At 47.6% G+C, this 64,615-nt stretch overlaps 4 protein-coding genes, 4 non-coding genes and 1 pseudogene across 8 annotated transcripts; all 9 read right to left on the reverse strand.

The window, feature by feature from the left end:
* Window positions 1–4,559: 4,559 nt before the first annotated feature.
* Window positions 4,560–6,186, reverse strand: LOC123039882 (leucine-rich repeat protein 1-like). Its single transcript, XM_044462869.1, has 7 exons — window positions 6,111–6,186; window positions 5,896–6,028; window positions 5,741–5,812; window positions 5,482–5,649; window positions 5,277–5,357; window positions 5,130–5,185; window positions 4,560–4,600 (listed from the first exon to the last, which is right to left on the reverse strand). Exons 1-7 carry the CDS (start codon window positions 6,184–6,186, stop codon window positions 4,560–4,562), a joined length of 627 nt encoding a protein of 208 aa, XP_044318804.1.
* Window positions 6,187–16,895: 10,709 nt separating this feature from the next.
* On the reverse strand, window positions 16,896–16,967 carry TRNAD-GUC (transfer RNA aspartic acid (anticodon GUC)). The gene has a single exon. It is a non-coding gene; the product is annotated as a tRNA-Asp (tRNA).
* A 4,467-nt stretch (window positions 16,968–21,434) lies between these two features.
* LOC123038709 (leucine-rich repeat protein 1-like) lies at window positions 21,435–23,239 on the reverse strand (annotated as a pseudogene).
* A 2,669-nt stretch (window positions 23,240–25,908) lies between these two features.
* Window positions 25,909–25,980, reverse strand: TRNAD-GUC (transfer RNA aspartic acid (anticodon GUC)). The gene has a single exon. It is a non-coding gene; the product is annotated as a tRNA-Asp (tRNA).
* Window positions 25,981–30,258: 4,278 nt separating this feature from the next.
* Window positions 30,259–32,249, reverse strand: LOC123039883 (leucine-rich repeat protein 1-like). The gene is made up of 7 exons (XM_044462871.1): window positions 32,174–32,249; window positions 31,954–32,086; window positions 31,782–31,853; window positions 31,547–31,690; window positions 31,312–31,392; window positions 31,044–31,099; window positions 30,259–30,500 (listed from the first exon to the last, which is right to left on the reverse strand). The coding sequence occupies exons 1-7, from the start codon at window positions 32,247–32,249 to the stop codon at window positions 30,460–30,462; spliced, it is 603 nt and encodes a 200-aa protein (XP_044318806.1). The 3' UTR covers window positions 30,259–30,459.
* Window positions 32,250–34,915: 2,666 nt separating this feature from the next.
* On the reverse strand, window positions 34,916–34,987 carry TRNAD-GUC (transfer RNA aspartic acid (anticodon GUC)). The gene has a single exon. It is a non-coding gene; the product is annotated as a tRNA-Asp (tRNA).
* Window positions 34,988–39,273: 4,286 nt separating this feature from the next.
* On the reverse strand, window positions 39,274–41,266 carry LOC123039884 (leucine-rich repeat protein 1-like). Its single transcript, XM_044462872.1, has 7 exons — window positions 41,191–41,266; window positions 40,971–41,103; window positions 40,799–40,870; window positions 40,564–40,707; window positions 40,329–40,409; window positions 40,061–40,116; window positions 39,274–39,515 (listed from the first exon to the last, which is right to left on the reverse strand). The coding sequence occupies exons 1-7, from the start codon at window positions 41,264–41,266 to the stop codon at window positions 39,475–39,477; spliced, it is 603 nt and encodes a 200-aa protein (XP_044318807.1). The 3' UTR covers window positions 39,274–39,474.
* A 2,666-nt stretch (window positions 41,267–43,932) lies between these two features.
* Window positions 43,933–44,004, reverse strand: TRNAD-GUC (transfer RNA aspartic acid (anticodon GUC)). Its single transcript has one exon. It is a non-coding gene; the product is annotated as a tRNA-Asp (tRNA).
* A 3,554-nt stretch (window positions 44,005–47,558) lies between these two features.
* LOC123039885 (cypmaclein-like) lies at window positions 47,559–48,167 on the reverse strand. The gene is made up of 2 exons (XM_044462873.1): window positions 48,043–48,167; window positions 47,559–47,922 (listed from the first exon to the last, which is right to left on the reverse strand). Exons 1-2 carry the CDS (start codon window positions 48,131–48,133, stop codon window positions 47,735–47,737), a joined length of 279 nt encoding a protein of 92 aa, XP_044318808.1. The 5' UTR covers window positions 48,134–48,167; the 3' UTR covers window positions 47,559–47,734.
* Between the last annotated feature and the right edge of the window lie 16,448 nt (window positions 48,168–64,615).

Below are 64,615 nucleotides of genomic sequence, written 5' to 3' on the forward strand. Positions count from 1 at the left end.
TTTAGGGCTGCGAAAAAAATTCTCAGATTTTTATGAAAGAACAACTGTTGGAGGCGAAAGTCCCCTTCTACACCCGAGCTCAAATGAGCACAGGATGAACAGTAACTCAAAAAACATTTATCAAATGTTAAAAAACATCTGATTTTTATGATAAACTTTGACAAATGTTCTAAGAGCTTTGAAAATTTCATCATAAAGTCACATTTGTGGAAGTCATGGGGGAAAAAGCAAAATCGATACTCTGAATTCACATTTGAGAAAGTCATGGATTCAGAGTATCGATTTTGTTTTTTCCCCACAACTTTCACAAATGTGATTTCATGATGAAATTTATCGACTTTGTTTTTCTCCACAACTTTCTCAAATGTGATTTCCTGATGAAATTTTGCAAGCTCTTAGAACATTTATCAAAGTTTATCATAAAACAAAAAAAAAATCAGTTTTTTGAACATTTGTTAAATGTTTTTCAATTTTACTGTTCACCGAGCTCATTTGGAACTGGTGTGCAAAAAAATCATGTCCTGTTAGAGGCTGTTTTTTGCCCTGAAGTGCCTAACAACTGCTAGTGCCCTATTTTAGAGCAGCTCTTAGGGGACGTAGGAGAGTCTTTCACGATATGGTTTGCTTTTCCAATACTACTACTTCCTCCGTTCCTAAATATAAAGCGTTTTAGAGATTTCAATACCGACTATACACGAATTAAAATGAGGTGATATACACTCTAAAATATATCTATATACATCTATATGTAGTGCATAATGAAATCTTTAAAAAGACTTAACCTAGGAACAGAGGGAGTAGTATTTAGTTTATTTCGATGGTACTTGACTCGTTCATACTCCACATTGGATGCACGCCTCGATCACAACGCTGCAGCTCAGACAGTAACAAAGAATGAAGTAATCAACGTCACTTTCTTAGCCAGCGTTGATCGCAAGAACGTAACGCCGACGTTGATGCCGACCTTTGATTGATCAGTAAGCCATCCTCTGCATATAAGGAGACCGTGTCAACTTCCCAAGCCGGCCTTCCCCCTCGTGCATGCCATGGCGACACCTGCCTCCTCACGCCTGCTCGACGGCCGCCGTCCGGTGCTGTGGCCGCCGGCAGAGTGGAGCGACGAAGCAGAGCCAGGCAGGAAATGGGAGGTGCACGACATGGCAACGCCCTCACCCTCATCTTCGCTCCTCCTCGAGGGCCGCCCTCCTGGCCTTTGGCCGCCGCCGGAGTGGAAGAAGAAGATGAAGCCAGAGGAGGTAACCAGAGACTGGGCGGAGCTGCCGCGGGATGCGCTGCTACTGGTGCTCGAGAAACTGCACCAGGTCGACGTTCTCCTGGGGGCCGAGCTGGTGTGTCGTCCCTGGCACCGGGCTACCCGGGACGAGCCGTCCTTGTGGCGCCGAATTGACTTGCGGTTAAGCCATCTCCCCGACCCCTCCTCTTACCGCTTCCACCCCATGGGCCACGCCGCCATCCAGCGCAGCCGAGGGAGCTGCGAGACACTGTACAGCGAGGGCGCCATCGATGAAGAGGCCATATCTCTCCTGAAAGAGTCGTAAGTGCTTCTCTTCACTTGACTACACGAGATATTATTCCTACAAATTGTTTTGCCAATAAAATGGCTGCATGCATTGCCCTGATGCAGAGCTCCGGGTCATCCTCCTTTTTCAAAAAAACTACTCCCTCTGTCCCATAATATAAGAACGTTTTTGGCACTAGTGTGAAAAACGTTCTTATATTATGGGACGGAGGGAGTAATAAGTAATACGTAGTAACTGCCACATCTTTTCATAAATACATGTACTTAAACCTCACTAACTTCCACTTCTTCACAACATGCATAAACAAGTGGGATTTCATTATGAAAATAATATCTCTCCATTTAACATAAAAAACATATTCATGATGTTGTAAATCTGTCAATTTGACCCACATGTTCGTATGGAAAATTATCATTAACGTTGAATGTTTATATCCATTTCAAATATGACACACATATCAGAGTAATTTGGATCAGAATTATATACATTAATTTATTTGCAGGGCGCTCTTCTTGAAGAGTCTTCGACTAATCAATTGTATATTGATCAATGATAGGATCAGCCTTAACATATCACATTTGGTTATGCTTGAGGAGCTAGAAATCTCAAACTATGGTGTCCACAAGTTCTCTTCCACATGCTTCGCGGTTGGATACTCTTGCCCGCACCTGAAGCGTTTTCGTCTCAGCAGTTCATGCTTCATTAAACGGCCCGTCTGGGGCGCGATTGATTGCGAAGTTGAGGGGATCACCCTGATGCGTGGGCTACGTTCGTTGCAGCTCTTTGCTCAGACTATTAGCACAACTGGGTTGGCAGCCATCCTCGATAGCTGTGTGCAAATAGATTCTCTTGACATTCGCCATTGTTTCCATGTTGAGATGGGAGATGAGTTAATGTCAAGGTGTTCTAAGTTTGAGACTTTAAGGCTCCCACATGATTCTACTGACGATTACGATCTTGAGTTTTCAGCCCCAGATATGAACACTGAGAGCCCACGACCACGACCTGTGCGCAATTACGGGGACGACGGCTGCGCCTTTTTGGAGGATGTATATTAGTGTGGCCAAAGTCCAACACATTAGGGCTATCGTTGTTACTCCAGCATTCCAACTTAGTCCATGAATTATGTTTTTGTGTTCCCTGGCTAGTCTGTAGAACAGCTGAACAGGCAAGGTTATGTAAAAATGAGGTTTATTAAATATCTGAGTCTATGAATGTATTCCTCCTACGATCCATTGTGCAATAATTCTGTTTGATGACATATATAAACTCTGGATGTGGCAATCCATTTGTGCATAACTGCATATACATAAAATATTGTCCAATTTAAATCATGTGTAAAATAAAAATATATTCAATGTTCTCTAGTTGCAGGTGACATTGCTATTTATATTATTCAACCAATGTAAAAAAATATCACCGCATGATCTTATAAGAACATTTCACATTTTAGGAAAAAAAACACTACCTAGAGCAGCTCAACGCATTTTGGCGTGGGGTCACCATCGATGAGGGAGTCTACCCGGCAACGGGCGATGGCTTGGTGCCAAGGCCGCTGGAGTAAGGGGAGCAACAAGTTACCGAGTACTTATTGCGGGAGCCAAGGAAGGGTCACTTTTGGTGGGCTGAGAGTGCGTCACTTGGCAAGCTCTCAGCAGCAGCCACGTGTCGTGTGTTGGTCGCTCCGTCGGGATTTTATTTATTTCTATTTTCCATAATGCGTTTTTGTGTTTTGGATGGGTTTTTTTTCACTTTTGCCCAGTATTTTCTAAGTTCTAGAGAAAAGAATTAAATATATTTGCATGAAAAAACTTGTTTTCTTTTTTCCCTGCGAGAGGCGTGGTTTTGCTACTCGTGGAGGCACATATTTCCTTCCGCGAGAGGCACAACTATGCCTCTTGAAAAAAATTAAAATAAAACGCAGACCTAATCTACCCAGCCCAGCTAACCCTGAGCAGCCGACAACTAACCCTCGCCCACATGTGTGCAGGCCAGCCGGTTGTGGCTCAGCCTCACCTCGCAGCTCCTTCCTCCTCTGTCCCACCGATGCACGACACCCACACATGAGGGTGACTCCCAACCTCTCGATGTGCCCCACGTGCCACGACGCCCGCGCCCCTGGACCAACCCCACAGATCCCATCCTTAAACCCACTGTTCTCCACTCATTTCCCTAGCTCGCGGACCCCTACTTGCCATGAAGCTGCCAAGCCAAAGCTCAGAATCCCCGCCATCGTAGCTCCGCTCCGGCGAGCAATTCTGATGGTGCTGTTTTTGACACATAGGTCTTCCTCGTCGATTATTTAACCCTGATTTTACGACTCATTCAACCTGCCTTTACAATTGCATAGTCATTTTTTTATTCAGCATGTTGCATCCTCGTATTCTAGTTTGCTCGATTTTCCATAGATTCAATGAATGTGGGTCTTCATAATTCTTTCAGATGGTATTGAAAGTGGAGCCACCGAATATTTATAATGTGTGCCACCTAAAAAATAAACATAACACACATAGTGAGAAATTGATAGATAAACGAAACACGAATGAACCTATTGAAAGAATCCTAAAGTTTCGGGTGGTCTATCTTGAACCCGCTTTTCCCATGATATTTGCATCTTCCCCAAAATTTCAGAATTACGCACGTCGAGCTGGAGAGATGCAATGGCCATGCAAGGTGAGAGGATTGACCGATGCCGTGCAGCCCGCACTGAGTATTTATATGTTCATGCTCATTTCATATGTTCATATGTACATACACATTTCATATGTTCACATGTCACTGCATATACTCACTTCATATGTTCATACTCATTTCATATGTTCATGCATAAACAAAGTTGTACTGGTTCATAGGTTCATACTCATTTCATTTTGCGGGGACAGAGGTAACCTCATGGGTTCCTCTTTAATTAATGGGATATAATTAGGTCTATAAACTTCAGCTGTCCCTACGGCTAACAGCTCTAAAAGACGAATCTTTTTGATTTGTGCTTCCAGTTCCATTATTTCTAGATCCTGCTTAGCTTGCAGTCTTAAGTGTATCCTGGATGATGAAGGCCACTGCAAGGATGCCAAGCTGAGTGAACACGCAAATAAATGTATATACAAAAGGAATAACCACATGGAAAGCCTAAATCATCAAAGGTGTAGATCGCAAAAGGAGTGCAACATCACACAAGAGCACTACCAAATCTATATTCAAATTTTTAGCCTAAAATTCATATGCCATCTAAGAAAATTTCAGATATAAAAAGTTAGTTTACACATTCATAGTATGAGAAGATCTTCTTTTTTTCCTATGAAAAGATATTGGGTGTACCACTAATATTTACGGAATAGTTTATCCTTCTTTGGCGGGAAGAAGAGTTTATGCTTTATGTATCACCTAATACATGTTATCTTTTAAAATAAAATTTATTTGCAATGCAAAGATCATTGTACAGTAATGTCTAGACGCAAATTTTCAGATTTTCTTATGATTTATTAGTGGTGCTATCATGCATTATTGGTAGCGAGGTAGCATCAGCCTTGTGGCACTAGAACTTCTCCCGGCCACAAATAAATACAGAGTGCATATATGCTTATATACCTCTCCGCCGTCGAGATGATCTGACAGTGCCTTCCAGATTGTTTTTGGCAACATTTCTGTAAGACAATGAATAAGAAAGATGTTGCCTCAGTGCAAGTGACTGGGAATAAAACTAATGTGGTATGCGAAATGAGCTACACTACTAACATTTCAGCCAAGTTCCCCACAAGAACAAGAGAGAGAATCTCCGGCGGCACCGTGCCGGTCAGCATATTCCCGTTCAGCCGCCTGCAAGGAAGAAACAAAACTTGTCATTTTTGTACTTAGAAGATTGCTCCTTGTCTGTATTGGTGGTTTAACATACAATGATGCAGTGCACGCTAATTATCATTTCTTCATCTTTGTGTAATACTTGTAATGTGACCAGAAGTCATACAGATAACGCAGCGTCCGGATGGCCCCTAGTGAGGCCGGTATGGCTCCAGTGAGAAGGTTGTCATAGAGATGAAGAGTGATCAGGCTTGTCAGGTTGCCCAAGGTCGCTGGTATCGATCCGGTGATGTTATTTGCGTACAGCTCACTACATGCAAAGACGAGGAGGTCAATCCGTGGTGTAGTGTACATGCAGCAGCAATGTCTCTGCTTGGCAGCAAGGTTGCAGTTCTTCTTACAGATACTGAAGGTGCTTAAGACCTCCCAGCTCAGGAATCAGGGGGCCTGAGATGCCTGCCTTGCCCAAATCCCTGCGCGCACGCACACAACGAAACAAATAGATATATCCTTTAAACAAGGAGACCGGGGAAAAGAGAAAGAAAAGTGAACTTACACACGGACAACGGAGCCGTCGCTCGAGCAGAAGACATGAAACCAGGTGCAGGGATCGGGAAGGGTTGGATCCCAGCTCTGCAGCACGTTGCTAGGGTCCTCCCACGCCTGCCTTTGCGCGTAGAGGATATCGCCTTCAGATCTCTTACAAACTAGCGTAAGTATTCTTGGAAACTAGAGTTGCAAATATAAGACCATGTGCATGTACCTACGTACCTTCTACGTTGCAGCTTGCAAGAGTTGCAAGAGCAAGGAGGCTTGTGAGGAGAGCTACTGCAAAGTGAGTCGCCATTGCGCTTGGAGCCTGAGATGTGTTATTTTGGGTTGGTGGTACTGGTGGAGCGATGGAAGGCTTTTTATACGCACTTGTGCAGAAGGAAGTTTCCCTCCTCTACTGAACAAGATGCCAACACACATACGTACGCACGTACGCACACAAACGTATGGTTATATGTCTTTCTGACGTAAAGGGCATACGCTCTACTAATCATTAAGATAAGAAAATACAAAAACGTATGGTTAGATGTTCTTCTGACGTAATGAAGGGCATACGCTCTACTACTAATCATTAAGATAAGAAAATAGAAAGAATTAACATACTATGTTATTTTAGTCTTGCAGAGAGTGATTGCCAACCATGTGCAATTATTTAGTTGCCGGCCATGCATCCAGGGCGGCTGGTGAAGAAGTGGCAAATGGAGGGACGGGGTGTTTCTGCTCACAAGCACACATGAGCTCTTTATCTGGGCGGGTGATGCTATTTATTAGCTGCGACAGAGACACGAGCGCTAGAAAAGAAAGGAAAGGACGAAATACATCTGAGCTATGGGCCAAGACGAAGACGGAGGACACGCGGTGGTAGACGGCAGCAGTGAGAACACGGAAACACAGATAGCAGAGGAGGGAGAAAGAGCTTGCCTACGTGGTCAAAGAAGTCAACAGGGAAGATAAACACCAAAGTTGTAGGGTGGACTAAGGGCATGAGCAATGGAAGCACCTTGAGCAGTAGTATTACGATAAAGTACCTTAAAACACCCAATGCAATAGCTGCCTCACTATGGTCCACGGTTTCTCTCTCTTCCCGTTTCTTTTCATCGCATGGATTGAAAGCATGCCTAGTCCATACCAGTGCATGCTTAACTTTCTTTGCTTTTCTCCCCCCATCTCGCCTTTTTGCTTCTTTGGTCAGGGAGGAGCCGGCCTCCTCTGTAGGCATCCGTGTTAATCTTCAGGCAGCACGTCGAGCTGTTTTGGACCACACGAGCCTAGGTGGATAGCTGGAGCAGCTGTCCAATGTGGCGCGTTGGCCTTGCCCTAAGAGTTGCATGCTGAGATAAAACCCTCCCCCCTTTTTGATGTTGCGGATTTTTTTTAAGCAGTTAGTTTGCAATTCGTGTTGGAGAACGTAGCAGAAATTCAAAATTTTCCTACGAGTCACCAAGATCTATCTATGGAGAAACTAGCAACGAGAGAGAGGGGAGTGCATCTACATACTTTTGTAGATCGCTAAGCGGAAGCGTTCAAGAGAACGGGGTTGAAGGAGTCGTACTCATCGTGATCCAAATCACCGGAGATCCTAGTGCCGAACGGACGGCACCTCCGCATTCAACACACGTACAGCCCGGGGACGTCTCCTCCTTCTTGATCCAGCAAGGGGAGAGGAGAAGTTGAGGGAGAGCTCCGGCAGCACGACGGCGTGGTGGTGGAGCTTGCAGTTCTCCGGCAGGGCTTCGCCAAGCACTACGGAGGAGGAGGAGGTGTTGGGGAGGGAGAGGGCTGCGCCAGGGGCAAGGGTGAAGCTCCCATGCGCCTCCCCACTATATATAGGGGTGGAGGGGGCTGGTTTCTTGCCCTCCAAGTCCATTGGGGCGTTGGAAAAGGTGGGAGGAAAGAAATCCCATCATTTCCTTCCCCACCGATTGTTATCCCCCCTTTTTAGGGATCTTGATCTTATCCCTTCGGGATATGATCTTATTCCTTCTAAGGGGGGATCTTGGTGCGCCTTGACCAAGGGTGTGGGGCCTTGCCCCACTACCCACGTTCATGTGGGTCCCCCATGCTGGTGGGCCCCACTCCGAAACCTTCTAGAACCTTTCCGGTACAATACCGAAAAATCCCGAACATTTTCCGGTGGCCAAAATAGGACTTCCCATATATAAATCTTTACCTCCGGACCATTCCGGAACTCCTCGTACGTCCGGGATCTCATCCGGGACTCCGAACAACATTCAGTAACTGCACACCAATTCCCATAACAACTCTAGCGTCACCGAACCTTAAGTGTGTAGACCCTACGGGTTCGGGAATCATGCAGACATGACCGAGACAGCTCTCTGGCCAATAACCAACAGCGGGATCTAGATACCCATGTTGGCTCCCACATGTTCCACGATGATCTCATCGGATGAACCACGATATCAAAGATTTAAGCAATCCCATATACAATTCCCTTTGTCTAGCGGTATTGTACTTGCCCGAGATTTGATCGTCGGTATGCCGATACCTTGTTCAATCTCGTTACCGGCAAGTCTCTTTACTCATTCCGTAACACATCATCCCGTGATAAACCCCTTGGTCACATTGTGCACATTATGATGATGTCCTACCGAGTGGACCCAGAGATACCTTTCCGTCAACCGGAGTGACAAATCCCAGTCTCGATTCGTGCCAACCCAACAGACACTTTTGGAGATACCTGTAGTGCACCTTTATAGCCACCCAGTTACGTTGTGACGTTTGGTACACCCAAAGCATTCCTACGGTATCCGGGAGTTGCACAATCTCATGGTCTAAGGAAATGATACTTGACACTAGAAAAGCTTTAGCATACGAACTACACGATCTTTGTGCTAGGCTTAGGATTGGGTCTTGTCCATCACATCATTCTCCTAATGATGTGATCCCATTATCAACAACATCCAATGTCCATGATCAGGAAACCGTAACCATCTATTGATCAACGAGCTAGTCATCTAGAGGCTTACTAGGGACTTGGTGTTGTCTATGTACCCACACATGTATCTGAGTTTCCTATCAATACAGTTATAGCATGGATAATAAACGATTATCATGAACAAGGAAATATAATAATAATAATAATAATAACTAATTTATTATTGCCTCTAGGGCATATTTCCAACAGTCTCCCACTTGCACTAGAGTCAATAATCTAGTTCACATCGCCATGTGATTAACATTGACAGGTCACATCGCCATGTGACCAACATCCAAAGAGTTTACTAGTGTTACTAAACTAGTTCACATCACCATGTGATTAAGACTCAATGAGTTCTGGGGTTTGATCATGTTTTGCTTGTGAGAGAGGTTTTAGTCAACGGGTTTTCAACATTCAGATCTGTATGTATTTCGCAATTCTTTATGTCATATTGTAAATGCTGCTTCCACGCCCCACTTGGAGCTATTCCAAATGGTTGCTCCACTATACGTATACGGTTTGCTACTCAGAGTCATTCGGACAGGTGTTAAAGCTTGCATCGACGTAACCCTTTACGCCGAACTCTTTATCACCTCCATAATCAAGAAACATGTCCTTTATTTACTCCAAGGACAATTTTGACCGCTGTCCAATGATCCATTCCTGGATCATTCTTGTACCCCTTGACTGAATCATGGCAAGGCACACTTCTGGTGCGGTACACAACATAGCATACTATAGAGCCTACGTCTGAAGCATAGGGGATGACCTTCGTCCTTTCTCTCTCTTCTGCCGTGGTCGAGCTTTAACTCTTAACTTCATACCTTACAACTCAGGCAAGAACTCCTTCTTTGACTGATCCATCTTGAACACCTTCAAAATCATGTCAAGGTATGTGCTCATTTGAAAGTACCATTTAGCGTTTTTGATCTATCCTCATAGATCTTGATGCTCAATGTTCAAGCAGCTTATTCTAGGTTTTCTATTGAAAAACACTTTTCAAATAACCCTATATGCTTTCCAGAAATTCTACATCATTTCTGATCAACAATATGTCAACAACATATACTCATCATAAATTCTATAGTGCTCCCACTCACTTCTTTGGAAATACAAGTTTCTCATAAACTTTGTATAAACCCGAAATCTTTGATTATCTCATCAAAGCGTACATTCCAACTCCGAGATGCTTACTCCAGTCCTTAAAAGGATTGCTGGAGCTTTGCATATTTGTTAGCATTCTTCAGGATCGACAAAACCTTCTGGTTGTATCACATACAACCTTTCCTCAAGGATATCGTCGAGGAAACAATGTTTTGACATCCTATCTGCAAGATTTCATAAATCATACAGTAATTGCTAATATAATTTCAACAGACTCTTAGCATCGCTACGAGTGAGAAAGTCTCATCGTAGTCAACTCCTTGAACTTGTCGGAAAACATCTTAACGACAAGTCGAGCTTTCTTAATGGCGATACTTACCATCATTGTCTGTCTTCCTTTTAAAATCCATCTGTACCCAACGGCCTTGCGACCATCAAGTATTTCTTCCAAAGTCATGGATCCTCTCTCGGATTTTATGGCTTCTAACCATTTGTTGGAATATGGGCCCACCATCGCTTCTCCATAGCTCGTAGGTTCATTGTTGTCTAGCAACATGACCTCTAAGACAGGATTGCGTACCACTCTGAAGTAGTACGCATCCTTGTCACCCTACGAGGTACGGTAGTGACTTGATCCAAAGTTTCATGATCACTATCATAAGCTTCTACTTCAATTGGTGTAGGTGCCACAGGAACAACTTCATGTGCCCTGCTACACACTAGTTGAAGTTACGGTTCAATAACCTCATCAAGTCTCCACCATCCTCCCACTCAATTCTTTCGAGAGAAACTTTTCCTCGAGAAAGGACCCGTTTCAAGAAACAATCACTTTTGCTTCTGGCTCTGAATTAGGAGGTATACCCAACTGTTTTGGGTGTCCTATGAAGATGCATTTTATCCGCTTTGGGTTCGAGCTTATCAACTTGAAACCTTTTTCACATAAGCGTCGCAGCCCCAAACTTTCAAGGAACAACAACTTAGGTTTCTCCAAACCATAGTTCGGTGTCGTCTCAACGGAATTACGTGGTGCCCTATTAAAGTGAGTGCGGTTGTCTCTAATTCTTAACCCATGAACGATAGTGGTAATTCGATAAGAGACATCATGGTACGCACCAGATCCAATAGGGTGCAACTATGATGTTCGGACACACCATCACACTATGGTGTTCCAGGAGGTATTAATTGTGAAACAATTTCCACAATGTCTTAATTGCGTGCCAAAGCTCGTAACTCAGATACTCATCTCTATGATCATATCATAGACATTTTATCCTCTTGTCACAATGATCTTCAACTTCACTCTGAAATTACTTGAACCATTCAATAATTCAGACTTGTGTTTCATCAAGTAAATATACTCAGTATCTACTTAAATCATCCGTGAAGTAAGAACATAACGATATTGACTGCATGCCTCAGCACTCATTGGACTGCACACATCAAAGTGTGTTACTTCCAACAAGTTGCTATCTTGTTCCATTTTACTGAAAATGAGGCTTTTCAGTCATCTTGCCCATGTGGTATGATTTGCATTTCTCAAGCGATTCAAAATCAAGTGAGTCCAAACGATCCATCTGCATGGAGTTTCTTCATGCGTATACACCAATAGATATGGTTTGCATGTCTCAAACTTTTCAAAAATGAGTGAGTCCAAAGATCCATCAACATGGAGCTTCATCATGTGTTTTACACCAATATGACTTACATGGCAGTGCCACAAGTACGTGGTACTATCATTACTATCTTATATCTTTTGGCATGAAAATGTGTATCACTACGATCGAGATTCAATGAACCATTCCTTCTAGGTGCTAGACCATTGAAGGTATTATTCAAATAAACAGAGTAACCATTATTCTCCTTAAATGAATAACCGTATTGCGACAGACATAATCCAATCATGTCTATGCTCAACGCAAACACCAAATAACAATTATTTAGGTTTAACACCAATCTTGATGGTAGAGGGAGCGTGCGATGCTTGATCACATCAACCTTGGAAACACTTCCAACACGTATCGTCAGCTCACCTTTAGCTAGTCTCCGTTTATTCCATAGATTTTATATCGAGTTACTAACACTTAGCAACCGAACCGGTATCTAATACCCTGGTGCTACTAGGAGTACTAGTAAAGTACACATTAACATAATGTATATCCAATATACTTCTATCAACCTTGCCAGCCTTCTTATCTACCAAGTATCTAGGGTAATTCTGCTCCAGTGGCTGTTCCCCTTATTACAGAAGCACTTAGTGTCGGGTTTGGGTTCAACCTTGGGTTTCTTCACTGGAGCAGCAACTGATTTGCCGTTTCATGAAGTGTCCCTTCTTGCCCTTGCCCTTCTTGAAACTAGTGGTTTCACCAACCATCAACAATTGATGCTCCTTCTTGATTTCTACTTTCGCGGTGTCAAACATTGCGAATACCTCAAGGATCATCATATCTATCCCTGATATGTTATAGTTCATCACGAAGCTCTAGCAGCTTGGTGGCAATGACTTTGGAGAAACATCACTATCTCATCTGGAAGATCAACTCCCACTCGATTCAAGTGATTGTTACACTCAGACAATCTGAGCACAAGCTCAACGATTGAGCTTTTCTCCCTTAGTTTGCAGGCTAAGAAACTCGTCGGAGGTCTTATACCTCTTGACGTGGGCACGAGCCTGAAATCCCAATTTCAGCCCTCGAAACATCTCATATGTTCCGCGTGTTGGGGAACGTAGTAATTTCAAAAAAATTCCTACGCACACGCAAGATCATGGTGATGGCATAGCAACGAGAGGGGAGAGTGTTGTCCACGTACCCTCGTAGACCGTAAGTGGAAGCGTTAGCACAACACGGTTGATGTAGTCGTACGTCTTCACGATCCGACCGATCCAAGCACCGAACGTACGGCACCTCCGAGTTCAGCACACGTTCAGCTCGATGACGATCCCCGGGCTCCGATCCAGCAAAGCTTCGGGGATGAGTTCCGTCAGCACGACGGCGTGGTGGCGATGATGATGTTCTACCGGCGCAGGGCTTCGCCTAAACTCCGCGACGATATGACCGAGGTGGAATATGGTGGAGGGGGGGCACCGCACACGGCTAAGGAACGATCCGTAGATCAACTTGTGTGTTATGGGGTGCCCCCTGCCCCCGTATATAAAGGAGGGAGGGGGAGGTGCGGCCGGCCCCCTTGGGGTGCGCCTGGAGGAGTCCTACTCCCACCGGGAGTAGGACTCCCCCCTCTTGCCTTGGTGGAGAAGGAAAGGGGGAGGGGAAAGAGGAAAGGGGGGCGCCGCCCCCCCCCCCCTTCCTTGTCCTATTCGGACTAGGGGGGGAGGGGGCGCGCGGCCTGCCCTGGCCGGCCCTCCTCTTCTCCCTCATGGCCCACTAAGGCCCATTAACCCCCGGGAGGGTTCCGGTAACCCCCCGGTGTTCCGGTAAAATCCCGATTTCACCTGGAACCTTTCCGATGTCCAAACATAGGCTTCCAATATATCAATATTTATGTCTCGACCATTTCGAGACTCCTCGTCATGTCCGTGATCACATCCGGAACTCCGAACAAACTTCAATACATCAAAACTTATAAACTCATAATAAAACTGTCATCGTAACGTTAAGCGTGCGGACCCTACGGGTTCGAGAACTATGTAGACATGACCTAAAACTATTCTCAGTCAATAACCAATAGCGGAACCTGGATGCCCATATTGGTTCCTACATATTCTACGAAGATCTTTATCGGTCAAACCGGATAACAACATACGTTGTTCCCTTTGTCATCGGTATGTTACTTGCCCGAGATTTGATCGTCGGTATCTAATACCTAGTTCAATCTCGTTACCGGCAAGTCTGTTTACTTGTTCCATAATGCATCATCCCGTAACCAACTCATTTGGTCACATTGCTTGCAAGGCTTATAATGATGTGCATTACCGAGAGGGCCCAGAGATACCTCTCCGACAATCAGAGTGACAAAACCTAATCTCGAAATACGCCAACTCAACATGTACCTTCGGAGACACCTGTAGTACTCCTTTATAATCACCCAGTTACGTTGTGACGTTTGGTAGTACCCAAAGTGTTCCTCCGGTAAACGGGAGTTGCATAATTCTCATAGTTACAGGAACATGTATAAGTCATGAAGAAAGCAATAGCAATATACTAAACGATCAAGTTCTAGGCTAATGGAATGGGTCATGTCAATCACATCATTCTCCTAATGATGTGATCCCATTAATCAAATGACAACACATGTCTATGGTTAGGAAACATAACCATCTTTGATTAACGAGCTAGTCAAGTAGAGGCATACTAGTGACTATATGTTTGTCTATGTATTCACACATGTATCATGTTTCCGGTTAATACAATTCTAGCATGAATAATAAACATTTATCATGATATGAGGAAATAAATAATAACTTTATTATTGCCTCTAGGGCATATTTCCTTCAGTCTCCCACTTGCACTAGAGTCAATAATCTAGATTACATAGTAATGATTCTAACACCCATGGAGTCTTGGTGCTGATCATGTTTTGCTTGTGAGAGTGGCTTAGTCAACGGGTCTGCAACATTCAGATCCGTATGTATCTTGCAGATCTCTATGTCTCCCACTTGGACTTGGTCCCGAATGGAATTGAAGCTTCTCTTGATGTGCTTGGTCCTCTTGTGAAATCTGGATTCCTTTGCCAAGGCAATTGCACCAGTATTCCTCATCCGGGACTCCGAACAACATTCAGTAACTGCACACCAATTCCCATAACAACTCTAGCGTCACCGAACCTTAAGTGTGTAGACCCTACGGGTTCAGGAATCATGCAGACATGACCGAGACAGCTCTCTGGCCAATAACCAATAGCGGGATCTGGATACCCATGTTGGCTCCCACATGTTCCACGATGATCTCATCGGATGAACCACGATGTCAAGGATTTAAGCAATCCCGTATACAATTCTCTTTGTCTAGCGGTATTGTACTTTCCCGAGATTCGATCGTCGGTATGCCGATACCTTGTTCAATCTCGTTACCGGCAAGTCTCTTTACTCATTCCGTAACACATCATCCCGTGATCAACCCCTTGGTCACATTGTGCACATTATGATGATGTCCTACCGAGTGGGCCCAGAGATACCTTTCCGTCAACCGGAGTGACAAATCCCAGTCTCGATCCGTGCCAACCCAACATACACTTTCGGAGATACCTGTAGTGCATCTTTATAGCCACCCAGTTACGTTGTGACGTTTGGTACACCCAAAGCATTCCTACGGTATCCGGGAGTTGCACAATCTCATGGTCTAAGGAAATGATACTTGACACTAGAAAAGTTTTAGCATACGAACTACACGATCTTTGTGCTAGGCTTAGGATTGGGTCTTGTCCATCACATCATTCTCCTAATGATGTGATCTCGTTATCAACAACATCCAATGTCCATGGTCAGGAAAGCGTAACCATCTATTGATCAACGAGCTAGTCATCTAGAGGCTTACTAGGGACTTGGTGTTGTCTATGTACCCATACATGTATCTGAGTTTCCTATCAATACAATTATAGCATGGATAATAAACGATTATCATGAACAAGAAAATATAATAATAATAATAATAACTAATTTATTATTGCCTCTAGGGCATATTTCCAACAATTCGTTCCCAATCCAATCACCTCAACTTCATTGTTGTAGTTCTTGCTGGATGCGTGATTAATTGGTCGATTTAGCAGTCTGTGCTTGCTGCGCACCTATGCAGAATTTATTCGATTGTTAACCGTGTAGGATAGGGGGTGGGTAATATGATGGAAAATGTTGTCCATGGAGCGTATGCAACAAGAAATTACAAGGGTCCGATTCAATTGTTGCACTAGTAATGGAGACTTGCAGAGTAAGGATTGGGTCAGCAGCACCGGGAAGAAAACCATGCCCAATTAGGGCATGTACAATGGTTGATAAGATAGTCTTATCTTAAGTCTTGCATGTGATTTAGAGATGACAAAAAAAATTATCTACAATGGGTCATATCTTAGCCTTATCTTCAATAACTAGTAATTCCTAAAAATGTGGTGAGACATATTGTGCTAACAGATCATCTCTTGTCTTCTCTTAAATAAGAGAAGACAAGCCTTTTCTTATGAGTTCTCTCTCCTCCACCTCATCATCTATCCTACGTGGCATTGCCAGCATTATACTCCAGAAAGCAATCAGGGGTTTCGTTGAGAATCTGGGTAATAATGTTTTCTTTATCATGCCGGCAATTCAATCGACCTTTGATTCACTAAGCGAGGTCTACAATTTAGACAACATGTGTAACCATTGTGTATTATATTGTGTCTGCAGAATAAAACAATTTTCATGTGAAATATATTTATAACCTCATCGCTCTCCACCGAACTGAAATGTTTTATATGAAGCACCTATGATTTTTTCTGAACAACAGGCGGCCCGAGATTATCAAGAGCCACCCAAACATAGTGCAGGCTACTAACCACCGTGGATGCCAGATTATTCAAAACAAACAACTCCTATTCTTAAAGTTGATTTTTCAGTTTCTACCCTTGCACTGAAAATGTCTTACTCTTTTCCTTCCCTCCGGTGCCAAGAAATTTGTGTATTACGTATAATTCTTTTGCAACCATCTATATGAACCACTATTCCAGCAGCTGGAATAGAGTAGATCCCGCCATGTGCTTGCATTTGGCAGCTACAAAACCCAAATCACAGATTTAAAAAAAAAAATGGGCCCAGGAAATCAGTGCCATGTTCCTCACAACGACTTGCTTGCTTTTAAAATGGGCCCAGGAAAAAATGGGCCCTTTTTCGGCCGAAAGAGGCAGCAGCCCCATTTTTCTGTATTTCGGCCCAGGATGCAAAGAGGCAGCAGCCCCCATTTTCTGTATTTCGGCCCAGGATAACCACCCCATCGTATGCAAATGGGCCCGATGTAAGTGGGCCGAAAAATGAAAAAATGCGCCGTTGCCGGGGATCGAACCCGGGTCACCCGCGTGACAGGCGGGAATACTTACCACTATACTACAACGACTTGCTTGCTTTTGAAATGGACTATAACTTTCAAAATGGAGGAGCACAGTGACATTCGCAGCAGCACAAGACATGATGTGGCACATGATCTGTCTTTTTTTACACGTCCATGAACGCAAACGTTTCAACAAGTTCCTACTACATGTTATATAGACACATCGCATAAAAGAGAAAATAAAGTCAGACACGGATTAGGAGCTCCCAGCGTGCTACGCACCCTGTGTAGCACCCCAGAGCTCCTATGGATTTTCGAAATAAAATCCAGCTACTACCTCCGCCCCAAAATAAATGACTCAACTTTGTACTAACATTGTACTAAAGTTAATGCAAAATCGAGTCACTTAATTTGAGACAGAGGGGGTATTTTCCTCAGTAGTATTACACTAGCATTTATTGGAGAGATCTAAGGAAAACAATTCATATCGGCGATTGGTGGTACAGAGAAATGGCCCGCTTCCCTGCGCGCCAAAAGGAAAAAATTGCCTCCTCACAAGTTCCTACACAATCATGCTTTTTGTCCGCCCCATTTGGCACATACTCCGACGCTCCTACATTTAGTGCTCTCCTCCCCTGCTCCTTCTTAGGGCCGGGGGCTCCTCGACTGCTTCTCCTCGCATTCATTTTTGGAATTTTTTCTTCCACCATGGACCTTGAGTTGGGATTCAACATTGAAGCCCTCCCAGCGCATCAAGCATGGCGAAGCACCTATACTACGGGGAATAAGTACGGAGCCGAGTTTGTTTGGATTTTTAATGATAACTTCCCCACTCCCCACGGAGCACGAGTGCATCTGCTTTATTCCCTTCCTTTTCCGAGGTCTCAGTTTTTGCAATTCACCCCTTTCTCATGGGTCTTCTAGAGTTCTGTGTCCATCCGGTTTTTTACTTTCACCCTCCGAGTTCCCGAGAGATTTAAAAGAAAATGGATTCACTCAACGATCATTGTATTGCGTGCGCGCGGGGGGGGGGTTAGGGTGATATTGCCGTGTCCAACTTTCCCAAACCTCCCTTCACTAACCGGTACAGAGCTGATGATACTTCAAACACGCCTTGGTAGGTGGCTAAAAGTTTTATCAGCGAAATAGTGCACCACACCGTGAGCATGATATTTTTTGGCAACTGGAAGAACTCATTTATGAGAGACCGACTTAACTAAGCACCAGGGCGAAGCGGAATCCTAATGTTTTTGACCGATACGACTTCCTCATTTCTCTTGCTTTGTAATTGGATAGTCAGTTTTTTGAGCATGTTGGCTCCTTACATGTGCTAGGTTGCTCGATTTTCATGGATTCACCTGACGGGGTTCTTCATAATCCCTTCAAATGGTATTGAAATTGGCAGAGCCAGTCGACAATTATAGGGTGTGGCCACCTGAAAAATGAGCATAACACACAAATTTACCAGAAAAGGAATATGAATAACTCTATTAAAAGAATCTTACAAATATATGAAGAACCCTATGAACCTAATCCTAATATTTTTCGTGGGTTACGCCAAATTTGTTCCCCCATAATATCGGGGGGGGGGGGGTCTCTTCAATTGTAACATAACATACGTCACACGTGAGAGATTAGGTGGTCACACAAAGCAAGAGGGTTGGCCCCACGTGGCTCACATCGAACGGACGCAAAGAGGGCCAAAGATGATCCATCGCCCCGCCCGACATACCATCGACCAATTTCAAAACCCCATTTTCCCGCGCCGTGGATTTACGGTCGATTTGAATAAGCGAAAAAAAAAAGTTTCAAGAACTCGCACTGATTCGTAATTCAAGTTTCAGAATCGAATCAGGCCCAAAAATAAAAGAATATGCCAGTGATTGGAACTTCGGAAATCCAAATTATGGAACTTGTTAAAAACCAAGGGTCGACTAAACGTCAGGTACTTGAAATGATTTCCCGCGTTAGTCACTTCTTTTTCTATCGCTGGATCTTCATCCAACGGCTCACGCGTCGTCTTCCACCTCCCAACTGCTTTCTTCTTGACGAAAAAGGGTTTCCCCCCGCTTTGTATTACAAAGCAACCAACCGATACAACTGACGATAGGGGCTGGGGCGGAAGCAGCACAAACACGCCCAAAAGAAAAGAAAGAGAAAAAAGAAAAGAAACAAAACCGATAACGGCGGATCGACAAAAACGACGAAGCCTCGTGACCGCTGCGTCCGCCGGAGATCACCCACCAGCTCCGAGACTCCGAAGTGCATGTACCCCAACAACACCTCCAAGAAGGGACGCGACGATGACGACGCTGCTGCCAAGGGTTTCCCCCGGTACACGGCGAGGAGAGAGGAAGGGTAGCCCCGACGCCCTCCAAGAAGGTCCGGCGGCACCCCTCAGGCGCCACCGTGTCGGTGTCGGCCAAGCCAACAAAGATTTCTCCCGATCCCAGCCTCTCCCTCAGGCACTCCGGAGCTCGCCACCAGACCGACCACCACCCTGCGCCAACACGAACACGAAGCTTCCCACGCTGTCTCACCACGGCATCGCGAAGATGGTCTGCACAACGGAGAAGAGGAGCCGGGACTAGAGCAACAGCACCATCGGCATACGGGAGGGCCCCACCTCCACCGTCCACAACGGTAGCCGACCGGACGCCATGGCAGGAGCCTACCAGGCCCGTGGCCCCACAGGCCCGGCCGGGCCCTCAAAGGCCCGGACAGCTCCCGCCTCCGCGCAGCAGCTGGTAGGGCCGCCGGCGTCGCTGACCCAGTCCAAGCCGCTCCCCAGCCTCCTCATACAGAGAGCGTCGCGGTTGCGCCGGAACCGACCCGCAAGGACCCAGAAGGAACCCTACGGGCCCAGATCTGGACCGGGGACGGCCCCCGGCCGGCCAGCACCACCGGACCACCCCGCGCCAAGAGGCGGCACCACCAAGGCGAGCACCGCCGGCCTCCACACCAGGACGCTGGACCACCACCGGCCGAAGCGCACCGCCGTCGGCCATCGCCACCCGAGCAGGGGAGGACCGCGCGCGGGGAAGGGCAAGCCCACCGCCGCCAGCATCACGCGGCGAGGGCCGGCGGCGCAGGCTGACGGCGGCGGGGGGAGGGATGCGTGCGGGGAGGCGGCTGGAGGCGCGCGGAGGCAGGGCCCACGGCCGCCTCGCTCGGGGAGGCGGCGCGGGGTACAGGGGCGAGGAGGGGGGGAGGAGAAGGGGAACGGGGGAGGAGGGGGCTGGCGGCGGCGGCGGGCTCCGGCCGCCGCGACGGCGGCTCCGCGCGGGGGAGCCGGCGGCGGCGGGGGGAACCCTAGGGAGCGGGGGAGCGCGCGAGGAGCGGGGGCCCGAGTTCCTATCTGCTTCTCGTGCAACTGCTTTCTTCTTCCCACGATGAGTTCCTCCCCGCCTCTACAGCTGCCGGCCTACCCCGTCCCATCTGCCTGGCTCACCACCCCCCTCCCCCCGGCGATCGAGCCCCGGCCGGTGCTACGCGCACCGCCTCGCCGCCCCGTCGTCCCCACAACCTCCACTTAATTAGCATTGTTGCTGGCCCACCGCCCCGGCCATCCCTCTAAGGCCCGCCGCAACAGAGAAGAACTCCGGCGATCCCCTGGCATCCCCACCCTATAAGAGAGATACCAAGGCAATTATTTCACTGAGATGGCTACAGTGAGATTTTTTTGGTTCCCCGGTGGCTTTACCCCTCCTAAGATGGAAGGAAGCGGTGACCTGATCTGATCTAGTAATAGCGAAACCCCAAAACCAATCGAGTATAAATACTCTCTCGGCCTCGATGCGGTGAGAAAGCGACCGCGTCGGCAGACAAATCTCACACGCTTCCCGTCCTTCTCTTTCTTCCCTGGCCGCGGCACCGGCGCCGCCGTGGCGGGGCGGTTTCCGATGGCGGCCACGGGCGGCGGGAGCGGAGGCGGTGGCGGTGGCCGCCACTGGATCGAGGCGGAGACGCCCAACTTCCGGGCCAGGATGCGCCGTATCTACCTGTGAGCAGCGCCGCCACTCCTCCCTCCCTCCCCCTTCTCCTCAGTCCGTGCCGCGTCTGCCCTAGAACTGATCCCGCCCCGATCATGCGCCTGGTGGATGGCTCGAGTTTCGCAGGGGTTCTCGGTCTCCGTCCGGATCTGGGTGGCCGGATCGAGTGGGATCCAACAGATTGGTCGAGTGCTAGGGTTTCTGCTCGCGTCTGCTAGATGGGTTCCGCTTAGGGCTGACCGACCCCGTGCGATGTGAGAGGATTGACCGACCCCGTGCAGCCCGCACTGAGTATTTATATGTTCATACTCATTTCATATGTTCATATGTCATTGCATATACTCACTTCATATGTTCATGCATAAACAAAGTTGTACTGGTTCATATGTTCATACTCATTTCATTTGCGGGGACAGAGGTAACCTCATGGGTTCCTCTTTAAATAATGGGATATAATTAGGTCTATAAACTTCAGCTGTCCCTACGGCTAACAGCTGTAAAAGACTAATCTTTTCAATTTGTGCTTCCAGTTCCATTATTTCTAGATCCTGCTTAGCTTGCCAGTCTTGAGTGTATCCTGGATGATGAAGGCCACTGCAAGGATGCCAAGCTGAGTGAACACACAAATAAATGCATATACAAAAGGAATAACCACATGGAAACCCTAAACCATCAAAGGTGTATATCGCAAAAGGAGTGCAACATCACACAAGAGCACTACCAAATGTTATTTCCGATCTATTTTCAAAATATTAGCCTAAACTTCATATGCCATGTCAGAAAATTTCAGATACAAATTTAGTTTACACATTCATAGTATGAGAAGATTCTCTTCTTTTTTTTTTGCTATGAGAAATATTGGGCCTACCACTAATATTTATAGAACAATTTATCCTTTTTTGGTGGGGAGAAGAGTTTATGCTTTATGTATCACCTAGTACATGCTATCTTTTACAATAAATTTTTTTGCAATGCAAAGATCATTGTACAGTAGTGTCTACACGCAAATTTTCAGATTTTCTTATGATTTTTTTAGTGGTGCTAGCATGCATTATCGGTAGCGAGATAGCATCAGCCATGTCGCACTAGAACTTCTCCCGGCCACGAAGAAATACACGAGCGCATATATGCTTATATACCTCTGCGCCGTCGAGATGATCTGACAGTGCCTTCCAGATTGTTTTTGGCAACATTTCTGTAAGATAATGAATAAGAAAGATGCTGTCTCAGTGCAAGTGACTGGAATAAAACTAAGGGCTTGTTCGGTTTGAGGTGGAATTGAAGGGGATTGAGGGGGAATTAATCCCCTACAGGCCAAAATCCCTGCAAATCCCCCCCAATCCACCTGGGGATGGGATTAACCGAACAAAGCCTAATGTGGTATGCGAAATAAGCTGCACTACTAACATTTCAGCCAAGTTCCCCACAAGAACAAGAGAGAGAATCTCCGGTGGCACCGTGCCGGTCAGCATATTCCCGTTTCAGCCGCCTGCGAGGAAGAAACAAAACTTGTCATTTTGTACTTAGAAGATTGCACCTTGTCTGTATTGGTGGTTTAACATACAATATACAATGATGCATTGCATGTTAAATATCATTTCTTCATCTTTGTGTAATACTTGTAATGTGACCAGAACTCATACAGATAACGCAGCGTCCGGACGGCCCCGAGTGAGGCCGGTATGGCTCCAGTGAGAAGGTTGTCATAGAGATGAAGAGTGATCAGGCTTGTCAGGTTGCCGAAGGTCGCTGGTATCGATCCAGTGATGTTATTTGCATGCAGCTCACTACATGAAAAGATGAGGAGGTCAATCCCTGGTGTAGTGTACGTGCAACAGCAATGTCTCTGCTTGGCAGCAAGGTTGCAGTTCTTCTTACAGATACTGAAGATGCTGAAGACCTCCCAGCTCCGGAATCAGGGGGCCTGAGATGCCCGCCTTGCCCAAATCCCTGCACAGCATGCACAGTGGAAACAAACATCACTTCAGAGGCATATTTATGTATATCCTCTAAACAAGGCCGGAGGAATGAGAAAGAGAAGTGAACTTACACACGGACAACGGAACCGTCGCTCGAGCAAAAGACATGAAACCAGGTGCAGGGATCGGGAAGGGTTGAATCCCAGCTTTGGAGCACGTTGCTGGGGTCCTCCCACGCCTGCCTTTGTGCATAGAGGATGTCGCCTTCAGATCTCAACCATTACAAACTAGCGTAAGTATTCTTGGAAACTAGAGTTGCAAATATAAGACCATGTGCATGTACCTACGTACCTTCTACGTTGCAGCTTGCAAGAGTTGCAAGAGCAAGGAGGCTTGTGAGGAGAGCTACTGCAAAGTGAGTCGCCATTGCGCTTGGAGCCTGAGATGTGTTATTTTGGGTTGGTGGTACTGGTGGAGCGATGGAAGGCTTTTTATACGCACTTGTGCAGAAGGAAGTTTCCCTCCTCTACTGAACAAGATGCCAACACACATACGTACGCACGTACGCACACAAACGTATGGTTATATGTCTTTCTGACGTAAAGGGCATACGCTCTACTAATCATTAAGATAAGAAAATACAAAAACGTATGGTTAGATGTTCTTCTGACGTAATGAAGGGCATACGCTCTACTACTAATCATTAAGATAAGAAAATAGAAAGAATTAACATACTATGTTATTTTAGTCTTGCAGAGAGTGATTGCCAACCATGCGCAATTATTTGGTTGCCGGCCATGCATCCAGGCCGGCTGGTGAAGAAGTGGCAAATGGAGGGACGCGGTGTTTCTGCTCGCGAGCACACATGAGCTCTTTATCTGGGTGCTTTAGTTGCCTCTGCCGATGTGATGCCATTTATTAGCTGCGACGGAGACACGAGCGCTAGAAAAGAAAGGAAACAATAAAATACATCTGAGCTGTGGGCCAAGACGAAGACGGAGGACACGCGGTGGTCGACGGCAGCTAGTCGAGCCGTGGCTCAGGATGTCGGTCCTCTTGCCGATCCGTGGATCAGGAAAGTTGCTTTTCGTTATCTTCTACCGGCGACAGATTAAATAACAGGATGTGGTGGCAGCTGGCGGGGGGCTGGGGTCAGTATTGTCGTCTCCTACCTCACGCTGCTGGATTCTTCAATTAGATAGAGTGTCGGGCGTGTGCAAAATCGATTCTTCTGGGGAGGCAAGATCTACCGGTGGGCATGGAGTTCCTCATGCAACCGATCAAGAGGTACGAAAGGTCTTTCTCGGTTTTTCTTTTCTCTTCTTTGTACTCCCTCCGTCCCATAATATAAAAGCGTTCTTGACACTACGATAGCATCCAGGCCGGCTGGTGAAGAAGTGGCAAATGGAGGGACGCGATGTTTCTGCTCGCGAGCACACATGAGCTCTTTATCTGGGCGCTTTAGTTGCCTCTGCCGATGTGATGCCATTTATTAGCTGCGACGGAGACACGAGCGCTACAAATTTGCCAACATACGTACGTAGTGGCAACGCGCCATCGGCAGCAGTGAGAACACGGAAACACAGATAGCAGAGGAGAGGAGGAGGCCTTGACGGTCTGAGGCCGGGAGAAAGAGCTTGCCTACGTGCTCAAAGAAGTCAACAGGGAAGATAAACACCAAAGCTGTAGGCTGGACTAAGAGGTGAGTGCCGAGATAAAAACCTCCCCCCTTTTTGATGTTGCGGATTTTTTTTTAAAGCAGTTGTTTGAAATTCGTTCCCAATCCAATCCAATCACCTAGACTTCATTGTTGTAGTTCTTGCTGGATGCGTGATTAATTGGTCGATTTAGCAGTCTGTGCTTGCTGCGCACCTATGCAGAATTTATTCGATTGTTAACCGTGTAGGATAGGGGGTGGGTAATATGATGGAAAATGTTGTCCATGGAGCGTATGCAACAAGAAATTACAAGGGTCCGATTCAATTGTTGCACTAGTAATGGAGACTTGCAGAGTAAGGATTGGGTCAGCAGCACCGGGAAGAAAACCATGCCCAATTAGGGCATGTACAATGGTTGATAAGATAGTCTTATCTTAAGTCTTGCATGTGATTTAGAGATGACAAAAAAAATTATCTACAATGGGTCATATCTTAGCCTTATCTTCAATAACTAGTAATTCCTAAAAATGTGGTGAGACATATTGTGCTAACAGATCATCTCTTGTCTTCTCTTAAATAAGAGAAGACAAGCCTTTTCTTATGAGTTCTCTCTCCTCCACCTCATCATCTATCCTACGTGGCATTGCCAGCATTATACTCCAGAAAGCAATCAGGGGTTTCGTTGAGAATCTGGGTAATAATGTTTTCTTTATCATGCCGGCAATTCAATCGACCTTTGATTCACTAAGCGAGGTCTACAATTTAGACAACATGTGTAACCATTGTGTATTATATTGTGTCTGCAGAATAAAACAATTTTCATGTGAAATATATTTATAACCTCATCGCTCTCCACCGAACTGAAATGTTTTATATGAAGCACCTATGATTTTTTCTGAACAACAGGCGGCCCGAGATTATCAAGAGCCACCCAAACATAGTGCAGGCTACTAACCACCGTGGATGCCAGATTATTCAAAACAAACAACTCCTATTCTTAAAGTTGATTTTTCAGTTTCTACCCTTGCACTGAAAATGTCTTACTCTTTTCCTTCCCTCCGGTGCCAAGAAATTTGTGTATTACGTATAATTCTTTTGCAACCATCTATATGAACCACTATTCCAGCAGCTGGAATAGAGTAGATCCCGCCATGTGCTTGCATTTGGCAGCTACAAAACCCAAATCACAGATTTAAAAAAAAAAATGGGCCCAGGAAATCAGTGCCATGTTCCTCACAACGACTTGCTTGCTTTTAAAATGGGCCCAGGAAAAAATGGGCCCTTTTTCGGCCGAAAGAGGCAGCAGCCCCATTTTTCTGTATTTCGGCCCAGGATGCAAAGAGGCAGCAGCCCCCATTTTTCTGTATTTCGGCCCAGGATAACCACCCCATCGTATGCAAATGGGCCCGATGTAAGTGGGCCGAAAAATGAAAAAATGCGCCGTTGCCGGGGATCGAACCCGGGTCACCCGCGTGACAGGCGGGAATACTTACCACTATACTACAACGACTTGCTTGCTTTTGAAATGGACTATAACTTTCAAAATGGAGGAGCACAGTGACATTCGCAGCAGCACAAGACATGATGTGGCACATGATCTGTCTTTTTTTACACGTCCATGAACGCAAACGTTTCAACAAGTTCCTACTACATGTTATATAGACACATCGCATAAAAGAGAAAATAAAGTCAGACACGGATTAGGAGCTCCCAGCGTGCTACGCACCCTGTGTAGCACCCCAGAGCTCCTATGGATTTTCGAAATAAAATCCAGCTACTACCTCCGCCCCAAAATAAATGACTCAACTTTGTACTAACATTGTACTAAAGTTAATGCAAAATCGAGTCACTTAATTTGAGACAGAGGGGGTATTTTCCTCAGTAGTATTACACTAGCATTTATTGGAGAGATCTAAGGAAAACAATTCATATCGGGCGATTGGTGGTACAGAGAAATGGCCCGCTTCCCTGCGCGCCAAAAGGAAAAAATTGCCTCCTCACAAGTTCCTACACAATCATGCTTTTTGTCGCCCCATTTGGCACATACTCCGACGCTCCTACATTTAGTGCTCTCCTCCCCTGCTCCTTCTTAGGGCCGGGGGCTCCTCGACTGCTTCTCCTCGCATCATTTTTGGAATTTTTTCTTCCACCATGGACCTTGAGTTGGGATTCAACATTGAAGCCCTCCCAGCGCATCAAGCATGGCGAAGCACCTATACTACGGGGAATAAGTACGGAGCCGAGTTTGTTGGATTTTTAATGATAACTTCCCCACTCCCCACGGAGCACGAGTGCATCTGCTTTATTCCCTTCCTTTTCCGAGGTCTCAGTTTTTGCAATTCACCCCTTTCTCATGGGTCTTCTAGAGTTCTGTGTCCATCCGGTTTTTTACTTTCACCTCCCGAGTTCCCGAGAGATTTAAAAGAAAATGGATTCACTCAACGATCATTGTATTGCGTGCGCGCGGGGGGGGGGGTTAGGGTGATATTGCCGTGTCCAACTTTCCCAAACCTCCCTTCACTAACCGGTACAGAGCTGATGATACTTCAAACACGCCTTGGTAGGTGGCTAAAAGTTTTATCAGCGAAATAGTGCACCACACCGTGAGCATGATATTTTTTGGCAACTGGAAAGAACTCATTTATGAGAGACCGACTTAACTAAGCACCAGGGCGAAGCGGAATCCTAATGTTTTTGACCGATACGACTTCCTCATTTCTCTTGCTTTTGTAATTGGATAGTCAGTTTTTTGAGCATGTTGGCTCCTTACATGTGCTAGGTTGCTCGATTTTTCATGGATTCACCTGACGGGGTTCTTCATAATCCCTTCAAATGGTATTGAAATTGGCAGAGCCAGTCGACAATTATAGGGTGTGCCACCTGAAAAAATGAGCATAACACACAAATTTACCAGAAAAGGAATATGAATAACTCTATTAAAAGAATCTTACAAATATATGAAGAACCCTATGAACCTAATCCTAATATTTTTCGTGGGTTACGCCAAATTTGTTTCCCCCATAATATCGGGGGGGGGGGGTCTCTTCAAATTGTAACATAACACATACGTCACACGTGAGAGATTAGGTGGTCACACAAAGCAAGAGGGTTGGCCCCACGTGGCTCACATCGAACGGACGCAAAGAGGGCCAAAGATGATCCATCGCCCCGCCCGACATACCATCGACCAATTTCAAAACCCCATTTTCCCGCGCCGTGGATTTACGGTCGATTTGAATAAGCGAAAAAAAAAAGTTTCAAGAACTCGCACTGATTCGTAATTCAAGTTTCAGAATCGAATCAGGCCCAAAAATAAAAGAATATGCCAGTGATTGGAACTTCGGAAATCCAAATTATGGAACTTGTTAAAAACCAAGGGGTCGACTAAACGTCAGGTACTTGAAATGATTTCCCGCGTTAGTCACTTCTTTTTCTATCGCTGGATCTTCATCCAACGGCTCACGCGTCGTCTTCCACCTCCCAACTGCTTTCTTCTTGACGAAAAAGGGTTTCCCCCCGCTTTGTATTACAAAGCAACCAACCGATACAACCGACGATAGGGGCTGGGGCGGAAGCAGCACAAACACGCCCAAAAAGAAAAGAAAGAGAAAAAAAGAAAAGAAACAAAAACCGATAACGGCGGATCGACAAAAACGACGAAGCCTCGTGACCGCTGCGTCCGCCGGAGATCACCCACCAAGCTCCGAGACTCCGAAGTGCATGTACCCAACAACACCTCCAAGAAGGGACGCGACGATGACGACGCTGCTGCCAAGGGTTTCCCCCGGTACACGGCGAGGAGAGAGGAAGGGTAGCCCCGACGCCCTCCAAGAAGGTCCGGCGGCACCCTCAGGCGCCACCGTGTCGGTGTCGGCCAAGCCAACAAAGATTTCTCCCGATCCCAGCCTCTCCCTCAGGCACTCCGGAGCTCGCCACCAGACCGACCACCACCCTGCGCCAACACGAACACGAAGCTTCCCACGCTGTCTCACCACGGCATCGCGAAGATGGTCTGCACAACGGAGAAGAGGAGCCGGGACTAGAGCAACAGCACCATCGGCATACGGGAGGGCCCCACCTCCACCGTCCACAACGGTAGCCGACCGGACGCCATGGCAGGAGCCTACCAGGCCCGTGGCCCCACAGGCCCGGCCGGGCCCTCAAAGGCCCGGACAGCTCCCGCCTCCGCGCAGCAGCTGGTAGGCCGCCGGCGTCGCTGACCCAGTCCAAGCCGCTCCCCAGCCTCCTCATACAGAGAGCGTCGCGGTTGCGCCGGAACCGACCCGCAAGGACCCAGAAGGAACCCTACGGGCCCAGATCTGGACCGGGGACGGCCCCCGGCCGGCCAGCACCACCGGACCACCCCGCCGCCAAGAGCGGCACCACCAAGGCGAGCACCGCCGGCCTCCACACCAGGACGCTGGACCACCACCGGCCGAAGCGCACCGCCGTCGGCCATCGCCGCCCGAGCAGGGGAGGACCGCGCGCGGGGAAGGGCAAGCCCACCGCCGCCAGCATCACGCGGCCGAGGGCCGGCGGCGCAGGCTGACGGCGGCGGGGGGAGGGATGCGTGCGGGAGGCGCTGGAGGCGCGCGGAGGCAGGGCCCCGGCCGCCTCGCTCGGGGAGGCGGCGCGGGGTACAGGGGCGAGGAGGGGGGGAGGAGAAGGGGAACGGGGGAAGGAGGGGGCTGGCGGCGGCGGCGGGCTCCGGCCGCCGCGACGGCGGCTCCGCGCGGGGAGCCGGCGGCGGCGGGGGGGAACCCTAGGGAGCGGGGGAGCGCGCGAGGAGCGGGGCCCGAGTTCCTATCTGCTTCTCGTGCAACTGCTTTCTTCTTCCCACGATGAGTTCCTCCCCGCCTCTACAGCTGCCGGCCTACCCCGTCCCATCTGCCTGGCTCACCACCCCCCCCCCCCCGGCGATCGGAGCCCCGGCCGGTGCTACCGCGCACCGCCTCGCCGCCCCGTCGTCCCCACAACCTCCACTTAATTAGCATTGTTGCTGGCCACCGCCCCGGCCATCCCTCTAAGGCCCGCCGCAACAGAGAAGAACTCCGGCGATCCCCTGCATCCCCACCCTAATAAGAGAGATACCAAGGCAATTATTTCACTGAGATGGCTACAGTGAGATTTTTTGGTTCCCCGGTGGCTTACCCCTCCTAAGATGGAAGGAAGCGGTGACCTGATCTGATCTAGTAATAGCGAAACCCCAAAACCAATCGAGTATAAATACTCTCTCGGCTCGATGCGGTGAGAAAGCGACCGCGTCGGCAGACAAATCTCACACGCTTCCCGTCTTCTCTTCTCTTCCCTGGCGCGGCACCGGCGCCGCCGTGGCGGGCGGTTCCGATGGCGGCCACGGGCGGCGGGAGCGGAGGCGGTGGCGGTGGCCGCCACTGGATCGAGGCGGAGACGCCCAACTTCCGGGCCAGGATGCGCCGTATCTACCTGTGAGCAGCGCCGCCACTCCTCCCTCCCTCCCCCTTCTCCTCAGTCCGTGCCGCGTCTGCCCTAGAACTGATCCCGCCCCGATCATGCGCCTGGTGGATGGCTCGAGTTTCGCAGGGGTTCTCGGTCTCCGTCCGGATCTGGGTGGCCGGATCGAGTGGGATCCAACAGATTGGTCGAGTGCTAGGGTTTCTGCTCGCGTCTGCTAGATGGGTTCCGCTTAGGGCTGACCGACCCCGTGCGATGTGAGAGGATTGACCGACCCCGTGCAGCCCGCACTGAGTATTTATATGTTCATACTCATTTCATATGTTCATATGTCATTGCATATACTCACTTCATATGTTCATGCATAAACAAAGTTGTACTGGTTCATATGTTCATACTCATTTCATTTTGCGGGGACAGAGGTAACCTCATGGGTTCCTCTTTAAATAATGGGATATAATTAGGTCTATAAACTTCAGCTGTCCCTACGGCTAACAGCTGTAAAAGACTAATCTTTTCAATTTGTGCTTCCAGTTCCATTATTTCTAGATCCTGCTTAGCTTGCAGTCTTGAGTGTATCCTGGATGATGAAGGCCACTGCAAGGATGCCAAGCTGAGTGAACACACAAATAAATGCATATACAAAAGGAATAACCACATGGAAACCCTAAACCATCAAAGGTGTATATCGCAAAAGGAGTGCAACATCACACAAGAGCACTACCAAATGTTATTTCCGATCTATTTTCAAAATATTAGCCTAAACTTCATATGCCATGTCAGAAAATTTCAGATACAAATTTAGTTTACACATTCATAGTATGAGAAGATTCTCTTCTTTTTTTTTGCTATGAGAAATATTGGGCCTACCACTAATATTTATAGAACAATTTATCCTTTTTTGGTGGGGAGAAGAGTTTATGCTTTATGTATCACCTAGTACATGCTATCTTTTACAATAAATTTTTTTGCAATGCAAAGATCATTGTACAGTAGTGTCTACACGCAAATTTTCAGATTTTCTTATGATTTTTTAGTGGTGCTAGCATGCATTATCGGTAGCGAGATAGCATCAGCCATGTCGCACTAGAACTTCTCCCGGCCACGAAGAAATACACGAGCGCATATATGCTTATATACCTCTGCGCCGTCGAGATGATCTGACAGTGCCTTCCAGATTGTTTTTGGCAACATTTCTGTAAGATAATGAATAAGAAAGATGCTGTCTCAGTGCAAGTGACTGGGAATAAAACTAAGGGCTTGTTCGGTTGAGGTGGAATTGAAGGGGATTGAGGGGGAATTAATCCCCTACAGGCCAAAATCCCTGCAAATCCCCCCCAATCCACCTGGGGATGGGATTAACCGAACAAAGCCTAATGTGGTATGCGAAATAAGCTGCACTACTAACATTTCAGCCAAGTTCCCCACAAGAACAAGAGAGAGAATCTCCGGTGGCACCGTGCCGGTCAGCATATTCCCGTTCAGCCGCCTGCGAGGAAGAAACAAAACTTGTCATTTTGTACTTAGAAGATTGCACCTTGTCTGTATTGGTGGTTTAACATACAATATACAATGATGCATTGCATGTTAAATATCATTTCTTCATCTTTGTGTAATACTTGTAATGTGACCAGAACTCATACAGATAACGCAGCGTCCGGACGGCCCCGAGTGAGGCCGGTATGGCTCCAGTGAGAAGGTTGTCATAGAGATGAAGAGTGATCAGGCTTGTCAGGTTGCCGAAGGTCGCTGGTATCGATCCAGTGATGTTATTTGCATGCAGCTCACTACATGAAAAGATGAGGAGGTCAATCCCTGGTGTAGTGTACGTGCAACAGCAATGTCTCTGCTTGGCAGCAAGGTTGCAGTTCTTCTTACAGATACTGAAGATGCTGAAGACCTCCCAGCTCCGGAATCAGGGGGCCTGAGATGCCCGCCTTGCCCAAATCCCTGCACAGCATGCACAGTGGAAACAAACATCACTTCAGAGGCATATTTATGTATATCCTCTAAACAAGGCCGGAGGAATGAGAAAGAGAAGTGAACTTACACACGGACAACGGAACCGTCGCTCGAGCAAAAGACATGAAACCAGGTGCAGGGATCGGGAAGGGTTGAATCCCAGCTTTGGAGCACGTTGCTGGGGTCCTCCCACGCCTGCCTTTGTGCATAGAGGATGTCGCCTTCAGATCTCAACCATTACAAACTAGCGTAAGTATTCTTGGAAACTAGAGTTGCAAATATAAGACCATGTGCATGTACCTACGTACCTTCTACGTTGCAGCTTGCAAGAGTTGCAAGAGCAAGGAGGCTTGTGAGGAGAGCTACTGCAAAGTGAGTCGCCATTGCGCTTGGAGCCTGAGATGTGTTATTTTGGGTTGGTGGTACTGGTGGAGCGATGGAAGGCTTTTTATACGCACTTGTGCAGAAGGAAGTTTCCCTCCTCTACTGAACAAGATGCCAACACACATACGTACGCACGTACGCACACAAACGTATGGTTATATGTCTTTCTGACGTAAAGGGCATACGCTCTACTAATCATTAAGATAAGAAAATACAAAAACGTATGGTTAGATGTTCTTCTGACGTAATGAAGGGCATACGCTCTACTACTAATCATTAAGATAAGAAAATAGAAAGAATTAACATACTATGTTATTTTAGTCTTGCAGAGAGTGATTGCCAACCATGCGCAATTATTTGGTTGCCGGCCATGCATCCAGGCCGGCTGGTGAAGAAGTGGCAAATGGAGGGACGCGGTGTTTCTGCTCGCGAGCACACATGAGCTCTTTATCTGGGTGCTTTAGTTGCCTCTGCCGATGTGATGCCATTTATTAGCTGCGACGGAGACACGAGCGCTAGAAAAGAAAGGAAACAATAAAATACATCTGAGCTGTGGGCCAAGACGAAGACGGAGGACACGCGGTGGTCGACGGCAGCTAGTCGAGCCGTGGCTCAGGATGTCGGTCCTCTTGCCGATCCGTGGATCAGGAAAGTTGCTTTTCGTTATCTTCTACCGGCGACAGATTAAATAACAGGATGTGGTGGCAGCTGGCGGGGGCTGGGTCAGTATTGTCGTCTCCTACCTCACGCTGCTGGATTCTTCAATTAGATAGAGTGTCGGGCGTGTGCAAAATCGATTCTTCTGGGGAGGCAAGATCTACCGGTGGGCATGGAGTTCCTCATGCAACCGATCAAGAGGTACGAAAGGTCTTTCTCGGTTTTTCTTTTCTCTTCTTTGTACTCCCTCCGTCCCATAATATAAAAGCGTTCTTGACACTACGATAGCATCCAGGCCGGCTGGTGAAGAAGTGGCAAATGGAGGGACGCGATGTTTCTGCTCGCGAGCACACATGAGCTCTTTATCTGGGCGCTTTAGTTGCCTCTGCCGATGTGATGCCATTTATTAGCTGCGACGGAGACACGAGCGCTACAAATTTGCCAACATACGTACGTAGTGGCAACGCGCCATCGGCAGCAGTGAGAACACGGAAACACAGATAGCAGAGGAGAGGAGGAGGCCTTGACGGTCTGAGGCCGGGAGAAAGAGCTTGCCTACGTGCTCAAAGAAGTCAACAGGGAAGATAAACACCAAAGCTGTAGGCTGGACTAAGAGGTGAGTGCCGAGATAAAAACCTCCCCCCTTTTTGATGTTGCGGATTTTTTTTAAAGCAGTTGTTTGAAATTCGTTCCCAATCCAATCCAATCACCTAGACTTCATTGTTGTAGTTCTTGCTGGATGCGTGATTAATTGGTCGATTTAGCAGTCTGTGCTTGCTGCGCACCTATGCAGAATTTATTCGATTGTTAACCGTGTAGGATAGGGGGTGGGTAATATGATGGAAAATGTTGTCCATGGAGCGTATGCAACAAGAAATTACAAGGGTCCGATTCAATTGTTGCACTAGTAATGGAGACTTGCAGAGTAAGGATTGGGTCAGCAGCACCGGGAAGAAAACCATGCCCAATTAGGGCATGTACAATGGTTGATAAGATAGTCTTATCTTAAGTCTTGCATGTGATTTAGAGATGACAAAAAAAATTATCTACAATGGGTCATATCTTAGCCTTATCTTCAATAACTAGTAATTCCTAAAAATGTGGTGAGACATATTGTGCTAACAGATCATCTCTTGTCTTCTCTTAAATAAGAGAAGACAAGCCTTTTCTTATGAGTTCTCTCTCCTCCACCTCATCATCTATCCTACGTGGCATTGCCAGCATTATACTCCAGAAAGCAATCAGGGGTTTCGTTGAGAATCTGGGTAATAATGTTTTCTTTATCATGCCGGCAATTCAATCGACCTTTGATTCACTAAGCGAGGTCTACAATTTAGACAACATGTGTAACCATTGTGTATTATATTGTGTCTGCAGAATAAAACAATTTTCATGTGAAATATATTTATAACCTCATCGCTCTCCACCGAACTGAAATGTTTTATATGAAGCACCTATGATTTTTTCTGAACAACAGGCGGCCCGAGATTATCAAGAGCCACCCAAACATAGTGCAGGCTACTAACCACCGTGGATGCCAGATTATTCAAAACAAACAACTCCTATTCTTAAAGTTGATTTTTCAGTTTCTACCCTTGCACTGAAAATGTCTTACTCTTTTCCTTCCCTCCGGTGCCAAGAAATTTGTGTATTACGTATAATTCTTTTGCAACCATCTATATGAACCACTATTCCAGCAGCTGGAATAGAGTAGATCCCGCCATGTGCTTGCATTTGGCAGCTACAAAACCCAAATCACAGATTTAAAAAAAAAAATGGGCCCAGGAAATCAGTGCCATGTTCCTCACAACGACTTGCTTGCTTTTAAAATGGGCCCAGGAAAAAATGGGCCCTTTTTCGGCCGAAAGAGGCAGCAGCCCCATTTTTCTGTATTTCGGCCCAGGATGCAAAGAGGCAGCAGCCCCCATTTTTCTGTATTTCGGCCCAGGATAACCACCCCATCGTATGCAAATGGGCCCGATGTAAGTGGGCCGAAAAATGAAAAAATGCGCCGTTGCCGGGGATCGAACCCGGGTCACCCGCGTGACAGGCGGGAATACTTACCACTATACTACAACGACTTGCTTGCTTTTGAAATGGACTATAACTTTCAAAATGGAGGAGCACAGTGACATTCGCAGCAGCACAAGACATGATGTGGCACATGATCTGTCTTTTTTTACACGTCCATGAACGCAAACGTTTCAACAAGTTCCTACTACATGTTATATAGACACATCGCATAAAAGAGAAAATAAAGTCAGACACGGATTAGGAGCTCCCAGCGTGCTACGCACCCTGTGTAGCACCCCAGAGCTCCTATGGATTTTCGAAATAAAATCCAGCTACTACCTCCGCCCCAAAATAAATGACTCAACTTTGTACTAACATTGTACTAAAGTTAATGCAAAATCGAGTCACTTAATTTGAGACAGAGGGGGTATTTTCCTCAGTAGTATTACACTAGCATTTATTGGAGAGATCTAAGGAAAACAATTCATATCGGGCGATTGGTGGTACAGAGAAATGGCCCGCTTCCCTGCGCGCCAAAAGGAAAAAATTGCCTCCTCACAAGTTCCTACACAATCATGCTTTTTGTCGCCCCATTTGGCACATACTCCGACGCTCCTACATTTAGTGCTCTCCTCCCCTGCTCCTTCTTAGGGCCGGGGGCTCCTCGACTGCTTCTCCTCGCATCATTTTTGGAATTTTTTCTTCCACCATGGACCTTGAGTTGGGATTCAACATTGAAGCCCTCCCAGCGCATCAAGCATGGCGAAGCACCTATACTACGGGGAATAAGTACGGAGCCGAGTTTGTTGGATTTTTAATGATAACTTCCCCACTCCCCACGGAGCACGAGTGCATCTGCTTTATTCCCTTCCTTTTCCGAGGTCTCAGTTTTTGCAATTCACCCCTTTCTCATGGGTCTTCTAGAGTTCTGTGTCCATCCGGTTTTTTACTTTCACCTCCCGAGTTCCCGAGAGATTTAAAAGAAAATGGATTCACTCAACGATCATTGTATTGCGTGCGCGCGGGGGGGGGGGGGGGGTTAGGGTGATATTGCCGTGTCCAACTTTCCCAAACCTCCCTTCACTAACCGGTACAGAGCTGATGATACTTCAAACACGCCTTGGTAGGTGGCTAAAAGTTTTATCAGCGAAATAGTGCACCACACCGTGAGCATGATATTTTTTGGCAACTGGAAAGAACTCATTTATGAGAGACCGACTTAACTAAGCACCAGGGCGAAGCGGAATCCTAATGTTTTTGACCGATACGACTTCCTCATTTCTCTTGCTTTTGTAATTGGATAGTCAGTTTTTTGAGCATGTTGGCTCCTTACATGTGCTAGGTTGCTCGATTTTTCATGGATTCACCTGACGGGGTTCTTCATAATCCCTTCAAATGGTATTGAAATTGGCAGAGCCAGTCGACAATTATAGGGTGTGCCACCTGAAAAAATGAGCATAACACACAAATTTACCAGAAAAGGAATATGAATAACTCTATTAAAAGAATCTTACAAATATATGAAGAACCCTATGAACCTAATCCTAATATTTTTCGTGGGTTACGCCAAATTTGTTTCCCCCATAATATCGGGGGGGGGGGGTCTCTTCAAATTGTAACATAACACATACGTCACACGTGAGAGATTAGGTGGTCACACAAAGCAAGAGGGTTGGCCCCACGTGGCTCACATCGAACGGACGCAAAGAGGGCCAAAGATGATCCATCGCCCCGCCCGACATACCATCGACCAATTTCAAAACCCCATTTTCCCGCGCCGTGGATTTACGGTCGATTTGAATAAGCGAAAAAAAAAAGTTTCAAGAACTCGCACTGATTCGTAATTCAAGTTTCAGAATCGAATCAGGCCCAAAAATAAAAGAATATGCCAGTGATTGGAACTTCGGAAATCCAAATTATGGAACTTGTTAAAAACCAAGGGGTCGACTAAACGTCAGGTACTTGAAATGATTTCCCGCGTTAGTCACTTCTTTTTCTATCGCTGGATCTTCATCCAACGGCTCACGCGTCGTCTTCCACCTCCCAACTGCTTTCTTCTTGACGAAAAAGGGTTTCCCCCCGCTTTGTATTACAAAGCAACCAACCGATACAACCGACGATAGGGGCTGGGGCGGAAGCAGCACAAACACGCCCAAAAAGAAAAGAAAGAGAAAAAAAGAAAAGAAACAAAAACCGATAACGGCGGATCGACAAAAACGACGAAGCCTCGTGACCGCTGCGTCCGCCGGAGATCACCCACCAAGCTCCGAGACTCCGAAGTGCATGTACCCAACAACACCTCCAAGAAGGGACGCGACGATGACGACGCTGCTGCCAAGGGTTTCCCCCGGTACACGGCGAGGAGAGAGGAAGGGTAGCCCCGACGCCCTCCAAGAAGGTCCGGCGGCACCCTCAGGCGCCACCGTGTCGGTGTCGGCCAAGCCAACAAAGATTTCTCCCGATCCCAGCCTCTCCCTCAGGCACTCCGGAGCTCGCCACCAGACCGACCACCACCCTGCGCCAACACGAACACGAAGCTTCCCACGCTGTCTCACCACGGCATCGCGAAGATGGTCTGCACAACGGAGAAGAGGAGCCGGGACTAGAGCAACAGCACCATCGGCATACGGGAGGGCCCCACCTCCACCGTCCACAACGGTAGCCGACCGGACGCCATGGCAGGAGCCTACCAGGCCCGTGGCCCCACAGGCCCGGCCGGGCCCTCAAAGGCCCGGACAGCTCCCGCCTCCGCGCAGCAGCTGGTAGGCCGCCGGCGTCGCTGACCCAGTCCAAGCCGCTCCCCAGCCTCCTCATACAGAGAGCGTCGCGGTTGCGCCGGAACCGACCCGCAAGGACCCAGAAGGAACCCTACGGGCCCAGATCTGGACCGGGGACGGCCCCCGGCCGGCCAGCACCACCGGACCACCCCGCCGCCAAGAGGCGGCACCACCAAGGCGAGCACCGCCGGCCTCCACACCAGGACGCTGGACCACCACCGGCCGAAGCGCACCGCCGTCGGCCATCGCCGCCCGAGCAGGGGAGGACCGCGCGCGGGGAAGGGCAAGCCCACCGCCGCCAGCATCACGCGGCCGAGGGCCGGCGGCGCAGGCTGACGGCGGCGGGGGAGGGATGCGTGCGGGGAGGCGCTGGAGGCGCGCGGAGGCAGGGCCCCCGGCCGCCTCGCTCGGGGAGGCGGCGCGGGGGTACAGGGGCGAGGAGGGGGGAGGAGAAGGGGAACGGGGGAAGGAGGGGGCTGGCGGCGGCGGCGGGCTCCGGCCGCCGCGACGGCGGCTCCGCGCGGGGGAGCCGGCGGCGGCGGGGGGGAACCCTAGGGAGCGGGGGAGCGCGCGAGGAGCGGGGCCCGAGTTCCTATCTGCTTCTCGTGCAACTGCTTTCTTCTTCCCACGATGAGTCCCTCCCCGCCTCTACAGCTGCCGGCCTACCCCGTCCCATCTGCCTGGCTCACCACCCCCCTCCCCCCGGCGATCGGAGCCCCGGCCGGTGCTACCGCGCACCGCCTCGCCGCCCCGTCGTCCCCACAACCTCCACTTAATTAGCATTGTTGCTGGCCACCGCCCCGGCCATCCCTCTAAGGCCCGCCGCAACAGAGAAGAACTCCGGCGATCCCCTGCATCCCCACCCTAATAAGAGAGATACCAAGGCAATTATTTCACTGAGATGGCGACAGTGAGATTTTTTGGTTCCCCGGTGGCTTACCCCTCCTAAGATGGAAGGAAGCGGTGACCTGATCTGATCTAGTAATAGCGAAACCCCAAAACCAATCGAGTATAAATACTCTCTCGGCTCGATGCGGTGAGAAAGCGACCGCGTCGGCAGACAAATCTCACACGCTTCCCGTCTTCTCTTCTCTTCCCTGGCGCGGCACCGGCGCCGCCGTGGCGGGCGGTTCCCATGGCGGCCACGGGCGGCGGGAGCGGAGGCGGTGGCGGTGGCCGCCACTGGATCGAGGCGGAGACGCCCAACTTCCGGGCCAGGATGCGCCGTATCTACCTGTGAGCAGCGCCGCCACTCCTCCCTCCCTCCCCCTTCTCCTCAGTCCGTGCCGCGTCTGCCCTAGAACTGATCCCGCCCCGATCATGCGCCTGGTGGATGGCTCGAGTTTCGCAGGGGTTCTCGGTCTCCGTCCGGATCTGGGTGGCCGGATCGAGTGGGATCCAACAGATTGGTCGAGTGCTAGGGTTTCTGCTCGCGTCTGCTAGATGGGTTCCGCTTAGGGCTGACCGACCCCGTGCGATGTGAGAGGATTGACCGACCCCGTGCAGCCCGCACTGAGTATTTATATGTTCATACTCATTTCATATGTTCATATGTCATTGCATATACTCACTTCATATGTTCATGCATAAACAAAGTTGTACTGGTTCATATGTTCATACTCATTTCATTTTGCGGGGACAGAGGTAACCTCATGGGTTCCTCTTTAAATAATGGGATATAATTAGGTCTATAAACTTCAGCTGTCCCTACGGCTAACAGCTGTAAAAGACTAATCTTTTCAATTTGTGCTTCCAGTTCCATTATTTCTAGATCCTGCTTAGCTTGCAGTCTTGAGTGTATCCTGGATGATGAAGGCCACTGCAAGGATGCCAAGCTGAGTGAACACACAAATAAATGCATATACAAAAGGAATAACCACATGGAAACCCTAAACCATCAAAGGTGTATATCGCAAAAGGAGTGCAACATCACACAAGAGCACTACCAAATGTTATTTCCGATCTATTTTCAAAATATTAGCCTAAACTTCATATGCCATGTCAGAAAATTTCAGATACAAATTTAGTTTACACATTCATAGTATGAGAAGATTCTCTTCTTTTTTTTTTGCTATGAGAAATATTGGGCCTACCACTAATATTTATAGAACAATTTATCCTTTTTTGGTGGGGAGAAGAGTTTATGCTTTATGTATCACCTAGTACATGCTATCTTTTACAATAAATTTTTTTGCAATGCAAAGATCATTGTACAGTAGTGTCTACACGCAAATTTTCAGATTTTCTTATGATTTTTTTAGTGGTGCTAGCATGCATTATCGGTAGCGAGATAGCATCAGCCATGTCGCACTAGAACTTCTCCCGGCCACGAAGAAATACACGAGCGCATATATGCTTATATACCTCTGCGCCGTCGAGATGATCTGACAGTGCCTTCCAGATTGTTTTTGGCAACATTTCTGTAAGATAATGAATAAGAAAGATGCTGTCTCAGTGCAAGTGACTGGGAATAAAACTAAGGGCTTGTTCGGTTGAGGTGGAATTGAAGGGGATTGAGGGGGAATTAATCCCCTACAGGCCAAAATCCCTGCAAATCCCCCCCAATCCACCTGGGGATGGGATTAACCGAACAAAGCCTAATGTGGTATGCGAAATAAGCTGCACTACTAACATTTCAGCCAAGTTCCCCACAAGAACAAGAGAGAGAATCTCCGGTGGCACCGTGCCGGTCAGCATATTCCCGTTCAGCCGCCTGCGAGGAAGAAACAAAACTTGTCATTTTGTACTTAGAAGATTGCACCTTGTCTGTATTGGTGGTTTAACATACAATATACAATGATGCATTGCATGTTAAATATCATTTCTTCATCTTTGTGTAATACTTGTAATGTGACCAGAACTCATACAGATAACGCAGCGTCCGGACGGCCCCGAGTGAGGCCGGTATGGCTCCAGTGAGAAGGTTGTCATAGAGATGAAGAGTGATCAGGCTTGTCAGGTTGCCGAAGGTCGCTGGTATCGATCCAGTGATGTTATTTGCATGCAGCTCACTACATGAAAAGATGAGGAGGTCAATCCCTGGTGTAGTGTACGTGCAACAGCAATGTCTCTGCTTGGCAGCAAGGTTGCAGTTCTTCTTACAGATACTGAAGATGCTGAAGACCTCCCAGCTCCGGAATCAGGGGGCCTGAGATGCCCGCCTTGCCCAAATCCCTGCACAGCATGCACAGTGGAAACAAACATCACTTCAGAGGCATATTTATGTATATCCTCTAAACAAGGCCGGAGGAATGAGAAAGAGAAGTGAACTTACACACGGACAACGGAACCGTCGCTCGAGCAAAAGACATGAAACCAGGTGCAGGGATCGGGAAGGGTTGAATCCCAGCTTTGGAGCACGTTGCTGGGGTCCTCCCACGCCTGCCTTTGTGCATAGAGGATGTCGCCTTCAGATCTCAACCATTACAAACTAGCGTAAGTATTCTTGGAAACTAGAGTTGCAAATATAAGACCATGTGCATGTACCTACGTACCTTCTACGTTGCAGCTTGCAAGAGTTGCAAGAGCAAGGAGGCTTGTGAGGAGAGCTACTGCAAAGTGAGTCGCCATTGCGCTTGGAGCCTGAGATGTGTTATTTTGGGTTGGTGGTACTGGTGGAGCGATGGAAGGCTTTTTATACGCACTTGTGCAGAAGGAAGTTTCCCTCCTCTACTGAACAAGATGCCAACACACATACGTACGCACGTACGCACACAAACGTATGGTTATATGTCTTTCTGACGTAAAGGGCATACGCTCTACTAATCATTAAGATAAGAAAATACAAAAACGTATGGTTAGATGTTCTTCTGACGTAATGAAGGGCATACGCTCTACTACTAATCATTAAGATAAGAAAATAGAAAGAATTAACATACTATGTTATTTTAGTCTTGCAGAGAGTGATTGCCAACCATGCGCAATTATTTGGTTGCCGGCCATGCATCCAGGCCGGCTGGTGAAGAAGTGGCAAATGGAGGGACGCGGTGTTTCTGCTCGCGAGCACACATGAGCTCTTTATCTGGGTGCTTTAGTTGCCTCTGCCGATGTGATGCCATTTATTAGCTGCGACGGAGACACGAGCGCTAGAAAAGAAAGGAAACAATAAAATACATCTGAGCTGTGGGCCAAGACGAAGACGGAGGACACGCGGTGGTCGACGGCAGCTAGTCGAGCCGTGGCTCAGGATGTCGGTCCTCTTGCCGATCCGTGGATCAGGAAAGTTGCTTTTCGTTATCTTCTACCGGCGACAGATTAAATAACAGGATGTGGTGGCAGCTGGCGGGGGGCTGGGTCAGTATTGTCGTCTCCTACCTCACGCTGCTGGATTCTTCAATTAGATAGAGTGTCGGGCGTGTGCAAAATCGATTCTTCTGGGGAGGCAAGATCTACCGGTGGGCATGGAGTTCCTCATGCAACCGATCAAGAGGTACGAAAGGTCTTTCTCGGTTTTTCTTTTCTCTTCTTTGTACTCCCTCCGTCCCATAATATAAAAGCGTTCTTGACACTACGATAGCATCCAGGCCGGCTGGTGAAGAAGTGGCAAATGGAGGGACGCGATGTTTCTGCTCGCGAGCACACATGAGCTCTTTATCTGGGCGCTTTAGTTGCCTCTGCCGATGTGATGCCATTTATTAGCTGCGACGGAGACACGAGCGCTACAAATTTGCCAACATACGTACGTAGTGGCAACGCGCCATCGGCAGCAGTGAGAACACGGAAACACAGATAGCAGAGGAGAGGAGGAGGCCTTGACGGTCTGAGGCCGGGAGAAAGAGCTTGCCTACGTGCTCAAAGAAGTCAACAGGGAAGATAAACACCAAAGCTGTAGGCTGGACTAAGAGGTGAGTGCCGAGATAAAAACCTCCCCCCTTTTTGATGTTGCGGATTTTTTTTAAAGCAGTTGTTTGAAATTCGTTCCCAATCCAATCCAATCACCTAGACTTCATTGTTGTAGTTCTTGCTGGATGCGTGATTAATTGGTCGATTTAGCAGTCTGTGCTTGCTGCGCACCTATGCAGAATTTATTCGATTGTTAACCGTGTAGGATAGGGGGTGGGTAATATGATGGAAAATGTTGTCCATGGAGCGTATGCAACAAGAAATTACAAGGGTCCGATTCAATTGTTGCACTAGTAATGGAGACTTGCAGAGTAAGGATTGGGTCAGCAGCACCGGGAAGAAAACCATGCCCAATTAGGGCATGTACAATGGTTGATAAGATAGTCTTATCTTAAGTCTTGCATGTGATTTAGAGATGACAAAAAAATTATCTACAATGGGTCATATCTTAGCCTTATCTTCAATAACTAGTAATTCCTAAAAATGTGGTGAGACATATTGTGCTAACAGATCATCTCTTGTCTTCTCTTAAATAAGAGAAGACAAGCCTTTTCTTATGAGTTCTCTCTCCTCCACCTCATCATCTATCCTACGTGGCATTGCCAGCATTATACTCCAGAAAGCAATCAGGGGTTTCGTTGAGAATCTGGGTAATAATGTTTTCTTTATCATGCCGGCAATTCAATCGACCTTTGATTCACTAAGCGAGGTCTACAATTTAGACAACATGTGTAACCATTGTGTATTATATTGTGTCTGCAGAATAAAACAATTTTCATGTGAAATATATTTATAACCTCATCGCTCTCCACCGAACTGAAATGTTTTATATGAAGCACCTATGATTTTTTCTGAACAACAGGCGGCCCGAGATTATCAAGAGCCACCCAAACATAGTGCAGGCTACTAACCACCGTGGATGCCAGATTATTCAAAACAAACAACTCCTATTCTTAAAGTTGATTTTTCAGTTTCTACCCTTGCACTGAAAATGTCTTACTCTTTTCCTTCCCTCCGGTGCCAAGAAATTTGTGTATTACGTATAATTCTTTTGCAACCATCTATATGAACCACTATTCCAGCAGCTGGAATAGAGTAGATCCCGCCATGTGCTTGCATTTGGCAGCTACAAAACCCAAATCACAGATTTAAAAAAAAAAATGGGCCCAGGAAATCAGTGCCATGTTCCTCACAACGACTTGCTTGCTTTTAAAATGGGCCCAGGAAAAAATGGGCCCTTTTTCGGCCGAAAGAGGCAGCAGCCCCATTTTTCTGTATTTCGGCCCAGGATGCAAAGAGGCAGCAGCCCCCATTTTTCTGTATTTCGGCCCAGGATAACCACCCCATCGTATGCAAATGGGCCCGATGTAAGTGGGCCGAAAAATGAAAAAATGCGCCGTTGCCGGGGATCGAACCCGGGTCACCCGCGTGACAGGCGGGAATACTTACCACTATACTACAACGACTTGCTTGCTTTTGAAATGGACTATAACTTTCAAAATGGAGGAGCACAGTGACATTCGCAGCAGCACAAGACATGATGTGGCACATGATCTGTCTTTTTTTACACGTCCATGAACGCAAACGTTTCAACAAGTTCCTACTACATGTTATATAGACACATCGCATAAAAGAGAAAATAAAGTCAGACACGGATTAGGAGCTCCCAGCGTGCTACGCACCCTGTGTAGCACCCCAGAGCTCCTATGGATTTTCGAAATAAAATCCAGCTACTACCTCCGCCCCAAAATAAATGACTCAACTTTGTACTAACATTGTACTAAAGTTAATGCAAAATCGAGTCACTTAATTTGAGACAGAGGGGGTATTTTCCTCAGTAGTATTACACTAGCATTTATTGGAGAGATCTAAGGAAAACAATTCATATCGGGCGATTGGTGGTACAGAGAAATGGCCCGCTTCCCTGCGCGCCAAAAGGAAAAAATTGCCTCCTCACAAGTTCCTACACAATCATGCTTTTTGTCGCCCCATTTGGCACATACTCCGACGCTCCTACATTTAGTGCTCTCCTCCCCTGCTCCTTCTTAGGGCCGGGGGCTCCTCGACTGCTTCTCCTCGCATCATTTTTGGAATTTTTTCTTCCACCATGGACCTTGAGTTGGGATTCAACATTGAAGCCCTCCCAGCGCATCAAGCATGGCGAAGCACCTATACTACGGGGAATAAGTACGGAGCCGAGTTTGTTGGATTTTTAATGATAACTTCCCCACTCCCCACGGAGCACGAGTGCATCTGCTTTATTCCCTTCCTTTTCCGAGGTCTCAGTTTTTGCAATTCACCCCTTTCTCATGGGTCTTCTAGAGTTCTGTGTCCATCCGGTTTTTTACTTTCACCTCCCGAGTTCCCGAGAGATTTAAAAGAAAATGGATTCACTCAACGATCATTGTATTGCGTGCGCGCGGGGGGGGGGGGTGTTAGGGTGATATTGCCGTGTCCAACTTTCCCAAACCTCCCTTCACTAACCGGTACAGAGCTGATGATACTTCAAACACGCCTTGGTAGGTGGCTAAAAGTTTTATCAGCGAAATAGTGCACCACACCGTGAGCATGATATTTTTTGGCAACTGGAAAGAACTCATTTATGAGAGACCGACTTAACTAAGCACCAGGGCGAAGCGGAATCCTAATGTTTTTGACCGATACGACTTCCTCATTTCTCTTGCTTTTGTAATTGGATAGTCAGTTTTTTGAGCATGTTGGCTCCTTACATGTGCTAGGTTGCTCGATTTTTCATGGATTCACCTGACGGGGTTCTTCATAATCCCTTCAAATGGTATTGAAATTGGCAGAGCCAGTCGACAATTATAGGGTGTGCCACCTGAAAAAATGAGCATAACACACAAATTTACCAGAAAAGGAATATGAATAACTCTATTAAAAGAATCTTACAAATATATGAAGAACCCTATGAACCTAATCCTAATATTTTTCGTGGGTTACGCCAAATTTGTTTCCCCCATAATATCGGGGGGGGGGGTCTCTTCAAATTGTAACATAACACATACGTCACACGTGAGAGATTAGGTGGTCACACAAAGCAAGAGGGTTGGCCCCACGTGGCTCACATCGAACGGACGCAAAGAGGGCCAAAGATGATCCATCGCCCCGCCCGACATACCATCGACCAATTTCAAAACCCCATTTTCCCGCGCCGTGGATTTACGGTCGATTTGAATAAGCGAAAAAAAAAAGTTTCAAGAACTCGCACTGATTCGGAATTCAAGTTTCAGAAGCGAATCAGGCCCAAAAATAAAAGAATATGCCAGTGATTGGAACTTCGGAAATCCAAATTATGGAACTTGTTAAAAACCAAGGGGTCGACTAAACGTCAGGTACTTGAAATGATTTCCCGCGTTATTTTTGAAGTTTTTTTTGCCGAAATATATCGATATGAGATCTATTTTTGAAGATCTCGTCGCGAGGGATTTAATGGTGAAAACGGATCTTCAATCGGATTTTTCATTTAAGAGATAAAACATTTTAAAACCTGAAAATCCGAAAAGATTCTCGCATGCATGCATGCGATGATGTGGCAATCTATTTGCATTAGAGACGTGTGGTGCGTCTCCTTTCCTGCCACACATGTGGCAGTTATCGACGTCCGTGAAGAAATATAGCTGGTTTCTATAGAAAAACTTAATGGTACATGAAAGTTCTTTCAAAATCATGATTATTTTCTCACTCGCATCATGGCGCATGGTTAGCAACTCTTTTTTTTGTGCGTTCGTCCTGGAGGGCCAAGCAGGCTCACCAGAGAGGGGAATCACACCGACAAGATTGCATCCGCCTGGGCTCACCCAAACTCACTCATCACTGCACCGGCTCTGCCGTTGGGGGAACCCAAGCGAGATGAACTTATTCTATCCAAACACAACCTCTACTATAGGAGAGGCTACTCAAGAAAGATTAAATTATTTGACCATACTGCATGACAGTTGGCTCTTCTGGTTGAATTCAGAAAGCACAACCAAACCAGCCGACACATGTCAAGCTAAATGACCGAAAATTGTCGGAAATTCAATTTGGCTACTGAGAGCACGTGGTCCTACACAGGAAAAATAATTTTTGAAATGTCAAAAACATCCTAACAATTTTTTTTATGTATTTATAGTCATATCCAAATGCTACCTGCAAAGTTTTAGGAAAAAGGTTAAACATTTTGGCCTGTGCAAAATAAACAAAATAAATTTGAACACCAAGTGTTATCCCAAATTTGTATTTTTCATCGGCGAAACACTATGCTCCATTTGCACGAAAATCTTTAAGCATGCTTGCGACACTAACACGAACATTCACAAAAAATTATGAATTTTTCGAAAACATTTGACCACTTTTTTGCGGTACTATTTATCGGGGAGGAAATGCTCTCTTGAGCCAAAACGCCCCTCCCAAAAAATACATCATATTGTATTCTGGTTTGGATTAAGAAAGCAAACACCACGACAATTTGAAACTCATTCATTCATGCCCTTCAAAGGAAGCATGATTTTCCAAATTCTGATATACACCTGGGTCCATCCGAGCTCACTCTGCAACTGGTCCAGCAAGATGAGCATATTTTGCCAAACACTATGCTATGGGGACAACTCACACCATAACAGTTTGCTCTACTGGATGAATTAAAAAGCACAATCAGAGGATGCTCTAATCATCATAGATATGTTCAAAAATTACATCATACATAGTATGAAACATATTGCACTTCAAAGGATGCATGATTTCATAATTACAAAATACAGCACCCCAACAACAGTTGAACAAAACAAACCTTTATACACAACCATAGCCATTTCGAAGAAAAAAAAAAGAATCCAGATAGTATATAGCACCAGCTTTCTAGACAAGAGCATAATTACCGGCCTCGATAGATCGGCCGATAATAATAACCAGAACCAACTCTTTTGTAGGGTTTGGTATACTTCAAAGATCGTTTCATCAAGACAAAAACCATTTTTTACTAGATCCAAAATGAGACCATGGTTGATGGTTGTATTGTGTATGATTTTGATAGAGCATACCAATATATCGTAATATATATGTATGTACCTTTCTAGGTTTACATGGCCAGAGAGATTGTTGAACATTGGGACAAGTAAAAAAAGAGATAGCTTATTCAAGCCAGGTAACAGGATTGCATTTAGATGAATGCATGCCTTTGGAAGGAGGATTGATCAACTACGGGCACTTGAGCTTGCCGGTCTTTGAGTCGACCAAGTTGGCGTAGCAGGGGCATTCACTACGGGTCTCCTGGCCGGTGCCGGAAGGGACGCAGTTACACTTGTCGCAACAAATATTGCAGTCTTTGTTACATATCTTGTTCCTCCAGTTCTGCGAGCAACGAGCATTGCAGGCTGACGGGCAATCTGCAGATCATACGACATTGAATCCATTTGTCAAGATACCACATCAAATCAAACAAGACAAATTAGGTTTTGTTTGTTGATCAAGGACACGTGCATGCATCCATGTACTGATGTGCATACCTATCTTCGGTGCCGGCTGAGCATCCGCAACCATGAGGAGGGCGGTGAGGAGGAGAGTGGCGAGTATGATGACATGCTTGGGGAACCCCATGGATGCAGCTCAAGAGAGCAATTACGTATGACCTATACGACTTCAATTGTTGATCGAGCTACTGATATGTCACCCAATATATCTACTCGTATATCTATATCTATATATACAAGTATAAAAGACCCAACGAGACAAATTCTAGTAATCTCGTCCATCAAACCATGTCAATCCAACGACCGACGAGCGCTCAACATGTTTAAGAATGCAATTAATATCATACCAAAATATCAGTAATCAAAACATTAGCACACAAAGAATATCCTACCTAATATATGCGTGCAATTAATATACCACCTAATGTTAACGTCCATTGCAAGCAAACAATTAGTAGTACAATTAAAATGCAAAACCTAATTAAGGGGGTAATAAAATTAGGTGAATCCTGTAACGTCTTATTTTAACATCTCATTATACTACCATTGCTTCATATTCTGGAGAATACATAAGTTAGGCTTACAAAAACTGGAATGTCAAAAGCTACATAAGCTGGCAGCAGACCCGACAATAAATTCGATATGCTCACACGATACGAGAGGATAACCATCACATAAAAAAAATCTTACTCTGGATTGTGAATTATTTAAATAGGGTAAATTAAAATTTTGCCTTTCATGCTTGAGCCTAGCTAGATTTCACTAGCATTAAATCTATTTGGTTGCTTTGGGGCACAAAGATATCTTTGGAATTATTTAGAACCTTAAATTCATTTTTGGATAATATTTATAATGCCACCTCACACATTTAGTAAAGGTAATTTATTAAATTTTTGGGCAGTCGGTGTGGTGGACCAGACGGGATTTTTTTATCCCCAACCACTTCTTCGGTGCGGGCGGTGGTGCGGGGGTGGTTTACAGCGGCGACGCGCCGGCGGCGGTGGTGGAAGGGTTTTGGCGACCCATTCTGTCCGGAGTTGCGTTCATCGGCGGTGATGGTGGCGGAAGGGTCTTGGCAACACATTCCCTCTGGAGTTGCTCTCATCAGAGGCGATGTTGGTGCGTGGGGAGGCAATAGCGGGAACTACGGCGTCGCGCGGGTGGAAGAAAGATGTGTTGTGAAGTTTACTCGGCTGGGCAGTGTTGAGAATTTTTAGCAGCCACGGACCAAATTTTCGTCGGAGATGTAAATTTTAATCCTCTAACCAATTTAGGACTTCTGCTAGGTGCGGTTTAAAAGAGTAAAGATGAAATTTTACTCCTCTTTTGCTTTTTAGGGGATCGGCTAAAGGTGCCCTTATGTAGCTTAGTTTTTTGTTCCTTCACATGAAATAACAGTCTGTTGCGAGCCAGCAATATAATGTATGACCACTTAGGGGGATTCAATTGCACCCAGACCACGTGTCTTGCCACGGTACCTCACGGCTAAATTTTGAAATGAAAACAAATCTTAGCCTAGATTTAATGGAAAATAACTAGTCTAGCAAATAAGCTCTAAGGACATGCAATTTCCTTCCCCTACTTGTGAACTGAAAGTTGCTTCTCTTGGATGGCTCAAGTAAAGACCAGAGGCTTGAATCTATACACAACTCCGAGGCAACCACAGCATACTTCTACAGCCTCTTGACCTTCAGGGGAGTTGTGTGGCCTTTTCCAGCCTTCATCTGGGATAGCATTATTCCATCCAAACACTGGATTTTCCCATGGCTCGTCTTCCATGGACGGTTGAACACTAGAGATAACATGGTCAGGAAGAATTGGCGTTCCATTGCTCCCCATGATGGTTGCGACCTGTGTCCGGCAACTGAAACCATTTCTCATATTCTGCTACGGTGCCAGGCGGCATCCGCTCTCTCGCGCTGGGCGACAGGACCTCGCCTACTACTCACAGGATGTGTGTGTCTTCGCTCAGACTGATGATGCTAGAGTCAGCTTTGGATCACCATGGCATATCTTCTTAGCAGCTTGTGCTGTCAGTCTATGGAATTCCCAAAACACGCGTATTTCGATCACAAGAGTTGCACTATCAGTCGTCTTATTACTGCTGTCTCGGACACTCTCAAGCTCTGGAGCAATTGAGGTACACGACATAAAGATAGACAAGCTATCAACACTTGGGGTGCCAGGCTAGTTATACTTAGCTCTAATCCCCTCAAATATGTGGCTCGCCTTCCATTCCTTTTTTTCTTTCTCTACTTTGTTTTTTTTCCTCTTCCCAAGGCTAGGTTGTGGCCTACTGCATACTCCATGCAGTGTCAACATAACCATCATGTAATTGACCCTCTGGTCACCCAGGCTGTTTTGAAAATATATAAGGTGGAAAATGCATTATCTTTATTTTCAAAAATAAGAAACTGAAATTTTCTAACTAAAAATTATTCTGATACGGGAAAACATTTGTTTCAATTAAATCTGTTCATTTTAAACATACAAAGACTGTGTTTCTGTCGACCAGCCAATTTGCTTCCATGTTGCACCCGTATTAACTCGAAATTAAGATTCTCCATCATACCGTCCGTTCATATTAAACGTATCCAACTACCCAAACATTTGCTTCATCCAGGTCCCCAATATCATCTTAATGCTTCATATTCTTGTGTCACATGTCTCATGCATCACATTGATTTGCTTCATTCTGCTAGCAAAAAAAAGAGAGATGGTTACTATGAAGAAACATTGCACAAAACTTTGAATATTGATTTTGTTTTTTGGGCGAGAGCTCCTCCAATGTTGAGGTTCTTGCAAAATTTCAGAGAAAAACACCTGCTGTCAACAGCTTCTTCTTGGGCGGCGTCGCCGTCTTGTAGGTGGCGCGGGGCTTTCCTTTGGCGGAGGCGAGTGAGGCCGGAGGAGGCGAGGGAGGCAAGGCCGGCGGCGGCGTCGAGGGTCGGCTCGCCGTCCATGGCGAGCGGCAGGGAGCGGGAGTGGGCGGGAGTTTTTTTTGGGAAAGAGAGGGAAATGGGGGTGGCTGCGCCGCCGATAGGCATGCCAAGGGCAGGAGTAGGCGGGCGTCGTGCGCGTCCGTTTCGTGTCAACGCCGACACAAATGAGGTTCAAATTTAGGCCGGAATGGGTCGGCAGGCGGACAAAAAAGCATATGCGCGTCTGTTTGGGTCGGCGCGTTGGGCCGACTTTTCTGTCCGTTTCGACCCAAACAAACACGCGTGGATGAAATGAGTTGGCACACTGGAATGTTCTAAATGAGATACACAGAGATAGTGGAGGCACATATGCACGCATCATCGAGGAGATAAAAGCAACATTTGATGGCTAGATTCATCATTGCTCCTTTATCTTTGAAGTAGGAGAGACCAACTCTGAGGCACATAGCCTTACTGAACACGATTTTGGTCTGGATTTTGGACGCTGTCTTTGACTTCCAATCCCCCTGATCTTAATTGTTTTCCTACGAACATTGTCGAGTAGTAATAAAGTAAATAAAGTGCGTCTATAGGGTAAAAAAAACAAAGAACCGTTCTGGCTTATCTCCTGCAGGAACCAAGCTGCTGCGGCTAATTAGTCCCACACGGCTAGCTGGCCAACAAATACACCGGCTTAAATACTCATCCCGGCGCTGTGCCATCAGCCGGGCCTGGTTGTGCGCGCTTGTAACTCCAGCTACGGAGGGCTAAAGAGTCGGCAGGGTGGGCCGTGGGCTTGCAGCGCGTGTCAAAGCCCAGAGCGCGTTCCGAGTCGTGGACGACGCTCGTAGGTTCAGCCCGTTCTCGCAGGCCGGGGAACGTGGCGCTCTCGGCGCCGTTGGTCCGTCGGGATCGGGATGCATCCCCCGACGTACCAACGGGGTAAAATGCATCCTCACCTCCCCAAGGGAAGGAAAAAGATTAAAGGAAAGTGGCAGAGCGAACCGGGCTTCGGCCTCCGGGGCTGCCTGGGCCTGACGAAGGTTGGCCGGCTTTCACTCACGCCAACAGCGAGCCGCTGCGAACCGCGACGGCGGGTCGCGATAATGCCTCGAGGTTTCCACGGAGTGAGACGTTGCCTTGGCAGGTGACGACCTGCAAAAGAAACGAGTACCGCTACCGTGGTGCATGCGTTCGCTCATGCACCCATCCTACCAACTCTTTTTTTTTGTTGCGTCATATTCCTATCACTAGTAGAAAACCGACCTTTCGTCCGCCCCTTTAGTCCCGGTTTGATTACGGCCCGGGACTAATGTGACCATTACGGCCACGGGCATCATTAATCCCTGTTCGTTTTCTACCTATAGTCTGGCAGGCTTTTGTCAGGTCGGGGGTCCCCACGAACCCCTCTAGTCCCGGTTTGTATAACCAACCGAGACTAAAGATAAACCCTTCGTCCAGCCCGAGCCCATTGTCTCCATTTTCCCCTTTCCCATCTCTGTTCTACCCCTTAGCTCAAGCTCATCCTCCATTTTTTGCCAAGATTTGTCAAGACTTGAGGCACCCCGTCTCTTCAAGTGTTCACAAAGATTAGCAACTTTGTCCTTTCATCTCTCGTTGCAATATTAGCTCGTGCAATGCTCTATAAGTATAGTGATTTACGGGTTTTAGCTTGGCAGTAATTTTGTGGGAGTTTATTTGATTTATATCCAATTTGAGCTCAAATTAAATTCTTAGTTTGCATATGTGTAGATGTGGTTTACTTAGGGCCTTCCCGTCCCCATCCTAACCACCGTCGATCGCCCGCACCGTCCCGTCGCCGGCACCACCTTGGCGAGCCTCTTGTTCTTATCCTTTTTATTTGTATGATTTAGGTAGTTTTCTTACTTGTATGATTGTTTGTTATACATAGTGCCTTGGTCTTGATATCTGTCCCCGTCGGCCCTCGTCCGGCTTACGATATGGATGTGATATATATATTCTGTGTTATAACTATCTGTTGCATTTCGCGTTTATGAAAATTATGCCCATCAAGCTGACATAGTTATTTCACGTTTATGACAAATATGCCCTCTCATTTTCCATTCCTCCCGCCAAACTCCGGCTCCTCTCTTCCACGCCAACCGCCATGCCGCTGAAGAAGCACTACTAGGAAAAGGGCTATAGATGAGATTGACACTAATGGCGCACCAGAAAGATGGTGCGCCATTAGTACCATTAGTATATACTAATGGCGCACCATAATCTGATGCGCCATTAGAGTTTAAACTACTAATGGCGCACCATGCTACGGGTGCGCCATTAGTATCAAATTTTTTTTTAACTAGTGCGTCTGTCCAAACATACTAATGGCGCATCCGGGCAAAGTGCACCATTAGTAGTTGTAACTACTAATGGCGCACCAGGCAGCAGGTGCGCCATTAGTATAGAATATTTTTTTTGAACTAGTGCGCCTATCCAAACATACTAATGGCGCATCCTGCCCAAGTGCGCCATTAGTAGTTGTAACTACTAATGGCGCACCAGGCAGTGGGTGCGCCATTAGTATAGAATTTTTTTTTGAACTAGTGCGCATATCCAAACATACTAATGGCGCATCCTGCTTGGGTGCGCCATTAGTAGTTGTAACTACTAATGGCGCACCATGCAAGAGGTGCGCCATTAGTAAGTGGGCAGCAACAAGATATTTGGGACAGCCTCTCCTACCCACACACTCACTTTCTCCCCACTTCATTCTCTCCATCTCCTCCTTGTCTCGGGTGCCTCCTCTTTTTCACCTCATTTCCACCATAGATTCATTCAAATTAAGTGGTTAAATTACCTTGTTTTAATAGGTAAGTAAGGGGGGAAGCTATATTTAGGTTGTTCTCCTTACAACAATGTGCACATGCACTTTTTACGGCCTAGCTAGATCTATGTATGTTCGTGGTGTTGCATATGTTTGTGGTGTTGCATATGTGTTTGTCTTTGGAGGTGTACCGGCATTTGAAATGTGATAGTTGCCAATATTTTGCCGGAATGTTGATTCATTTCCGTTTCGGCGAGAATTTTGGCATTAAGCATTCTTTTTGGTCCTATTTTTAGGGAAAGTCATGCCAAATTTTTGTTTGGTTCTAAAATATCGTTTTGCTCTACCCCGCAGGCGACCATGGTCCGCACGATGACCGAAGGCATCGTGAATAGGTTTTTGAGGTCCGCGAAGGCCGAGATGCTTCAAAAGAACGAGACGGAGATAAGATGTCCGTGTCGAAGATGCAAGCTGAAGAGCCTTATTGCGGACCCGGATTCCGGGCAGGTGCGGGACCACCTGCTGTTGCGTGGTTTCATGGATGGCTATCGGTGGCAAGGTGATGAAGATGACTACGAAGTCGTCCATGCGGGCCGGGCAAGAAATGACGAAGGGCAGCAAGACAACCACCGCGGCTCGGGCGGGCGAGAAGACGAAGAATCCCCAGGAGATGATCACGACTGTGATGCTGTACACAGTCATCATGTAGAAGATGCAGGAGATGATGATGAGGAAGATGCCGGAGCAGGCGACGGGCATGATCATGAAGATGATGATGCCGGCGGAGCAGAGACGCTGGACCATCGATGGGCTGGGTGCAGGACCCTCATATTCAAGAGCTGCTTCTCAAGCAGACGGATAACGCAAGAGCTGCCGCCCGAGAGAAAGCCAAGATGGATCAACTTGAGTTAGACGCGGTTACTCCATTGTATGAAGGATGCAGGCCCGAGGATACCCGCCTGAAAGTAACGCTCATGGCCCTGGAGATGAAGGTAAAACACAAAATGACCGACGCATGCTTCGATGAGAACATGTCATTCTGGCACGAACGTCTTCCCAAGGGGAACAAGTGCCCGACCAGTTTGGAGGAGGCGAAGAAAATCGTGTGTCCTCTGGATTTACCGCATGTGAAATACCATGTGTGCATGAACAATTGCATCATTTATCGGGACGAGCACGCGGAGTCTACCATATGTCCGGTGTGCGGCGTCACTCGATACAAGAAGAGGAAGAAAGCTCCTCGAAAAGTGGTGTGGTACTTTCCGATCACTCCTCGTCTGCAGCGCTATTTCGCGAACCCTAAGGTAGCAAAGCTCCTGCGTTGGCACGCGGATAGGGAGGAGAAGAAGCGGGAAGATGACGCAAATGATCCGGAGATAGATAAAAAAGACAAGATGCTGAGTCACCCTAAGGATGCGAGCCAGTGGCAAGCGTTGAACTTCGAAGACTCGGAATTTGGGAACGATCCAAGGAACATCGTGCTGGGCGCGAGCACCGATGGAGTCAATCCGTTTGGCAGCCAGAGAAGCACACATAGCACCTGGCCTGTGTTTGTGTGGATGTACAACCTTCCCCCCTGGTTGTGCATGAAGAGGAAGTACATTCACATGAGTATGCTAATTGAAGGGCCGAAACAACCAGGGAACGACATCAATCTGTATCTGGGGCTGCTGAAAGAGGAGCTTGACACGCTGTGGAAAACGCCAGCCAATACGTGGGACGCCGCAGAGAAAGAATATTTCCCTATGAGAGCCGCACTGCTCACGACGGTGCACGACTATCTCGGTTACGGATATGTCGCGGGGCAGGTAGTCCACGGATTTTCTGGATGCGTAAGGTGCATGGATGACACAACGTATCGCCAGCTAGATAGAGATCCCGGGTCTTCGAAAACCGTGTTCATGGGACATCGAAGGTGGCTTCGCGACGATGACCCGTGGAGGAAACGCAAGGATCTGTTCGATGGTGAAACCGAACCCCGAAAACGCCAGTGTACGAGGAGCGGCGAGGAAATAGACAAGCTGTTGAAAAATTGGAAAGACTGCCCACTGCCGGGAAAGAAGCAAAAGGCGCCAGAGCCGGGAAAGAAGCGAAAGGCGCCAGAGCCGCTGCTGAAGGTATGGAAAACGAGGTCTGTTTTCTGGGACTTGCCGTACTGGAAGATCCACCGTGTGCCTCACAGCCTTGATGTCATGCATATCACGAAGAACGTGTGCGAGAGTCTGCTTGGTACCCTGCTCAACATGCCAGAGAGGACCAAAGATGGGCCGAAAGCAAGGGCAGACTTGAAATCAATGGGCATCAGGCAGGAGCTTCACGCTATATATGATGATGATGATGATGATGATGATGATGATGATGATGATGATGATGATGATGAGGCGAAGCAGGACACAGAAAGTCGTCGCAAAGGCAAAAAGGCCAAGAAGACCGGAAATGACTACCCTCCCACGTGCTTCACTCTAAATCAGGAGGAGATCGAGCAGTTTTTCACCTGCCTCCTAGGAGTAAAACTTCCTTACGGTTACGCGGGGAAGATAAGCAGATACGTAGACCCAGCGAAGCAGAAGTTCAGCGGGATGAAGTCTCACGACTGTCACGTGCTGATGACGCAGATACTTCCAGTTGCAATCCGTGGGATCATGGACGCGCACGTCCGTGAAACGCTATTTGGCCTATGCAACTTCTTCGACGTCATCTCTTGGAAGTCGATTGGCGTGAGGCAACTCAGAAGGCTACAGGAAGAGATCGTGGTGATACTATGCGAGCTTGAGATGTACTTCCCGCCCGCATTCTTCGACGTTATGGTGCATCTGCTGGTCCATATAGTGGAGGATATCATCCAACTCGGGCCGACGTTCCTGCACAGCATGATGCCGTTCGAAAGGATGAAAGGTGTCATCAAAGGATACGTTCGCAACATGTCACGTCTAGAAGAAAGCATAGCCAGGGGCTTTCTGACCGAAGAGTGCATCTCCTACTGCACGAATTATCTAGGCATCGAGAACCCCGTTGGTCTGCCCGTCAACAGGCACCTCGGCAGGCTCGCTGGATGGGGTCACCGTGAGGGTCGCCGCGGAATGCATGTCGACTTCGAGGGTCGACTCGCCGACTTTAAAAGAGCAAACCTAGTCGCGCTACAACACATAGACGTGGTCGATCCTTGGGTGGTAGAGCACAAAACCTTTATTAAAAAGACGTACGATGACCGAGGCCAACAGAGGACGGACGGAGATACACTCAAAGAGCACAACTCATGTTTCACGCGTTGGTTCAAGCATAAGCTTCTGTCGTACCCTTTACATGAGGATTCTTCCGCGGAAGAACAACTCATATTCGCCTTGTCACAGGGCGCCGAGCACAACCTGATGACCTATGAGGCGTACGATATCAACGGCTACACATTCTACACCGAGGCCAAGGACATGAAGAGCGATGGTTATCAGAACTCCGGGGTAACGATGGAATCCTACACCGGTAACGACAAGGACAGATACTACGGAAGGATCGAGGAGATCTGGGAGCTGAGCTACGCTGGAGAGAAGGTCCCGATGTTCCGTGTCAGATGGGCCAAGAACGTCATAAAAGAAGACCGGTATTTCACCACCATGGTTATACCCGAAGCCAAATCCAAGACCGCGGGCGCAAACGTCACCGCGAAAAATGAGCCATGGGTACTGGCTTCCCAAGTGGACCAATGCTTCTTCATTACCGACCCGCCAAAGCCCAGTCGTGTTGTCGTGAGGAGAGGCAAAAGGAAGATCATCGGAATGGATGGAGTAGCCAATGAGCAAGACTTCGACAAGTACGGCGACCCGAGGATCGAACATGACGACGATGATGAAGTAGCAGCATACACCACCAGAAGAAGCAGGACCACCCTACCTAAAGGACGTCCGTTCCACAGAAGAACTCCATTTGCGAAAAAGAAGGGCAAGAAGATTGTGAACAGATAGCTAGCTAAGATCGATTGTATTTAAATCGTAGCCTTCATTTCTCGATTGTATTTCATGGGTACTTTTTGAACTATCATGAATATTTTTAAATTTCATGGACACTCGATCTCGATCCCCCTCCATCTCGATCGCTATCCCACCTCGCCAGATCCGGCCCCCCTCGCCGCCGAGCACCCCCCAGTCCACCGGCCGCCGCCGCCGACCCCCCGCACCCTCGATACCCCTACCCAACCGCCGCCGCCGACCCCCCGCACCCCGCGCACCGTCTTATAAAAAAAATTAGTATCAAACAGCTTTTTAAATGCTACTGTCTTATAAAAAAAATATTACTGTTATTATTTAAACAAGTTTGAACATATTTAAACACAAATAAGTATCAAACAGCTTTTTAAATGCTAAAAAAAAATTGTGGAGCCCACCTCGATCCCCCTCCATCTCGATCGCTATCCCACCTCGCCAGATCCGGCCCCCCTCGGTGCCGAGCACCCCCCCAGTCCACCGGCCGCCGCCGCCGACCCCCCGCACCCTCGATTCCCCTACTCAACCGCCGCCGCCGAACCGTCTTATAAAAAAATAAGTATCAAACAGCTTTTTAAATGCTACTGTCTTATAAAAAAAATATTACTGTTATTATTTAAACAAGTTTGAACATATTTAAACATAAATAAGTATCAAACAGCTTTTTAAATGCTAAAAAAAATTTGTGGAGCCTGGGAGTCGAACCCAGGACCTCCTGGTGTGAGAACTGACTGCTGACCAGTCGAGCTAGTAGAGTGGGCTTGACATAGATAGGTTCTGGTACTACATAACCTTTTGGCTCGAGTTGAAATAAAAAAAATACTAATGGCGCACCACGGTGAGGTGCGCCATTAGTATGGACATGCTAATGGTGCACCACGGTGAGGTGCGCCATTAGTATTGTGGCCCCCCTTCGCCCGATCCCCCCTTCGCCCGATCCCCCTTCGCCCGATCCCCCTCGCCAGTTCTCTCCCTCTCGATCCACCGCCGCCGCCGCCGCTGCCCTCGCCCTCGCCCTCGCCCTCGCCCTCTCCCTCCCTCGCCCTCTCCTCACCGCCCGGACGCCGCCCGGACGCCGCGCCGACGCCGCCTCGACCTCGCCCCGACCCCGCCGCCCGGACGCCGCCCCGACCCCGCCGCCCGGACGCCGCCCCGGACGCCGCCCCGACCCCGCCGCCCGGACGCCGCCCCGGACGCCGCCCCGACCCCGCCGCCCGGACGCTGCCCCCGCCGCCCCGACGCCGCTGCCCCACCTCGACCCCTCCCCGTCCACACCACCGTCGACCCGCCTCCCTCGACGCCACGGCGCCGCAGGACCAGGACGCCACGGCCCCGCCGCCCTCGACGCCGCCCCGACAACAGCGCCGTGCGCCTCTTCCTGGGACGCTGCTGTGACCCTACTACCCACACCATCAGGGGAGCTCGTCAAGGTATCATCCCCCTCTCTCTCTGCTCTCTCCATCTTTGATGCTCTAGGTGTCTATCGTGGTTAGTTTTCTTCCTCCCCAACTAAACTAGATACCCAGTTTGCTTGCTGCACTCACTACATTAGGCGTGAGAACAACTGAAACTTTCCTGAGAGAGGTCCTAGCTAGCTATGCACAGCGAAACTGCCCTGCTTGCAGGGATTCCATCGATTGTTGTAGCTATGTATTCATGCGGCTTAACCAAGATGGCCATGTGACAATGCTTCTCATGGAAATCTTCACACCGGTCAATCGTTTAGCTAGCTTTCCTGGAAAAAAAGTAAGATAATGGGACAAGGGACAGCAACAGGGCAGTGAAAGTTTTCAGCTTCATAGATTTCGAGTGAAAACTGGAGTAGTTGGTCCGATGATAGGGATTTTGTTATGGTCTTCTTGTCCGTGTAGTACTAGAAGGTTCAACCTGAGTCAAATTCTGAAGCTACAACGTGACAATGATTTCAGTTTCTCATAGTCGTGCCTTTCTTTAGATCAAGTACATTACCTTTGAACCACAGAAACCTACCATATGTGCTTATAATAATTTGTAATTTTCTTGATGCAAAACCATAATCAACATGTAGAACATTTTTTTCTTATGACAGCTGATAGCATTCGTGCTCATTGGAATGACTGAAAAGCAAGTGCTATAATACTCTTTCTCCTGTTGTGTGTGCTCTGAAGGTTTTGGGCTCCTTTACTTTCCATTATTATCTAATATCCTTTCTAGTTTAGCACTATTTAGTTTAACAGTAGTGGATGGCTCCATCTTACTTCTATATTAACAGCTACCAGCTTGAGTGAATAAAGGTAGCTAGGCCCATGCAAAGAAAATAGATGAATTTTGGGCTCCTGTCAGCGGATGTTTGCCAAAATCTACTGGTCTTTAGCTCAGATATATTCGTTTCATTTTGTTTTCAGCACTAGATCGTGGTCTTTAGTTGAAAATTTGGCATTTGTGGTTGTGACGGTTAAATGAAATGGAGATACTCCTCAGTAACAGACCAGGTGAATAACTTATGTGCACAAGTGCAGCAGAAAATTTACAACAGACTAATTAGATTCATTTTTCTTTTGTTTGAGAGAGAGTTAGCTGGAATTTTTGAATAAAACGTAAGTCTAATCCCAGCGAAAAATTCAAGCTATCTTAACCTCCAATTTTGATCAAGTAAACTCAATTTTGACCAAGCGAAAAATTCAAGCTATCCGCACCCTCAAGGAGGAAGTTACTGAAGTGGACTCCAACGGGAATCCAACGGCGCCCGAACGAATAGTCAAGGGGTACTCGCTTCAGCTCGGGTGCATTGTCCGGAGCACCGTCTCGATCAACACCGAGAACCTGAGGCATCCTGACCGAGGGAATTTGCGCAACCTCCTCTTCACGAAGCTGCACGAACGATACAAGTTCCCCGCTGAATTCGAAAACACAAGCCTCAAAGGGAATAAAGTGAACAATGCTGCCCTCACGAAGATGAGCAAGGCCCTTTCTACTTGGAAAAGCAATGTGAAGAGAATGATCGAGAAAGGTGAGAGTTATGAGAAGATCAAGGAGAAAAATCCTTCGATCACCGAAGATGACTACAACGACTTCAAGATCAATTGCTCGAGCACCGCAAGCTCCCAATCAAGTGAGTGGGGGAAACAAATGCGGGAGCTGAACATAGGGGAACACACACTCGGTCCCGGCGGTTACAGAGTGGCGGAGCCTATATGGGACAAGGAGGAGGCGGACCGTGCCGAGCAAGGCCTACCGCCCCTCTTCGATAAATACGGTGACAAGCAGACCAGGAACTTTGTCAGGGCCCCGTACAAGAAGGACCCGAAAACAAAGGAGCTTACCACGGATCCGAAGACCAGGCGGCTTGAGCTTGTTCTGGTAAGGAATACACCCCCGCGTAATTAGCTCCATATGGTTGCATTCTAATTAATGAAGCCGAATTTCTAAATGGTTCACATTCCTTCCGCAGGCGACTGAAAGCAGTAGCGCGGGGTCGACTCAGAGCAACCCTTGGGACACCACTCTAAATAGGGGGTTGAATATAATGAAGAACAAGGATAAGCTCAGTAAGCCGACGTCAGCTGGTCGTGTGGCCGGCAAAGGCTTGTCGACAAAATGGGGGTCATACTATACCGCTGGTGTGCGGAAGGAGAAAAAGACCAGCTCGGAAAGCCAGGCGCGAGAGGTTCAAGAACTCAAGGCACAGGTGGCGCGGATTCCGGAGATTGTCCAAGAGCAAGTGGAACAACGACTCGGAGCGACGATCACCGCCCTTGTGCCTACCTTGATCTCGGGGTTGAGTGCGTGGATTGCGGGCGGCCAACAGGGGCCGCCCCCGATTCCTAGCTTCACGGCCAGCAACTCGCATAATGCGATGGCGGGGCCATTGGTGCCTCCGGCGGAGGCGGCATTGGTGTCTCCGACGCCGGCACGGGAGCTTAATGCACCCGGGTGTACGCCGGCCGGCACCTCTGCAGCAAGCGGCCCCTCCGTCAACTGCACGCCCGCCGTTGGCGGTGCCTCTATATTAGCCGAGCTCGACGCCATCATCACGGTAACTAATTAAGCCTCTCTCGGCCGAGGACTTCATCTCCTTGCCTTTGACTGGGCATCCCTGACGCCCTACATGTTTTCGCAAGGCGCCGTCGACGTTCCGTGCACTCTCCTCCACTTCGTGAACAACGAGTTGGTCGATGTCGCCAAGGGCAAAATCGTTCAACCGGGCAACCCCTTGTTCCACGGTACCCAGATGCCACCCAACTTGTTTAGGGTTCAACTGGTTCGGGTGCTGCCAGGCTGCGACGACTTGTTACCTCCGAATCAACCCGTTGGGGCCGACGATGATGACGTGATGACCCTCAGCGCCTGCCTGAGCTGGCCCCTGCTTTGGCCGAAGAGCCAGATTCGTTTGGGGGCGGGGGACACCACCCCAAAGACAACACCGCCAGTCGTGCCGGCGCCAAGTCGGCCCCATGGCAAGACCGCCGTAACGGTGCCGGACATCCCTATGCCACTGGATCCAAACATGCATATGGCACAAGATCAGAATGACGACGACGACGACTATGATACATTTGGCAACGTCGATCAGTACTTTGCCGAGCATGGGTACGATGGCGACTTCATGGGGCCTCCTTCTCAAGAACCAAACCCAACAAAAGACGTGTGCGATCTAGCTCGTACCGCGGAGAAGCCAAGTTGCAACAGCCGCCGTCTGGCGTTCAGCTCTCAGGAGACGCCTCCAGCTGCCGACTTCACCGAGCCTCAGATAGGCGAGGTGCGAAATATTATCAGCCCCAACACACTCAAGAAGGCGGTCTGTGAGCAAAACTCGGTCCCATTATAGGAGAAGAAGAAGGCACGCAAAAGAAAGACTAAGAAGGGTGCGAGCCAGCCGGCACCGAGTACGATCCGTGCTCAGGACGGGCCACCTTCACCTAAGGATATCTCGAGGAGGGTGCATGTGGCGGGTAGGGCGATGCTACCACCAAATATGCTCAATGCTGCAACCGGTGCTATGCGGAGTCTGCACGACAGTGTTCTTTCTTTGGAGAAGCGGCATCTCAGAGAGAAGGATGTGGCATACCCGGTTTTCGTGGCCAAGGTGCCAGAGGGCAAGGGCTTTGTGGATGGCGACATCGGGGGTACGATCGTCCTGCGGTTTGATGACATCTTTGCTATGTTTAACCTTCATCCGCTGCACTACACCTTCGTTCGGCTATTTTCGCTGAGTATGGAGATGCGGATCATTCGCGACAAGACCCCGGACATCGTGATAGTCGACCCCTTCTACATGCGTGCCAAGATCTTGGGCAGCGCTGGGGACCGGCAAGTCGCGAGTTCTTACCTCGAAGGCGTCATTCTGGCAAACCAAGATAAGGATAACTTCCTCGTGCCTTACTTTCCCGAGTAAGTCCTCCCCTCAACCGGCCCGTAACATATGAATTCTTACATTTCGATCGTTTTTCTTTTAACATTCCGTGTTTTCTGTAGTGACACACGTTGCACGCTCATCCTCCTAAGCCCCAAATATTCCATGGCCACGTATTTCGACCCGGACCGTCAGTCGAACGTAGACTACACAAATGTCAAGAAGGTTCTTGATGATGTTCTCCCCGGCTCGCCAAATCTGGAGGCACCTTCACCAGGCCTATTCGTAAGTACGGCAAGCACGTGTTCTCCCACAATACGACGTTCTGCTGCGTCAAGCAGCCGCCTGGCGGTCAGAAGGGTGTCTACTACGCCATCCATCACATGCGGGCGATCGTACGGGACCATCATCAACTTCTGCTACCGAGTAAACTCCAAGATTGGGCCGCGAGCGTGTCGGCAATCCAGGACGCGGACCTCCGACAAGAATTCTTTCGCATCCAGTCGGAGTTTGCGGAAATCATCCATCAAGATGTCCTTCGTACCTCGGGGCAGTTCTACCTCAGAAATCAACCGTCCAACAGTGACATCGACACAATGCTACAAATGCAGGATGACAACGCCCGTTCTTTCATGACTCCCACGATAGACGGCGGCTTCATCCACGCTCCGGTCCCTTGAGTCGAGTTGTCTAGTTCTGAAACATCGATTGGCTCATGTTGTAATTAAATTTTAATGAACTTGTAGTATGTCTCTTTGGTTTCGAGAGTCGTTCAACTTAGATGTAATCGATGCTATTAATGTCTTGCTTTTCTCTTCCGATCATTCTGTTGCATACTTATATATTGCTTATGTATTGTCTGTGAATTGGTTACGTTTCGTTTGGCTAGTGCATAGCGATGCCGACGTATGTCGTGTACAAGGGTAAGGTTTCCGGAGTCTACGATGACTGGGAGGAGTGTCGGAGACAGGTTCACCGATTCAGCGGTAACAGTTACAAAGGGTACACCACTAGGGCCGAGGCCGAATCTAGATACGCCCGCTATCTAGCGGGAGAGGGGAGGGAGCGTTGGAGGAACCGGATGAAGACGAGTTTCATCGTGATGATGCTCATCGTGATGACCGCATCTCTCTTCTATGTGATGGTAGTTTAGATGATCGATATCGACTTGTAATGCGAAGATAAACTCGCTACTCGCGGTCTCGAGACTTGTAATATAATGTTCTATCTTTGTTCGGTCTTTTCAATTCGGAGACTAATATGATGAATTGTATTCGGAGACTAATATGATGAATTGTATTCAAAGACTAATCTTTTATTGTATTTGATGAATCTATTGTTGATGTGTGCTGTCTATATTTTGTCAAATTATACATTTTGTAACCTGTGCAAAAAACAGAAAATAAAAAAATAAAAAAAACCCTAATATTCATACTAATGGCGCATCACATGACAGTGCGCCATTAGTATGACAGTGCATACTAATGGCGCATCACCGGGTAGTGCGCCATTAGTATGCCGCGGTTACTAATGGCGCATCCAGAGGTGGTGCGCCATTAGTATGCCAAAGCACCTGGGTATACATGCCCCCTGG

This window comes from Triticum aestivum, chromosome 2B (assembly GCF_018294505.1).
Source record: "Triticum aestivum cultivar Chinese Spring chromosome 2B, IWGSC CS RefSeq v2.1, whole genome shotgun sequence".
Taxonomy (NCBI): domain Eukaryota; kingdom Viridiplantae; phylum Streptophyta; class Magnoliopsida; order Poales; family Poaceae; genus Triticum; species Triticum aestivum.

Excerpts from the sequence above, each read along its gene's own strand:
- LOC123039883 (XM_044462871.1), bottom strand. The coding sequence starts at position 32,249 with ATGGCGACTCACTTTGCAGTAGCTCTCCTCACAAGCCTCCTTGCTCTT. Across the intron at positions 31,100-31,311 it reads GTGGGGAACTTGGCTGAAAT|AAATGTTGCCAAAAACAATC; the intron begins GTTAGTAGTGCA and ends ATTATCTTACAG. Across the intron at positions 30,501-31,043 it reads ATCATCTCGACGGCGCAGAG|TGGCCTTCATCATCCAGGAT; the intron begins GTATATAAGCAT and ends GCATCCTTGCAG.
- LOC123039882 (XM_044462869.1), bottom strand. The coding sequence starts at position 6,186 with ATGGCGACTCACTTTGCAGTAGCTCTCCTCACAAGCCTCCTTGCTCTT. Across the intron at positions 5,650-5,740 it reads CTTAAGCACCTTCAGTATCT|TGAGCTGTACGCAAATAACA; the intron begins GTAAGAAGAACT and ends CTTTGCATGTAG. Across the intron at positions 5,186-5,276 it reads GTGGGGAACTTGGCTGAAAT|AAATGTTGCCAAAAACAATC; the intron begins GTTAGTAGTGTA and ends ATTGTCTTACAG.
- LOC123039884 (XM_044462872.1), bottom strand. The coding sequence starts at position 41,266 with ATGGCGACTCACTTTGCAGTAGCTCTCCTCACAAGCCTCCTTGCTCTT. Across the intron at positions 40,410-40,563 it reads GTCCGGACGCTGCGTTATCT|GCGGCTGAACGGGAATATGC; the intron begins GTATGAGTTCTG and ends TCTTCCTCGCAG. Across the intron at positions 40,117-40,328 it reads GTGGGGAACTTGGCTGAAAT|AAATGTTGCCAAAAACAATC; the intron begins GTTAGTAGTGCA and ends ATTATCTTACAG.
- LOC123039885 (XM_044462873.1), bottom strand. The coding sequence starts at position 48,133 with ATGGGGTTCCCCAAGCATGTCATCATACTCGCCACTCTCCTCCTCACC. Across the intron at positions 47,923-48,042 it reads TCAGCCGGCACCGAAGATAG|ATTGCCCGTCAGCCTGCAAT; the intron begins GTATGCACATCA and ends TATGATCTGCAG.